The sequence below is a fragment of the Xenopus laevis genome, chromosome 1S (genome assembly GCF_017654675.1).
Source record: "Xenopus laevis strain J_2021 chromosome 1S, Xenopus_laevis_v10.1, whole genome shotgun sequence".
Lineage (NCBI taxonomy): Eukaryota > Metazoa > Chordata > Amphibia > Anura > Pipidae > Xenopus > Xenopus laevis.
The window spans coordinates 131249912-131308371 of record NC_054372.1 but is presented as its reverse complement, the minus strand read 5'-3'; the positions used below and the strand labels follow the sequence as shown (position 1 = coordinate 131308371).

The 58460-nt window shown below is 40.8% G+C and overlaps 2 protein-coding genes across 2 annotated transcripts; both read right to left on the bottom strand.

Moving 5' to 3' along the window:
* Nucleotides 1-5064: 5064 nt before the first annotated feature.
* On the bottom strand, nt 5065-43904 carry supt16h.S (SPT16 homolog, facilitates chromatin remodeling subunit S homeolog). The gene is given in 28 exon segments (NM_001090697.1): nt 5065-5785; nt 7299-7376; nt 7462-7588; nt 7669-7798; nt 8461-8630; nt 9436-9511; nt 15165-15277; nt 16716-16841; nt 16962-17080; nt 17161-17287; nt 17375-17510; nt 17896-18023; nt 18149-18302; nt 18602-18637; nt 18640-18693; nt 18695-18717; nt 18868-18966; nt 19120-19185; nt 25714-25826; nt 26721-26794; nt 27602-27692; nt 29403-29575; nt 35807-35958; nt 36168-36314; nt 38745-38900; nt 39358-39528; nt 40386-40478; nt 43575-43904. Coding segments are annotated over 28 exon segments (3105 nt in total). The 5' UTR covers nt 43641-43904; the 3' UTR covers nt 5065-5678.
* A 3977-nt stretch (nt 43905-47881) lies between these two features.
* LOC121399456 (protein kinase C delta type-like) lies at nt 47882-57691 on the bottom strand. The gene is made up of 10 exons (XM_041580201.1): nt 57642-57691; nt 55603-55715; nt 54740-54907; nt 54455-54546; nt 53952-54014; nt 53192-53330; nt 52479-52670; nt 52037-52165; nt 50113-50409; nt 47882-49920 (listed from the first exon to the last, which is right to left on the bottom strand). The coding sequence occupies exons 2-9, from the start codon at nt 55612-55614 to the stop codon at nt 50290-50292; spliced, it is 915 nt and encodes a 304-aa protein (XP_041436135.1). The 5' UTR covers nt 55615-55715; nt 57642-57691; the 3' UTR covers nt 47882-49920; nt 50113-50289.
* Between the last annotated feature and the right edge of the window lie 769 nt (nt 57692-58460).

Here is a 58460-nt window from a genome sequence, read left to right as displayed (position 1 = left end):
CCATTGAAGCTCTGAGATGGAACAGCTTCTATGGTGGAGACCATGACTCCTAGAGCTTCCATGCAAAATTAACGGTGTGTTGTCGTTTCTGCAACAGTGGCTTCACCAGCAGGCGAAGATGAAGTGCCTTCTCCTGGGGAATAGAGAGTCTCTGTGGGTTTGTGTTGAATTGCATGCCGAGAAAAACCATGGATTGACTGGGCGTCAACGAGGACTTGGTTAGGTTCAGCACCGAACGATGAGCCTCCAGAAGGGAGGGGGCCTTGATCAACAGATCGTCCAAGTATGGTGTAATGGAGACACATGCACTGCAGATCACCGCTGTGGCTGGGGCCATGATCTTGGTGAAGACCCGGGGAGCTGATGTAAGCCCGAAGGGGAGACTTGTAAATTGGAAGTGATGATTCTGAAAGGCAAATCTCAAGAATTTCTGATGATGATGGAAAATGGGAACATTCAGATCCATCCTTTATGTCCAGAGAAACCAGGAACTGCCCCAGAGTCATCACTGCGACAACCGACCTGAGAGACTCCATTTTGAAGCGTCTGGGCTGAATGAGTTTGTTTAGTTCTTTTAGGTCTAGGGTGGGACGCACTGACCTGTCCCTGGGTACCACGAACAGGTTTGAATAGTAACTAGGGATGCACTGAATCCACTATTTTGGATTTGGCCGAACCCCCGAATCCTTTGCAAAAGATTCGGCCGAATACTGAACCGAATTTGCATATGCAAATTGGGGCTGGGGAAACCATTGTTTACTTTTGACCAAAAAGTCATGAGATTTCCCTCCCTGCCCATAATTTGCATATGCAAATTAGGATTCGGTTCGGCCAGGCAGAAGAATTCGGCCGAACCTGAATCCTGCTGAAAAAGGCCGGATCCCGAACCGAATCCTGGATTCGGTGCATCCATAATAGTAACTTTTGAAAAATTCTCCTGGAGGCACTGGAGTGTTCACTTTTGAGAGAAGGTTGGAAATTACATTCTGGAATGCTATGCGCTTGCTTGGTTCTGTCGGGAGTCTGGACATGAAAAAACGATGAGGGGGAGGTGAGGAAAACTCTAGATGATAACCTCCAGTCACCACCTCGTGGATCCAGGCATCTTGAACGAGCATGAGCCAAGCGTTGGCGAACAGCTTTACCAGAACAGCCCCCCTACCAGTGATGTGGTTGATGGTGAGATTACATAGTCATGCCGAGGTGGACTTGTCCCCGGACTTGGGAGTGTGCTTCTTGTTGTGCCATGAAAACTTGCCTTGAAGGGGAGGATCTTGTGGTTTTCGATTGGGAGCCACAAAAAAAAAAAAAAAAAACTTACTCCTGCGAAATGTAGGGCGAGCCTTGGGCTGTGGAAGAAGGGTGCTTTTACCCCTGTAGCTTGGCTGATGATCTTTTTGGAAGAAAAATCAGCTGACCATAGCTTCATCCATAAGGACCTGCAGGCTACGACCGCCAATGTGGAGGACCTGCTCATAACTTGAGTAGCATCTATGGAAGCCTCGGATATAGTCATTGGCCTCCTTTATCTGAGAGGCCACCTAGAAAGTTCATGCCGAGGAGAGACTCAGACCAGGATTGAATGGCTCGGCTCACCCAGGCTGTCGCTAGAACAGGACATAGAGAAGTGCCCGAGGCTGTGAAAAGAGAGAGTAGAAGGCTCTCTAGCTTTTTGTCCATAGAATCCTTGAAGGAGGAAGCATCTGGGATTGGAAGAGCAGTATTCTTGGAAAGCTGGGACACTGGTGCATCAACAGAAGGTGGTAGCGACTATTTTTCTGTAACCTCCGTGGGAAATGGGTAGAGCTTCTGAAAACGCCTTTCCGGCTTGTCCCACTCTTGTTGAATAATCTGATCAAGCTGTGAGTGGGAAGGAAAAACCGGAATCAGTGGAAACTTCTGGTTCTTGAAGATGAAGACTCTCTAAGACAGAGGAAATTAGAGAGTCAACAGAGTGAGTGAGGTTTAAGTAGATCCTCCTCATCTTGGTCCGAACTGGAAGAGAGCTGTCCTTCAGATATGTCATCCTCATCCACTGAATATGATGGATATATGGTAGAAGTCTGGGAGGCTAATCACTATCCTCTTCAGATTTAGAACATTTAGAACAATTGAATCTTTTTCCCCCAAAGGCAAACGTTTGCAGCATTTGGCACAAGCAGGCAGTAGGTGGTGCCCTGGGAAAAAGGTTGTCACTTTGACCTTCAGACATGGTGACTGAATGTAATTAGGGGTCCAGCAATAGGGGGTAGCCAGAAGGGTCCCTAGTAGCCCTAAAGCATGACCGAACACTAACCTGCACGCATATATGAGCAGGGAAGGAGGATCAGTGTTCCTGGATGTGCCCTGCTATTGAGGAAGGCAGGCAGCAATATCCCACTGTGATCGTGTGGAACAGTTAATGGCAAGTTGGGAGGCCCAGGAACGTAAAGGGTTAATCCACCTGTGACATGTGGAGCGCAAGCCGGAGCTCATCTCAGTGAGCCCTTGCTCAAAATGGTGGCTGCAGGGACGTTGCGCGCCAACCTAAGAAGGGAGAAAATGGCGGCGAGACTTGCACCTCCGTGACAGAACAAAGGGCGCCAGATGGATGTGCAGAGACGCGCACAGCCCTCTGCTCCCTTACAGACCCGGAAGCCGTTTGCGAAAGGCCGCCTTCCTGAGTTGTGCGTGCAGATGCGCACCTCCTATATAAAGAATGTGACCCCCGCTGGGAGATAAAATTGGACTTACCCCAGGGTCCTCTGTTCTCTGTCCTTCGGACAGCCTTCCTTGCTCCCTGTGGAGGAAGGGGATTAGTGGAACTGGATGGTCTGTGCAAGGCGCAACAAGACCCCGGAGACTCACGTAGGGGGTGTCAGCAACAGACCGCTACACAGTATAGAGGGCCTGATCAATCCCCAGATGTCAGACTAGCTGAGCAAAGATCAATTCCCCTAGAGAGAAAATAATAAAAGGAGAAACGTCCTAACCTCCTGAGGACACAACTAAAACAGAGCAAATCTCCACCTATTGTGGGGTATAGCCAGTGGAGGAGGAGCCAGTTTTTTCTTAGTTGTGTCCTGCCTCCTGGAAATACCAGCTATACCCCACTGTCCCCCAAGCAGACCTGGAGAAATAAAACATGTTTCTAATATAGATTGCCAAAAATGTAATGTATAAAGGCTGGAGTGACCTGGTGTCTAACATAATAGTCAGAACTCAACTTCCTGCTTTGCAGCTCTCTTGGTTTCCACTGATTGGTCACCAGGCAGTAACCAATCAGAGACTTGAGGGGGGGCACATGGGTCATAACTGTTGCTTTTGAATCTGAGCTGAATGCTGAAGATCAATTGGAAACTCACTGAACAGTTATGTCCCATGTGGTCCCCCCTTCAAGTCACACACTAAGAGTTAGAGAGTTGAAAAGCAGGAAGTAGTGTTCTGGCTATTATGTTAGACATCCAGTCACTCCAGCCTTTATACATTACATTTTTGGCTAACTAACTATATTCCAAACATGTTTTATTTTGCAGCCCATTTACCCAGTTTTTATTTTTAAACTTAACGGGCTCTAGCTCAGTGAACCTAGATGGATCCTTCACCTTCAATACTGCAAAGGCACTCACTTATTGACTCATTGCTGATGAAATGATAAACGGAGACTTGTTCCAAGAGGCTGTTCTGAGTTTTAGCCTGGAGGCACATCACTGGATGTAGAGGCTGCAGCAGGTCTTCTTTTGATGCGCCAGACAATACCAGCCCCTTCACTTTCCTTTGAATTGCCACATATAAAAACACATTACATGTACCAGGTAATTGCGCAAAAATTCTTCCTTCCACAATTTTGTGAGATTACTAGGGATTGCTGCATGTAATGTGTCAATTCAAAAGAAAGTAAAGGTGCAGAATTGTCTGTGCTTCATTGCATTAGAGAGAGGAGATTTCTCACCAAGTAATGAAACCCGAAGACTGCCATCAATCTAAAGGTCAACAGGGAAAAAATTCAAAGGAAATATGTCGGCAATGAAAATGAAACTTTTTTTAGATTGGTGGTAACAATGGATGTAATCTCAGCATTGCCCAGAAACACAAGTGATAGAATATGTTCAAATATGAAATCAAGTAGTTTCAGTTTTGGTGGTGTAATATTTTCATTGCCTCTAATTGGGGGATACTTTGATGGGATTTTATTCCAAAACGCATCAGTTAATGCTGCTCCAGCAGAATTATGCACGGAAATCAGTTTCTCAAAAGAGCAAACAGATTTTTTTGATATTTAATTTTGAAATCGGAAATGGGATTAGACATACTGTCAGTTTCCCAGTCATGTGACAGACTGCCTGAAAGCAGTTCCATCCTAAAGTGCTGGCTCTTTCTGAAAGCACATGACCAGGCAAAATGACCCGAGATGACTGCCTACTCACCAATATTACAACTTTCTGGTTCAGGAATGAAATTTTATATTGTAAATTGAATCATTTGAATTATTTAAAAACTACATCAATAAAAATCACGACAGAGGGCTTGATGGAGAGGGGTCCTTTCAGTAGTTTTACTGTGTATTAATATGTCATTCACTAAAACCTAGTACGATGTAATGCACATTATCTGTAATTATAACATTTTAATGTGTGACTTGAGTGGTTCCATCAGATTAATGTACACTGCTCCTATGACTGGTTTGCATAATTAGACCAAGCATTTAGTGCCTTTTAGCAGTTCAGTTGTAAGTTATGTATGTACAGAATAATCGCTATTGGAGGCATTTTAACAAAAGGAGAAAACAGCAAGAAGTGTCTTGTATCCCTGAGTCGTATTTTATTGTTTTAGAATAGAACATGCTGAATTTCAACCTATTTGTCTTGCACATTAATAACAGTATTCAATTGTTTCATATACAGGCCCAAAAGATGGCAAGAGGAAAACTTACAAAAAAAAGTTTATTTTTTGTTTATATTTCTCCTGAAAAAACACCGTTTACACCTCACTGCTAAGGACAGAATGATAAGAGGAAAAAAAATAAACAAAAGAGAAAGAAGATAAGAGTAAAAATAAACTACATTTATAACAACCCCCCCCTAGCTAAGGGCAGGGGGGAGGGGGGAAAGCATCAAAAAGCCATATCTTGAGTTTAGAGCAGCAGCGAGGAAAACAATGTCTGACACCTTGAATTTAAAACATAATACATTATGCAAATATTTTTTTTTTTTCCATAAACTTTAACTGTAAATTGTGAGTAGCTCATGAAAGCAGACTTAGGTAATAAAACAAGGGAAATCGCCAAAAGCACATGGGAAAGCAAACCAGCACAAGAGGCCAAGAGGGTCACTGAAAAGGCTGTTAATTTACTGCAAAGTCTTTGCAGAATCACAGACACAATGAACTTATTTATAAATGCTTAACACATCACTCTTATGAGCACTGCCCAGTTTTAGCTGTAATAAGGCCTTTAATACAATGCCAACATACTTCTCATTCTGGTTAGAAGAAGGGTGAAATTGGGTAAAAAAAGTAAATTTAAATAATATTGCATTGGTCCATTTAACCTTACAAAACCCCAACTATCTTCAGAATTCAGAAGCATCAAAGCAAAAGATGCACCTCAGGCTAGGTCAGAAATTCTCACTTCATGGTGGGTGGTTAGAAGAATGAAAACGATAGATCATTATGAATTTCTAAGAAGGATGTCGGGTATGTCACTTCTTCCTCTTTTTAGAAGGATTTGGAAGAGGTGCATGGCCTTTCCTCTTTCTGTTTCCACTTTTCTGTTCCTCCACTTCCTCATATAGACTTTCACGGTCAGCTGTAAAAGAGAAGTCCCATAAGAATCACTAAACATGGCAGTAAACAGACAACTATAACTTTGAAAGATCGTTCATTTCAACATAACAACCTTCAACTAAACGTTCAGATTAAAATAAGCGGGGAAAATCAGCCAATGTTATGACTATTAATTGACAGAAACTGCACAAAAGTTATGTCTGAGAAATAGTAGGAACGGTCACTCATGAATATCATCAGGCAATATATGCAAAGATATTATGGTTAGCCAACAGAAATCTTCTGACCAGTCCGATCAACTAAACAATCAATTACCATGGTATAAAAAAAAAACCAGTCAGGACAGTTGTCCACAGACTATTCGAAAATCATACAAAACGAAGTTTCACCAGATTTACGAACAACAAAGATATTACACCATTATATTTGAAGGACTGGTAACACGCAACTTTGACTTTTTTTTTTATACATGTGTAAAAACAAAAAATTTTATTCTAAAAAAGCTTATCTAATTTCTGTTTAAACATGATTGTTTTTGATTTATACACTTAAAAGGTTGCCCCCATGGTTGAACAACAAATGTTTTAATATAAACAGTAGTTACATTTCTTAAGCAAAACACATTCTACTACTGAAGGGTAAAAGTACATTATATTTAAATGCATACAAAACTGGCCTTGTTCATTGTAAATCATCCCTTTCACATTGTATGCTCATTAAATGGATTATCAAGCCTATGGCAAACAGGCAATATCCACATGAGAATAAATACTGCATTAGTCAATAAGCCACCCCTCCCTCCCTGGCTTGTTCAAAACAGGATATGTATTTCCTACAACAGGGGTCCACAACCTTTTTTTACCCATGAGCAACATTTAAATGCAAAGAGTTGAACAGCAACGCTATCATGAAAAATGTTCCTGGGTGCTGCAAAATAAGTGCTGTTGGCCATTTAGTAGCCACTATGTGGACTGGCAAGCTACAGGAGGTTCTGTTTTGCCAGTACAATGGTTTTTTATGCAAACAAAAACCAAAAAACTTGTTTCCAAGCCAGGAATTCAAAAATAAGCAGCTGCTTTGAGGCCACTGGGAGCAACATCCAAGGGATTGGTGAGCAAGATCCAAGGGATTGGTGAGCAACATCCAAGGGATTGGTGAGCAACATCCAAGGGATTGGTGAGCAACATCCAAGGGATTGGTGAGCAACATCCAAGGGATTGGTGAGCAACATCCAAGGGATTGGTGAGCAACATCCAAGGGATTGGTGAGCAACATCCAAGGGATTGGTGAGCAACACTTTGCTCACGAGCAACACTTTGCTCACGAGCCACTGGTTGGAGATCACTGTCCTACAACATACACTGGTTATATCAGGCAGTAAGCAATTGGGAATGCCAAAAAAACTGCAAAGTGGAAAAGAAGTATAGCCACCTGATGTATCCATGAAGAGCACCACAGTAGTCAAATTGACTGGTATGCCACAGGAACAATAATCAGAGGGGTAAAAAAAAAATAGAACATTAAATCAAACTAACCTTTTCTGGCTTCCTCTTCTAGTTCATCCCAGTCCTTTCCACTCTCCTCCTCACTGTCTGCGGATTCTTCACTGTCAACTGTTACAAAAAAGAAATGGTACATTACAGTGCTAACATCCATTCATTTACTCATTCATCAACTTTCAACTGCATTCCCATATACCGGAATCCTCTGTCTCATCAGAGTAATCCTCATCGCTGTCCTCCTCCTCCTCTTCTTCATCCTCAGAAGGATTAAATGTCTCATCATCTAGTTCGGACTCTGAGTCACCTTCCGCTGCATCACTGCCCTGTATTAAAAACATTTCCAATTAAATAAAATACAAACTATATTTAAAAAATAAGTTACAAATGCAAAACCCACTCTCACCTCTCCATCTGGCTCTAAAAATGACCAGCCACCTTGCTCAAAGAAGCCTTCAGGGTCATCTACGATAGTCTTCATAATTTTCGTCCAGTTTAGTGACTGTACACCTTCAGTATATTTAATGTCACAGGAGCTGCAGGGAAAAGGTTTCAATTAGAAAATTGCAAAAATAATTATTTGAAATAATTTTTAATAATCTGTGCTATAATAAGCACAATATCTTAAAGGTCCGGTAACATATCAAACACCAATAAAGTCACCATATCCTCATAATTAATACAAAATTTGGATCCTATTGAAAACAACATTCTCCGATTTACTGAAACCCCTCAGCTAGATAGCAGGTGTAAATTCCAATTGTTTACATATTGTTTCATAATGTACATAGATGTGGCAGTAAGTTGCTCACCACAGTAATAATAAAATAATTCACAACCACTTATAAAGCAGATGCTGAAGGCGCATTTACACGACCCATAAATGGCTGTCCCCTGCCTTGCATCTCCCGTTTGTCCCACAAGAGCAGAAACCCAAATAATCCCACTCTTGCATGAACCCCCACTGGTTCTGTTCTATTGCACAGAGAAGCCACTGCAGTCCACACCCCAATAAACCTGCTTTTGGAACATAGTATATGAGGGTAATGGTCAAAGCAAACTCCTACTGTCTCATAGGTATTCATATTAAAAGCTACACGAATATTAATTTAATTTGGAAAAGACTTTAGAAGAAAAAGACAAGAGAGAGAAACAGCAGCACTGCATGAAAATCTTTCATATCCCATGAAATACTTACTTAAGCCATTCCTTGATGGGGTCAAGGGAAGCCATGGGGATTGCATTAATCATGGTGACTTTCTTGCCGTACTCTTTATAAACAATAACCATGTCAAAGTTTTTCAGATGAAACTGCACTCTCTCAAAGTGTACAAGCTCCACCTCATCAAGTGTTACAACAAATGGGGGCTGTGGGGGAAAAAATGATCAGTTACCTCAAAAGAAAACTATAGCCCCGAACAATGTAGGTCTCTATAAAAAGATATTGCATAAAACAGCTCACTTGTAAAACCCTGTTCCGTGTAAATAAACCATTTTTTATAATAATATACTTTTTAGTAGTATGTGCCACTGGGTAATCCTAAATAGATAATTGTCATTTTAAAAAATAAGGGCCACCCCTGGGATCGTAGGATTCACAGTGCACACAAACAAGCCATACATGTTAGGTCACATGAGCCAATTAAAAGACAGTTCTGTGTTTTGCTTCCACGCTTCATTCCTTTTATAGAGTTGCATTATTTCTGGTCAGATGATCTCTGAAGCAGCGCACAGACCATCACGAAAAGGTGGTTCAAGACAAGAGATGTAAAAGGGCAATATTTACAGACACATAAAAAAAAAAAAATTCTAGTTTGTCAAGATTCTTCAATATGCAACTTAATTTGATATTCACTATATGTTGTTTAAATGTTCATTTTGGGGATAAAGTTTTCCTTTAACATTTCTATATTTATCTTAGCACTTGACCATGTATCACAGAAGCCAATGCAGTCCCTTTTTGAACCAAGTAAAAATGGTAGAAACCATGACCAAGCTATGAGCAATTTTGAGAGACATATGTGAAGCTGGGTGAACTGAAAAATGAAGGTATAGCATCTCTCCTTTCAGTTGGGAGTTATGCTCTGTAAACAGTATTCTATCACAACTGTTAAATGTAAAACTATAGGTAAACTTTACAATTTACCTACTTTACATAGAAGACTAAACTTACCCACTCTGTGGTGTTTACCAATGAACTGCTGGTGGGCTGAAGAAGGCAGGTGCTTCGGTATGGAGCTCCATTGAATCTATTACAGAAAAAAAAAAAAAAAAAAAAACACAACTCAGCCAAAACATCCTGTGAGTTTTAAACCTTAGTTTTGTAGTTCTCTCTAGCTATTGTCCATATACCAATCAAATAAAAGGGTTTTCTACTCCGGAAAATCCTTTTCTAATAGGCCCGAACTGTCAGTGCAGACGTAAGGGGTTTTGTCTTGATTCACCTCTGGAGGCAGGACAGAAAGATTGATGCCTCTTGGCTCCTTCTCCTTAATATAAGTGCTGGCTCCACCATCTTCCCTCAGTTTGTTTGTAAAGCTTAGATGGTGGAGATAAGTTTAGAAGGAAGCCAAGTGACAACAGAAAGGAAAGGATAGCGAGAAAGATGTCCCTGTGCCCATACTAAATTCAGCCTTGGTGGAACTTACTGCACTGACAGTTCGGGACTACTAGAAAAGGATTTTCCGGTAAGTAGAACACACTTTTTTCTCTCAAGTCGGCCCTCCTGTCAGTGCAGACGTCAGGGGACGTCCAAAAGCTGTCCCTCTTATAGGGTGGATATCTGCATAGTGTCTCTGCTTAATTACTGTGCTGCTGCTTGCAGAACTTTCCAGCCAAACGTGGCCATTTGAGAAGCAAAAACATTTAACTTATAAAACTGAACAAAAGTGTTTGGTGAAGTGGCTGCTTTGCAGATTTGCTCTGGTGTTGCCATGTTCTGTAGAACCCAAGATGTGCTTTGTGCTCTGGTAGAGCGGGCTTTCACAGAGAAAGGTCAGTTTGTGAAATAGTTTCCTCTTTGTCATTTTGTGGCCTTGGACAAAATGATGGTAAAATAATCTCTTCATTCAAAATGAAAACTATATACCACCTTTGATAAAAATGCAGGGATAATTCTCAGAACTACTTTATCTTCATGGAGGACTAGCCAGGGCTGTTTACAAGAGAGTGCTGCTATCTCTGATACTCGCTTTGCGGATGTTATTGCGATAAGGAAGGTGACCTTGAACGACAGCCACTTTAAATCACATGTTGCCATCAGCTCAAAAGGTGGTTGTTGTAGAGCCGAGAGGACTATTGGCAGATCCAAAGCTGGGGTCGGATCTCTTACTGGTGGTCTCGTCCTGATTACACCTTTGAAGAATTGTTGTATTGCAGTATCTTCTGCCCACTGTACGTGAGTTAGTGCAGATAGTGCTGAGACCGGAGTCTTGAGGGTACGTAAAGCTAGACCTTTCTTGAAGCCATCTGTGAGAAATTCTATTACTGATTGAGTAGGGACATGTTCCCAAATGATGTGACGCTGGTCACACCAGCTTTTAAAAAGCCTCCATACTCTATGGTAAACTTTAGCAGCAGTTGGTTTTCATGCTTTTAGTAGGATATCTATTGCATTCTGTGAGAAACCCTGTTGCATCCACCATTGGGCCTCAACAGCCAGGCCGTCAAACGGAGTATAGCTAGGTTGGGATGTCTGATAGGTCCCTGGGTGAACAGATCTGGGTGATATGGGAGTCGCCATGATTTTGCTATGGACAACTGTACTAGATCTGAGTACCAAACTCTGTTGGGCCAGTTCGGTGCAATGAGGATTACTGTTCTGTCGCTGTGCTTTATCTTCTGAATTATCCAAGGTAGAAGCATTAACGGTGGGAAGGCATATATTAGCATGAAATCTCAGGGAGTGACTAGGGCGTCAACAAAGGCTGCCCCTGGGTCCCTTGAACTTGTGTTTTGAGGCCAACATATCCACCTCTGGCCTTCCCCATCTTTGTGTCAATAGAAGGAAGGTGTCGCTGTTGAGTGACCACTCCCCGTGGTCTATGGTTGTTCTGCTTAAGTAATCCGCTTCCCAGTTTTGGACTCCCGGAATGAATACCGCCAAAATTATCGTCACTGTCTGTTCTGCCCAGGTCAGAATGCGTGCTACCTCGTTCATTGCCCCCCTTGTTGCGAGTTCCGCCCTGTTTGTTGATATACGATACAGCTGTGGTGTTGTCGGACTGGATTCTGACTGGTAGGGAGGTTAGTAGCGGTGTCAAGCCCTCATTGATGGGAAGAAGACTCTCCTGTGGTGACCATATTCCCTGAAGATTGTTTGCTCTGTAAACTGCTCCCCAGCCCGAGGCTGGCATCTGTCGCGACGATCTCCCACTGGGGAAGAGCTGCGGCCTGTTTGTAGGTTCTGCGATAAGGTCCACCATGTACATTTTTTGCATGTTATTTCCTCTATTGGTATCACTTGTTGGAGGTCCTTGTGATCCATGTTCCAGTGTGCTAGAAAATTTTGTTGAAGGGGTCTCATGTGGAACCTGGCAAATGGAATGGCCTCTAAGGCCAATACCATGAGGCCTAGAAGGTGTAGGCAGTCCTCCGCTGACCTTGTTCCCCGTGTCAGGAATGCATGAGTTGCGGAGATCAATTTGGGGATCTTTTGCTGGGGGGTAATGACACCTTCTGTGTGACTGAATTGAATAATAATCAGAGGAATTGAATTGTCTGGCAAGGCTTTAGACAGCTCTTGCGGTTGTTGAGAAGCCACCCATGTTGGTTGAGTACTTGTATGCACATGTCTGTATCCCTGGCAGATTGTACCTCTGAATGTGCCATGATCAGTAGGTCATCTAAATACGGTATGATATGTATTCCCAGGGATCTGAGGTAGGCCACCACTGGAGTTCGTATTTTGGTAAAGAGATGTGGTGCAGTACAAAGTCCAAAAGGCAATGCAGTGAATTGGTAATGTTGTCTGGACACAGGGTGTATGGGTATGTGGAGGTAAGCATCTTGTAAATCTACTGAGGTCAGGAAAATATTTGGCTCCATGGATGCTATCACTGATCTTATGGATTTCAACATGTGGTTTAGTGGTTTTGGAACGAATCTTCCTGGTGGTGAGGGGAGAAGGGAATTCTGTAACCCTGTTGAAGAATAGTGATCACCCATGTATCGGTCACATGAGTCTCCCATTCACCCACGTATCTCTGCAGTCTGCCACAGACTGCCCCCTTCTGCTGCTTGATGGAGTCAGGTGGAACTGGATTTGCCTGTGGTTGGTTTCTTTGTGTTCCTGTTCGGATGGTGCCAAGCGGGTCTACTGTGTTTGTTACTCTGGTCCGTCTGGGATCACCTGTAGTTGTGAAAGGAACGAAAGGGCTTGGCTTGCGGATTCCATGGTCTCTTGCCTGAAAACTTGTTAGAGTTATCGAATCTCTGTTCCTTTCCTGCTGGTAAGAAGGTGACGAAGCCAGAGTGCTCGTCTTAGTACTACTGCATTTGCAGTTGCCTTTGCTGTCAGTTTGACAACCTCAATGACTGCTTCACCTAGAAATGCCAGAGCTGTTGCTAATTTATATACCTCTAACTGTAATTGTTGGGAGGATGGTGGTTGGCGTGCTAACTCGATGGCCCAGTGTCTAGCAGTACGGGCTAATCCCGCTGAAGTGACTGCTGGTCTTAAGGTGGCTGCAGCTTGAACATAGGCCTTTTTTAGTGTTGATTCCATCCGGCGATCTAAAGGGTCCTTGAATACGGCCTTTTCCGCTGGTAGTGACGTTTGTCTGGAAAGGCCCACGTCTCCCTTTTCTCTGCCCTTAATTCGGTGAGAGAATCTGCCCGTTCCATTGTATTTATATGCAGAGGAGAGCGGGTAACGCACTGTGGCTGCAGTCTCCTAATATTGCTACCAGCTGTCCTGCGCTATGGTGCGAGGTTTTTCTTTGCTCTTGTAACTTTGCGGCTAAGATTAATGCCGTTTGCAAGCTGTAGTCGCGATCAATGATGTCAGCGCGTTCACTACGCGCCCTGTGTTTTGGTGCGTGTAGTCCGCGCACAGTGGTGACGTCAGAGCGACTTCTCGGCTTGCGGCGGGAGATACACTACCGGCACGCTGTGGAAGGGAAACATATTGCCTAGAGACCTGAGAAATGCTGGTGCACACGGATCCCAACTAGTCTGTCTATGTCTCTCGTAGTGTCCCTCCTTTTTAGAGGGAATTTACCTTCAGTTGTGTCAGTGAAGCCTGTGTTACCTATTCTGGGTAACTCTGCTTACCCTGATCATGTTGGCCTTTTCCTTGTTCTGCTAAGCGTGTTCAGCAGAAAATTAACTTCTAATTTTGTCACTATTTAGGCAGCAACAGCGTGCCCCAGTAACAATTAGGCAGACCTTTTCCTTGTTCTGCTATCTGAACAGCTCAGCGTGTTCAGCAGAATAAGAACTCCCACTAGTCCTGTGAGGTGCTCTGGTCGTGTTACACTCCTATGGATAGCTCAGAGTATCCTGAGTGTTAGTAGTAGTCTTCCTTGTGAAGAAAAAATTAATAGGGAAATGAACTACAAAAAAAAAAAATTATAAGCTGTCCTTCACCACCAAAGCAGGACAAAAAACTGAGGGAAGATGGTGGAGCCAGCACTTATATTAAGGAGGAGGAGCCAAGAGGAATAAATCTTTCTGTCCTGCCTCCAAACGTGAATCAAGACAAAACCCCTGATGTCTGCACTGACAGGAGGGCCAACTAGAGAAAAATGTTCTCATATAGTGGCAGCATTATATGCCACAGTACATAATGTGGAATACAAAGCCTACATCTTAATTCCATAAAAATATACTTGTTTTGTTGTGAAACACCTAAATACACAACTAACTGCCCTTAGATGTCACTAAAGTACCTGAATGGAGTTTAACTATGTGAAATTAAAGTGTAAAACATTAACCATTTTATCAACTCTGTAGTCCTGTTTCTGGAAGCCCAAAAACATGGGTTTCGTTTGAATACATATCTAAACAAACAGCACTATGAAGAAAAAGGACCTCAATTTAAACAACCTGGAGCACTATTAATTCTATATTTTTTTTTTTAAAGGGACATGGCACAATTGTAACACTGCCTAGAAAAGACTCCCTGCTAAGAGTCAATAACTAGGTAAAAGGGGAATTAGTTTTAGAAACATCCCCGATCTGACGATAATTAGGGACAACTATAAACTAGACACTCGACAAAGCTGGGGTTTATGCAAACATGGGCAAAAACAAATCCATCAATTAGAAACCCATATGAAAACCCATTTGGAGTTGAGTAAAAGGCATGTGGGAAGGCACAGCAATCAATCAAATCAAAAGTGCAAAATCCTACATGGGGCAAGATGGATGCAGTCAAATAAAAAAAAAAAAGTTTGTCAGCAAGAGACCAAAGAGGTTCATCTTCTTACATGACACTGTGAAAGCTACACTAGAATGGTTTAAAACCAAAAACAGTAATGCCTTAGAATGTTCCGATTTAATCCAGCAGTCAATTAGTGACAAACCTATAAATATGCTGTTCTCTGTCCAACCGGACAAAACTGGGCCATATTTTGCCAAGAATGAGCAAGAACTGGAAGGTCCAGATCTGCAAAGCACTTATCCCAATAGACCAGCAGCTTTAACTGCAGGCAAATGGGAATTTACAAAATAATGAATTGAGGTAGATATTTATACAAACAACAAATTTCTCCTGGTCAGAAAAACGGTAAAAAAAAACCCAAAAAAAAAAAACCTTACAGGCCAATATATTTTAAATTACACAATGTAAAACAAAATGTGCACAAAATCATGGAGGTGAATACTTATGCAAAGCACTTATACATTGACAGTTCATGGGAAAAAGGTAATATTCCAACGAAACAGAAAACATTATATTACCCCAAATCTCTAAAGGGAATCTCAAATTCCAAATCCTCCTTTGTCAAAGATTCCACCTTTTCAATAAAATTCTTGAAAGCCGTTTTTAGCTTGTGCCTCATCTCTCTTTCCAGCTGCAAACAATGAAATACAAAATACATACATTAGAAAGGTATTTTATTTTAGGTATTGGAAACCTTAGTCTCAAGGAGACTAATTTAGCTGGTACAGTAGTGGCCCTACATAGTGCAGCATACTGTATGGGTCAGCTGGATTGGCCTTTTGGGAGACTGCCAGAACTGGACCATTTTATTTGAGGAAGTTATAACCAAGTGTTTGTCTCTCCCAAATAAAGCAAGACATATGACAAAGTTTTTTTTTTTTTTTTTTTTTTTTAATTCCTAATAAACTAATTTGCAGGCTTATGGGGAGAGTGCTATTGGTTTCGGGATTCTTTTTGCTTTCCAACATTAGTTCAGACACCCCCACTGCATTGGAAACCACTCCTCTTCAAACATAGATTAGACCTTTGCATGCAAAGACCAACCAATATGTAACTGTGATGAAGTGACACTTAACATTAAAAAACAGAATGTTTTATGGCATTGCTGCGGCATTACAATTTCATGTCAATATCCAAGCAGAATGCTTTTCAGCAATATAGAAGACATTGATCAAAATTATACTTTCCCATTATGGTTCTCAGTGTGTAGCATTAGGTAAAATATAAAAGGTAAACTTCCAACTTATATGAAGGAAAATAGTCAAAAGGAAAAATGCATTTAAAATATACAGATCAGATAGAATGCAAGCATCATTAGAAATAATTTAGAACATAGTAACACAACATGTTGTCTACGTAAAACCTACCTAATCGCTAGCTGATCCAGATGAAGGCAAATGGACCAGTACATGGACCAATTTTAACTAGAGATTTTCAATAACCTTGTATTTACGCACTTACTAAAACAAAAACCCTTTTTATCCCAATGTCTCTGCTAGTATCACCAGTTCAGGGAAAGTATTCCACAACTTCACAGCTCTCACAGTAAAAATCTTTTTAACAAAGGTAAACAAGAAAAAGAATGCAAACCAAAAAAAAAGGTGGCCAACGTTGTCCTAAAAACCTTTAAGCAAAATAAACGTAGCTCTGCAGCATGATAGAATACACCAAGTTCTTAAAATAATGGCAAGGGTGAGCGGTAAACTCTTAAGACTGACTTTGGTTGGGTATGGTACCAGTGTAGAGTCCCTCAACTGAAGGGAATATGTCAATGAAGATTTTAATTTATCCAGTTCATAACATACAGTATAAGATGTAAAGAAGTCTTAAGCAACTGGACCTTGTGTGGTTTTTTGAAAATGTTTTACTACCACTCAGTTGAACCGAAGAGGCCACTTCGAAGAATGGTGAAATGTTTTCAAGAAAGTTTAGAAGGTCCAGTTGCTTTTTAAAGCATTTTGAAGGTGAACTCACTCTTGAAATACAGAAATTCTAAATTAGTCATTCCTATAATTAAACATATCCTTGTGCTCTCACTAATACTTGTAATTGAGTCTCTGTCAGCTCACCTGTTCAGCATACAAGTCATCACGATCATGCATGTGCTGGTGCTTTCCAAGATCTGTAGTAATTTCCCCAACTTCTGTGTAGAACTGAACATCAGTATGCCTCTTCTTTCCAAACATGATAGCATTCTATAGAATGAGAAGCCAAGCAAGGTTGTACAATAAAACATCACATGTTAAGCCTTACAAACTACAGGCACCAGTTATTTTAATACAAAACCTGCCAAGCGGACATATCTGTATTGCTACCTTAAGGTGAAAATGAAGAACAATAATCATCTCTCCATCACAAGGCTGGAAGAGGGCATGTTTAATGTTGTTGTAGAGAATGTCCACCTTATCCCCACGGACAGATGTAAAGCGGAAGCCTGTGGAAAGAGGCACAAGGGGGTGTGAGAATAATTTCTGCATGTCACTGTTCTAGGGTCACACAGCCATTTTGACTCACCATTAACATGAGCCTCTAGGGAACCCTGCATCCTCTTCTGGGCAATATTTGGCCGTATGTACAAGTCCTTCAGCTTTGGGTTACTGCGGTTGAGATTTATGACCAATGAATCTTGTTTAACAATGCCCTAGTGTAACAGAAGAGAATAATTCTTTGTCACATAAAACAAAGTATTAAACATTTTCTCTGTCACAGTCAGCACTCAACTATTTACCTCCTTTTCTTTTTCTTCGGCTTCTCTGGTCTTGTATCGTTTTTGCACCTCCTTTATAATACGGAATGCATTTTGAAGGTTGAGTGATGGCACACTGGGATCTCCAGGAGTTTTCACATTAGAGGCTCGGTAAGTTCTGTTTAAGTGAATAAAACAAATATATGACGCTACCCAAACGCAGGACAAAATTTATGATATCTTGATATCATAGAGTCAAAAATAAAAAAAATTAAGTTACACATTGACCCAGCCTGGCAACATAAATCCAGGTCCAATTTACAAACATATAATGCAACAGAACTGATGACACATTAGTGGCACGTGGTGTTATCGGATATGCTTTTCCTTTTGCCCTTTATTTTGCTAATTCCAACTGGCAAAGAGTGGTAAGGCCACACAAGAACAAGTGATACAGGTTGGATGGAAATGGAGCATACTGCATAAAGAAATCTGTAGATATGTATGGCAGCTTGGAAAAAATAAAAATAAAAAAAACCCACAAAAAGTGAAACTACGCTTACATTTCTTTGACAAATGTGGCTTCAGGATTGGGAAAGATGTTGCCTTCATTTCGCCCCAGAGCACTGCCTGGGCAAAAGAAATTGATTCTGAGGTAGGTATAGTCACCTTCAACAGACATACTGATATTCTGCAGGAGAAAAATAATTAGCAGTTGAAATATGAATTAAGCGATGAATAAAAAGAAAAAAATTGAATGCCCTTTAGAAGGAATGATTTAAAAACAGTGTTTTTCCACCTCTCGTCTGCTCTCACCTTTATAGTGGCAATATGGAAAGGAGTTGAAATTCCAAAAACAGGCATGATGACAGTCTCATATTTTTTGTCAATGTAAAGCTTCATCTCACGAAGCTCTGGCTCCTTTGGTACTTGAGAAGCATTCTTGTATGAAACATTGGATTTCCGAGCCCTGCACGAGAGAATACAAAACAAGATTCAAACACATACAGACCAAGCAAATCATGAAATTTGTGTATAAACTAGTAGTTGCAGCTCAATAAATGGACTAGTTAATATTATTCTGTGTGCACGGTTTATGGTTTTTCAATGTGAAAACCATTAAACTCAAATGATGGTCTAATTTGGGACTTGTCTACATTTTTTCAAGTAAAGCCTCAAAGTTCCAAGTATAATTTTAAGAAACAGTGGAAATTAAATAGTGATGGGAATTAATAAAGAACATCTCTCAGTGACAAAGTAAAATCTCACTTCATTGTTTGCTGCCCCCCCTTCTGCTCTGTAAGTCTCCTCTTTGCCTCGTCATTAAGCTGTGTAGCAAGCTCCTTCTGATGAGTTCGCCGTTTTTCCTCTGCGGTCATTTCGTTCTGTTGAATGTGGTAACATAAGAGTTAATAAAAATAAATTAAAATGTGATATTTTCCAAAACTATTATTGCTGCCCTGATAAAAAGTATTTCCGGTGCCGACTTCACCTATTTTTGAGAAACGTGTATGTTGGAGAAAAACAAAAAATACCCTGGTCCTTTCTGTCAGCAGAGCTGCAGCACGAGAACCACGACCCAATAGGTCTTCAGCTTCATCTTTCTCTTCTTCCTCCTCCTCTTCATCCTCCTTCTATAAACAAAAAAAAAATGGTAAATGAAAAACAAACATACTGTCTAACCAAAAACATAACCAGTTCCATAAATGAAACCAAAATGACAAAGAGCTTAATTGACACCGTTAAGGAGACAAACAACCTGTTATATTTATGTAAAACCAGCTCACCTTCAAGAAAATTCCCACATTCTTCACCTTCTTCTTAACATTAGTGAGTACAGTTGCAGCTCCTTCCTATGAAGAAAAAAAAAAAATATTCATACTGGTACAATTTTGTGTTGACCATAGAGGTGGTACAACTGTGTCTTGAGAAAAACTAAATACAACAAATAGAAACATAGCATTTATTTAGAACTGTTCTTTTTGTATAATCAAAGTTTTCATTTGTAGTGTAACTATGAAAGACATGAGTGGGCAAAAACTATTTCTCTTAGGCAGTCTTCCTACTTTATCATAGGATGTCCTTATGATCTCCTTGGAGTAGCCCCGCCTAGAAATAGTATTTGCCCACTCATTGACTAAGGAGGAGGCATTGGCTGCTAAGGGAAGAAATCAAATCCATTTCACAACTGAGTATAGTGAAGAATATAGTAGGATTTGTGGTATTATTAGGAAACACCTTCCAGACTTATATAATGACGTCAGGCAATGAATTAATCAATGTGACCAGCACCAATATAAGATACGATTAAAACCACTTGCTCCAGTTCATGAAAATAAGTTGGAAAATGGAAGAGAAAGAGAGGTGAAGTTGTCCCAATTTTAACTGCCTATATTATTTCTATCAAGGGACATCACAAAGCAAAGGCAGGCAGGATAACAGGATTTTTGATACTCCCTGTTAAATCAGTTTCTCTGTAGTCGATAGGGGGACACAGGGAACAGCTGGGGTCAAGCTCCACCCTCCTGAGGCAGGACACGAATAATTAAAGGGGCGTGACCTAGGGTCTGGCTTAACCCGGTGCTACGCCAACCTATTCAATTTGTACCAAAGAACCTGCTGAATAGAATTAAAACTAGCAGAGCTGGTAACTCAGGGAGTATTCCCTCATGGATCAACATGGTCAACATCTCGCCGCGGGGCAGGAAGCCTTGTGTCCCACTATCGACTAAACCGATTTAACAGGGAGTATCAAAAATCCTGTTTTCTCTGTCGTCTCAGGGAGACACAGGGAACAGCTGGGGATTTAACAAAGCAGCCCTGAGAACAGCAGGGTGGGAGCGAGAGAGATTGTGACACATTGTGTCTAGACTGTAATTTTGGTGAATGTGCGAACAGACGACTAGGCGGATGCTCCGCAGATCTTGCCCAGGTGGAATATGCTTACATCTCCTCTGGTGATCTTCCATTGAAGATGTAGATCTGACGGATGATTTCCAATTTCCTAGATGCTGCCATGCCTCTTGGAGGCACCGTGGAATTACACAAAGCTTTTGGGAACATCGAAAATCTTGGATTTCTCGAAATACCACCAAAGGGCTCTGACTACATCTAGATCTACTTCTACGTTAGAGTTCTTGTTTAACAAGGTAGCCTGGTTCCGGACACAGTGATGGTACCAACATTTCATGATTCATGTGAAGGGAGTACACTACATTAGGTAGAAAATATGGGACTGTGCATAGAACTGCTTTATCCTCGTGGAAACTAAGTAGGCTGGCTCACATAGGCACTAAGCTCAGACTCTTTTAGCCGATGAAATCGCCACTAGGAACCCCACCTTCCAGAAGAGCCACTTGTCAGTAATGGTCCCCAGTGGTTAGAAGGGAGGGATCCGGTAAGGCTTGCAGGACTAGGTTGAGATCCCCTCCTGGGATCAGGAGGCGAAAGGATGGTGCCACATGAGTAACTTCTTACGGAAAAGGTATGAATGGAATCTTCCAGAGCTAGTCATGAGTGAAAAGGATCCAACAGTGCTGATACTCGTACCTCCAACGAGCTCAGCTTGAAATCCAACTAAAAATCTCTGTAGAGAGGATAAGACTTTTTTTTTTTTTTTTTAAATGTTGCACTCGAGGAAGGGTATACGTGCCTCCTGGTACCAGTTCCTGTAGATACCCTATGATAAGTGTTAGATGAGGCAGGTTTATGCGATTAACATTGTGGCAATGGCCTCTTGGGCTATGCCTTGTTGTCGCCAGATGACCGCTTCCATAGCCATCCCGTCAAGCGAATAGGCCCAGATTTTGATTGACTATGGGCCCCGACACAGGAGATCGTTCCTGGATGTTAGACGAACTGGTTGTGCTGCCGACCTTTCTTGAAGATCGGAGAACCATGTTTATCTGGACCAATACAGAACTATTATAATCACAATGGAGTGCGATCGTTTGATCTTCTTGAGGGCTTGATGCAACATGGGTAAAAGAGGGAAAACGTAGGCTAGATGGAAATGCCAATTGAGAGTAATGGCATCCACCCACTATTGCTAACGGTTCCCGCTAGCGAAGAATTTCTTCACCTTGCGAATGGTTCTGGATGCCATCAGATCGATCTGGGATCGCCCCTAATGACTGACCAGTTGTGAGAATATCTCTGGGAGAAGCTCCCATTCTCCCGGCTCTAGATGGTTCCGGCTGATGAAGTCTGCTTTAGTGTTGTCCATTCCTGGGACATGAATGGCAAATAGTCTTACCAAGTTGAGTCAGAAGTCAGAAGTTCCATTATGTTTATGGGAAATTTTGCTTCGGAAGAGAACCATGTACTCTTTACGGATAGGTTGTCAGGGATGTTGGCTTGTGGAGGGTGCAGGTGTATCCGTGCGAATGTCAACACCCCCATGGAGGAAACCATGAATCCCATACATTCATAGCCAGGTGTGTGGTAAGATGCTGGATGTAAGTTAGTTTGTAAATCTGATCTCCTATCCTCATCTGTTTATCTGGTGGTAGGGTCACCACGAGACCCAGAATGTAGTCTGGCGGCTTAGGAGTAGACTGGACTGTCCCGGTTGATGGTCCAGCCGAAGTCTTGGAGCAGTAGATCTTCAATGCTCCCTTGTCCTGAACTTCAGCAGGAGGTCTTCCAGGTAGGGTGTCACGGAGATTCCTTGAAGTCATAAGGAGGCTGCGGTGACCGCATTAGTTTGGTGAAGACCCTGGGGGAGGGTGACAGCCCAAAGGGAAGGGCCACAACGGATGGTAATGGTTCTTGAAGGCAATTCTCAAGAAGCAATGATGTCCAAGGCCATCATTAGTAGTTCCGGTTCCATTCCTTGATTCACAGAACGTAATGTCTCCATTTTGAATCTTACGGAACGCATGTATTAGTAGCGGCATTTCAGGTCGAGGACTGGTCTGAAGATCCATCTCTCTTGGGAACCAGGAAGAGAGTGGAGTAGAATCCGGAGCATTTCTCAGACGGGGCAATGGCACAATCACTCCGTTCTGATCCACTTTGGATATGCAGCCCAAGAATGCTCGAGCTTTGGATTGGGGGGTCGGAATTCTGAACATCAGGAATTTTCTGGGGGGGGGGGGTTGGGGTGGAAGGAGAAGTCCAGAAGATAGCCTTCTGAAATAATTTCCACACCTCCCGATTGAGGCAACCTGCCCCCGATTAGTTGCCGAGACCCCGGAAGGAGTGCCCTTGTTAAGCTAAAGTGTTGTGGAACTTGTTGGGCTTCCAAGTGAGGTAAGGGACTTCTACGATGGAGGGCAGCCATGTGATTCTACAGGCTGCTACCGTTAGGGCTGATGTGCGAGTGGTAATATGGGCAGCGTCCAGGGTAGCGCCACACAACGGACGACTCTGCCATCGCCTGTTCTGTGGGAAGAAGTTCAGATCTAGGAACTTCGTCTTGTATGCCCTTGGTTAGGGATTCGGCCCAGGTCTGTATGGTCCTGAGGCATAGTGGTCTGTGAGCTGTATCAAGAATGCTCCTGCTATGGACTATGCTGATGGCATGAGTTCCGATCTAGAAACGCCCTCCAGTAAGTCTTTGACCATGGATTTAATTAATGTGCCTAGATACAGGATCATCAACCGTTGTGGGCATTGAAGAAAATTATAGAATTTGGAATTTTCAAATAGTGTGAATTTTCTGGTGAATTCTAGTATTCCTGTATGCTGCAAGTCTCTTGATAGACTCGCAACTGCTTGTTGGTCCATGACTTAAAAGTACCTCTACTGCTCCCTTATGATATTGTCGATATCATGTTGCCCCTTGCGGGCCTTTGAGTCCACATTTTCTTCCTCTTCCCAGGAGGACACATCGAATGGCAGGAGTTCGCCCTCTGATGTGATAAATCCGCTCTTGCTGAAAGCGGATTAAGGAGGTATGTTAATAGTATCCCCTCTCAACCTTCTGGTTCTGACCCGCTTGGCTAGAGCATTGCCAACTTTTTCAGTGATGGAGGGTAAGCTCTGCAGTGAAGCAAGTAATTGCGAAGGATGGATTGGCCAGAGGGGGGAGCTGGTGGGTCTGAGAAGTGCCCGAGACACTCTCCTGTAGCGGGTATTTCTGAATGGTGTTCCCCGACTGGCCTGTTTAAAATGCAGGACTTGAACCCATGACCTTGAAAGGTCATTCACCTAACCACAATGTTATGAAGCCTTTTGGTCCATGGGAGTGGGAAGACTACAGCTCCTTGCCCCCTTGCAAAGGGGTCTGCAGAGCGATATGCCCTGACCCCCTGGGATCAAGATTGGCATTTTGTGCACATGAATAGGTTACTAGCGCTGTTGCCAGTGCTGCTGCACTCCCCCCGGTCCTAGGGAATAAGTCCCTGACTTACCTTCTGCCAAGGCAGTGCCTATGATAACTGCTGAACAGGTAGCGAGGGAGGGTAGCCAAGTGCTCAGAAAGGACTATAAGCCTTTGTGCCTAGCTGCTGCCTCTCAAACAATCTCCTGTATTGAGGTTATGAGAGCAGATGCGTCTCTGGAGACCTGTTAAGGTATATGGTACGCAGAGAAGACCACACTCCATTTGCCAGCATTACTCCGAGCAGCTGGCACCTGGAACACAACCGCTGGGAACTCGGCTGCAAGTGTCAAAATGTGCAGCATCTCACTCTGGCTGAGCCGCAGAGATGGAGCCAGCTACTCCGGTTGCACTCCCATACACTTCCTAATGGAAGTCCCCACGCTCCGCCGCAGCTAGTCAGCCCTCTCTGCCTAATGCCGGGGGCAAAATAGCCGCTGGAACGCATATGTGTTCCACCTCGATTGTGATCCAAAATGCACCGCGCGCCGAGACAGTGCTGTACTCTAAGGCGGCAAGCTCCCTGCCCTTCCTACAAAGTGTGCGCACTCTATCTCTGCAGATTGCACGTTACTCTGGAGCCACAGCGAGAGAGGCTAGGCGGGTGACAGTTCCTGGGAAGGCAGGGGTATATGCAGCAGGATTCCTCCCCCGGTTCCCTCTCTGTGAAAGAGGTACCGGAGTAGCTGACACAGTTGGCGGAAGAAGGGGAGGGAGGGGGAAAAACTGCAGATAGCCGGTGCCACAGTAGCATAGTGGTTACTGGTGGGTACCAATTTACTTACCCAAGGGTATGTTCACAACGGCCAGACCTGCCGACCGAACGGAAGACAGGTACTGTCTGGATGGTCGGTATAGCCCTCTGGCTAGATAATGACCCCGGTAAATGTTCTATGGTAGGGGGCTAACCATAAGGATGCAGGTAGCCCTGCTCCTGGTGTTGCCCCGGGTGCCAGCCTCAGCTGGCCAAAGAAAGCATTTCCCCCTAGGGGAAGTCCATCCTCCTGGAAGCAGGACACTTGAAAAACTGAATAGGTTGGCGTAGCACCGGGTTAAGCCAGACCCTAAGTCACGCCCCTTTAATTATGCAAGTGCCCTGCCTCCGGAGGGTGGAGCTTAACCCCAGCTGTTCCCGGTGTCCCCTGAGAAGACAGAGAAAACCATGACTGTGGTTTCAAATTTATAAGTAAATCTGTACTCGGTGGAGAGGCTATCTAGAACTAAAAAAAAACACAAATCAAGGCCCCTTGTAATTCAGTGCAGTGTAGGAGAAGGATTAGAGCTGAGCAATTGGTTATAAAAAAGCCCCCTAACAAGACTGGTTTCAAAGCTCGGTCTTGTAAATTAAATGATAAAATGGTTGTCCATAGAATATTTTAAAAATAGATTGAGCAGCAAGAAGAAAATGCCACGTGCAGAGTTCTCTTTTTAAAGTACTTCTGCATATGCGTCAGACACGTCTGGACGTCAGATTCTTTTCCTCAATGCAACTAATTTCACGCCCATTCTGACGTGACAAGCCAGAGGAAACCTCCCCTTCACCATGCACAGGCAATCTAATCTAAGAGACGGACCTGGATTTTATGACCTTGTTCCATTTGTATATATTTATTAGGTATCTGCCCTGTGCCTCATATTTAGCCTGAATAAAAATCAATTGTACTGACTTATGAGAGAAGGGTTATGATATTTAACCAAAAGCTGCCATCAACTATATCTTGTCGCAAATAAAGTTCTAACAGATTGTGTATATTTATGATTTTTATATATTTTTAAAATAATTTTTTTGCAGATAAAAGTTGACTTGAGGGGGGGGGGCTGCTTATGTGGAAGATTTTGCTGTGGACAGACAACATGCGGTCAAAAGTTAAGGAACTAGGATACAGACAGAGATCTCAGTAGTGACCTTCAATACGTTTGAGTCAGAAAACTAATTGTGCAATTATCATGTTTCAGGTCCCTCTGGCTATATAATGATTAGGCTCCAGTGGCAAAAAATATCCTTTAAAGCAAAATACATGTAAATCACAATAATACTAGAAAGATATATCATTACCTCATTAACTAAGACAGTATCTCCCACAAACAAAGCATATGTCTTTTCTTCTGGCTTCTTTCCCATCTTGTTATTAAGTTCTGCTAAACCCAAGTGAACACTGAAGACCATACCTAAAGCAAAGCACTTAAAGTTAATGTAAAGGCAGGACAGAGAGCAGACAATTCTGGTGAAACTGAACAACCCTATCCCCAATAAAGCAAACACCTAACAATTTACCTACATTTACAATTCTAGTTATTAATTATATTAAATTAGCTTTGCTCACACGCATTCAACATTAGAACAGGGGTCAAATATCTTATTTTTAGAATTAAAATAGGGTGTTCCAATATTGCAAATTTCTTTCAGTGATTGGGGACAGAGGCATAATAGTTTAAGATGTGCAAGAAGAGACATTTTGAGTTAAGGTGTTGGTTGCTCTTGTCCATGTTAGAAGAACGCTCAAGAGTAGTGAAGTGCACTCCTGAAAAAAATAATCTAAGATTAGGATAACCAGGGAGATTCAGGTCCAAATTACACTCAGAGGGGTAATCATGTAGATTCTCTGAATGCAAATATAGGCTGCAAAAGGCAACCTCAACCTTCCAGCTCCATCACTAAGATGAACAGGAAACTGTAAATGTTAATTTGAATGAAAACAAGAAAAGTGGTTGTAGAAATATTTGATAAGCATCATTCATATCCACAGAGGCCACGACCTGTTTCAGTTTCAAAGCAGTGAGCATGGAACGTTTTTCTAGGGCAAAGATCTTAATAAAGCCTGCTGAAGCTCTCACTAAAAGGTGCATGGACAATAACCTTGCACAATATGATATCAGATAGGTTACTCGCTAGGGTCCTTGCCTTTTCTGTATCAGAGATAATACCAGAGGATAGAACTAGGTGGACAATAGGAGACAAACTATTTGATAATTAAGGAAAATCCTCCTAAATCATACAAACAATGATATTCTAGACCTAATCATCAAAGTCTGTTGGAAACAAAAAAAAACTCTCTCAGTTACCTTTCTTCAGTTTATATTGATTTTTATTGTTGATGACAAGCGATCCCTCTCGGAACTCAATACCCATCGCAAATCTGGAGGAAGGGGAAAAAAAAAAGTGTATGGCGCTTAGACAGATGCTCAGGATCACAAGACATACTGGTAAAGTTAAAGGAACAATAACAAAAAAAATTAAGTGTTTTAAAGGAAAGACAATATAATGTACTGGTGTCCTTCACTGACAACTGGAATGTTTAATTCAGAAAAACTATAGTTTTTATAATCAAGCTTCTGTTTAGCCATGGTGCAGCCATTTAAGCAAAGGACACATAGTAGGTAACAGAAGTTCTGAAGAATCCCATTGTATACTACAGAGCTTATCTGTTATCAGCTTTGAATGGCTGCCCCCATGGCTACACAAAGCTTGTATATATAAATTATAGTAGTCTTGCTGAAACATACCACACTACATGTTCATTACTTTAGGACAGTTCTTTAAGGCTTCTGTAAGTTTACTAGAATGCTCATCACCTAGTATTTAATAAAAAATAAATAAATAAATAAATAAAAAAAAAAAAAAAAAAACTTTCTGCAGAGTTTCAGTACTACCCAAGTTTTTTTTTTCAGTTCATCAGGAATGGACTGGGGCTGTTTTTCATGGCCCCTCATTCCATTGTACAATGACAAGCTTGACTATTCCATGCCTCATTAGCAGTTTTGGGGAAGGTCCTTTCCAACATACAATAATTCCCATATGCACAAATCAAAGAACAGAACTGACTTTCTAAGATGGTTCTGTATAGCCCTGATCTCAACCCAACTGAACAATTGTGGGATTCTAACATGTAGTTTTTTGCAGAGGATCAAACATACAACACAAATGCTTTTGAAGCAGTGCTCACCCTAGAGTCTTTGTAATCTTGCTCATGAGATCGGGTTTCTGTTTCTTCACTTGATCCATGATTACTTGATAGGCATCACATATTTTGGCACCTGGTATGCAAAGAGCAGTGCACTTGTTACATTTCTGACTGAAGTTCAGTTATTGCAAGTTTGATACTTTTCCCATACCATAACCTTAAACCCAGCAATATAGGTTGTACATAAATGGCAGGATGTTACCAGTCTTGACAGACATATTTGCCAGGGAAAGGGTTAACAGTTTCATTAGTGCAGTAGAAAAAAGAATAATGAACATGCAACTGAAACCAAAGGAATAATTCTATTAGTACAAGACAAGATCCCTTCATAACAAGAGACTGAAGCCCTAGCACACTATTTTAGCCAACTTTCTCTACAATGGAACTATTACTCTCTGTTTCCATGAATCTCCCTTAGTATCATGCACGGCTAAACTTTACCTTTACAACTTCAGTTTAATCACCATTTAAAGGCCATTTGGTCATGGCCCTTGTTAGAGCAAAATATAACCTTGTTATGAGCCACCGTTCCAAGACGGTAAAAACATGTTTCCCCCTAAATCTTACTCAACAGGACTAGGAATTGACAAAATTTCACCCCAGCTGTCAAATATATATCTCACTACATTAAAATAACGTCAAACATTTACATTTTGACCACATTTCCATTTAATTTAATTCCCTTAGCCATGTTCCAATTTTCAGTTAGATTTAAATGGACTTTTTTTGTAAACATTCCCACATTTACTTCTCACACTTGAAACCAGTCTATGTCCCCATTTACTATTGTTTTTAACATAGCAAGAATTAAACACTTCCCCTCATCTGTTATTTTTCCTATGCATCTAAAACCTGACATTTTTAAGATGTGCCCTTTGTATACCCAGGACCATTTAAATCAGGCTTTAAAAGATATCATAGAAACTGTAATTTAAGAATGGGGCAGAGCACCAGACAGGCTGCAAAGGGCATGGCCAAAAATAAATTACAACTAGGTCTCCTGAGAAAACAACACAGTCAGCACAACATAGAACATACAGATTGGAAAAAAAAACTCTTAATTCAACACCAATTCCAGTCACATTTTAATACAAGAATAATCAGGACACCACTATAGACCAGCTATATCACCACCGACAATAGGAATAACACCACTATATGGGACTGCATAGAGAATGTCTATTTTTAAAATATTAGTAGCAATTAGTGTTTATTAACAAAATTGTACTGTTGTCAATATATATATACACCTGGAAAGGTAGAAACAATCAGCTACTTTGCGTTCACCTCTCTGGTCAAGCCCAGAGGGGGTTGTCAACTCTCTGTGCAAGAACTATGTGGTCCACAGTGGAATAATGTGGCAAGCGAATCTGGAAAGTGCAGGCATTGACTTCTACTGCTCATGCTTCCTTCATTAGCATATCCCTGATCCACTTTGTAACCAAACTGCAGCAGTCAATCTGTTCATTGACCAGTACATGGTAGTGAAAATGGTGCGCTTCACATGTGGACAACAGTTACAATGCATTATAAGGCGGGGAGAAGAAGTCCCTGGCTGGTTGGCCGAGACAGGAGATCTCTAGATCAGAGTGACCTTCTGGGTAATTATATTGAAAACGGTGCATTTTTGCCAATGATAAAATGCCATTATCTAAATAGGAAAAGCTATTGTATTAAAGGTAAAAATCTCATTTAAAAATAGTAAAAATATATCCAGACACTAATTTCAAAGTCTGATTCTGCGGATATGTAATCTGTGTAAAAGTATCATTCCACTGAATACCGTGTTTAAGCTCCTTTAGCAGCTCTTCCTGCAACTGCAGTAGAAAGTTGTAATTTTCTTGCATTTCCTGTGTAGGATCCACCATGAGAGTTCGGACTAGGTTAGAACAGTAAGACTTGTAACGGATTCCCAAAGCACATGTAATTGCTCCAAAATGCATGTGATTCTTGTCGCTGTAAGAGAAACATAAGCACTAGTGATGAGTGAGGTTTTGCTGCGAAAAAGATGCCCATAGGGTGAAAAAAAATTGTCATGTGTCAAAAAATTTGCCCTTTAGACTGCAATGCAGTTGGCAAATTATTTGCCATTTCACAAATTTTCAGGGACACGAAACTGGTCAGATTTGTCCATCACTAATGAGCAAATATCTTGGTCATGTATATACAGTTAAAACTCGATTTTAAGTACCCTGATTTTAAGTTTTCCCTGCATTTAACAATTTTTATTAGTAATCCCACCGATTTATAAGGCATTTCAATGGGTGCATTTGCCTGATTTTATGTTTTAATGTTTGCTTGGATTTTACATCAAAATTTTGTCCTGATGTATCCAAAAAGGAGATTGTGTACTCACTGTTAATTTCGCTCTCTTCAGTCGCTTGGGGACACAGGAACAGTGGTATATAGCTGGTAGCACTAGGTGGCAGGACACAACAATAGAAAAAGTAGAACTAGCTCCTCCCCTGCCGGCTATAACCCCTCCCCCCCAGCAGGCAGAGCCCAGCTCAGTTTGTACCAAAGAATTTAGTCTAACCAACAACCTTAAACGTTTAAACTTAACAGATAAGAAGCAATTACAAGACCACGTCTGAACGCTCCTATCCAGGGAGTCCAGTGTCCCCCAAGCAACTGAAGAGTGAGATTAAACTACAAGTAGACAAAATCTCCATTTCTAAATTGTCGACTTGGGAGGACACTGGAACAGTGGGGACGTACCTTGAATTAGGGCGGGAAGGATAGGCTCTTGTGGAAATGACTACTGCGGCCTGGAGTACCTTCCTGCCGCATGTCCTTGTCGCTACCTCCACAGCTATTTGACTGAAGCTTGGTTTCGGAATGCCCAGGAATTGCTCATCCCTCTGGTGGAGTGTGCCTTGAGGCCTTGTGGGGGTAATTGGTCCCGTGCTGTGTAGGCTCGTTGAGTAGCCTGTTTGATCCAGTGTGAGATGGTGGTCTTGGAAGCCTGTGTGCCCTGTTGTGGCCCCGAGGGCAAGACGAACAAGGCATCCGTTTTACGTATGTCTCGTATCCTGTGGGGATCGAACTTGAGGGCCCTGACAGGATCCAGGGAGTGTAGTGCCTCCTCCTTTGTATTGGCTGAAGGGCAGAATGTTGGAATAGTAATTTCCTGGTTCAGATGAGAATCTTGGGCAGGAAAGATGGTATAGTATGCAGCACTGCCCTGTGGAAGACTAGGAATGGAATTCTGCACAATAAGGCACTGAGTTCGGATAGTCTCCTCGCTGAAGCAATTGCCAGTAGGAAGGTGGCCTTCCAGGTGAGCCGTTCTGCAAAACGGAAAGATCCCATGTGGGTGTGGGTGCTGGAATTGGGGGAGCTATTTAGTCTACCCCTTGTAAGAAGGTCCTGATGTCTTGTTATGAGAGTCAATTGTTTCTGGAATAGGACAGACAGTGCTGAAATCTGTGACTTAAAGGGATACTGTCTTCGGAAAAAATGTTTTTTTCAAAATGCATCAGTTAATAGTGCTTTTTTCATTGCAGCCTATGGGGAAAAACGTTGAGGCAGTTCGGGGAGATAGTCGCTCAAAAGACGAGGCGATTAGTAGCCAGGCGACAAAATCTCCCCGAATCACCTCGTAAGGCCTTACCCTTACTGCTGTACTGCTAGTTATTATTATTAACACAAGTCACATGACCAGGGGCAGCTGGGAAATGACAAAATGCCTAGCCCCATGTCAGATTTCAAAATTCAATATAAAAAAAATCTGTTTGCTCTTTTGAGTAATGGATTTCAGTGCAGAAGTCTGCTGGAGTAGCACTATTAACTGATGCATTTTGAAAAAAACATGTTTTCCCATGACATTATCCCTTATCTATCCCAGAGAGAGACCCATAGACCGTCCCATGCAGGAAATCAAGAGGATTGGGGATGGAGAACCTCTCAAATGCCCCTGTCCTTCTGGATACACCATTGGTGGTAAATCTTCCATACTCTCTGGTAGGTCCTTGCAGACACAGGTTTCCTAGCTGCCCACATTGTTTTCAATACCGCCTCAGAAAATACTTTGCGCTTCAAGATCTGGGTCTCAAGAGCCATGCTGTCAAATTAAGTTTGCTGGCTTTGGGTGAAGAATGGGACCATGTGAGAGGTCTGGTATTGGAGGAAAGAAGTCCCATGGTGATGCGAGTGTCCGCTCCTAATGCTAAAGGGTCCCAGTATCTTGCAAAGAAGTTGTTTACTTTCCGATTTTGTCGAGTGGCCATGGGGTCCACCTCTGGCTTTCCCCACCTCTCCGTTATCTCGTTGACGATTTCCTCCTTTAGCGGCCACTCATGGATCCAGCGACTGTCTGCTTAGGAAGTCTACTTCCCAGTTTTGGATTCCTGGTATATAGATGGCCGACAGTAGGGTGAGATTGGCTTCCGCCCAATGGAATATGAGATTGACCTCGTTTAGTGCTCCTTGTTCCTCCCTGGTGGTTTATGTAGACTACTGCTGTGAAGTTGTCCGATTGGACCTTTACGGCTTGACCTGTCAGTTCCCGCTGCCAGTGTATTAAGCAGAGACTAATTGCCCGGATTTCAAGGAGGTGATACAGTCTGCTTTCCTTCTTAGTCCATAGACCCTGTGCTGCTCTGCTCTCCAGTACCGCTCCCCAACCAAATAGGCGTTTGCCATTTCGTCCCTTTTTTCCCCCCGATTGGTCTGCCTTTGGTGAGATTCTTGGACTTCATCCACCATAGTAGAGATGTTTGTTTTTCTGGAAATGGAGACTTCCATTTCCAAGATGATAGAATGTTCCACTGTAGCACTCTGAGGTGGAACTGCAGTTACTGCTTCCATTGTCGACACTATGGCCCGTAGAACCTTCATGCAGAACCTGGCTGTATGTGTCGGCTTCACTAGTAGCGTCTGGACCAAGAACTGTAGGTAGAGAATCTTCTCGTGGGGAAGAGATACCATCTGGGTCAGCATATTGAATTGCATCCTGAAAAATATCGCAGACTGACTGGGGATCAGAGTTGACTTGTCCCTTTTTATACACCATCCCAGATCCTGCAGTGTCGTTACTGTGAATCGAAGGGCCTGTTGTGTTTCTAGAACTGATGGAGCCTTGATCAGCAGGTCGTCATGGGAAGGGGTGATAGAAACTCCCCCGTTGCGGATCACCTCCGTAGCTGCCGCCATGATCTTTGTGACTCGGGGGCAGATGTCAGGCCAAACGGTAGTGCCGTGAATTGGTAGTGGAGATTTTGGTATGCAAATCGCAAGAATCTCTGATGGGGAGGGAAAATGGGAACATGCCGGTACGCATCCTTTATGTCAAGAGATGCTAGGAATTCGCTTGGGGACATTGCTTCGATGAGGAAGCGAAGAGACTCCATCTTGAACCTGCATGGGCGGATAAATTTGTTCAACTCCTTGAGGTCTAGTACTGGACAAGATAACTGTCCTTCTTGGGGACTACGAACAGGTTTGAATAGTACCCTCTTAACCCGTTCTCTGGCTGGGACAGGGACAATCACCTCGGTTTGGAGAAGGTTGTGGATCATGACCTGGAATACCTTTCGTTTGGTCGTCTCCCGAGGAAGTGTCAGGGAAGGATGGCGAGAACTCCAGGTGGTAGCCTAGTGACACGATCTTGTGCACCCAGGGGTCCTGGGTAAACGAGAGGCAGGATGTGGCAAGTGGCTTAATCTCAGCCCCATGGCCCCCTGGACCAACGGAGGATGGTCATGCTGAGGTGGTCTTGGAGAAGGGTATACAACCGTGCCAGGAAGCTCTGGTCTTACCTCCCCCCCCCCCAACGACCTATCCCTGAGGTTGACTGGCGAGGGGATAGATCGAGCTTCTGCTTTGTGAGCCCCCGAAAAAAACCTTCTGCGAAAGGAAGTGCGCACCCATGGTTATGGTAGTAAGGTGCTCTTACCACCTGTCGCTTGGCTTATGATCTTATCCAGATCAGGTCCAAAGAGTAGCTTCACTTTAAAGGGGATGGAAGTAAGCGACTTCTTAGAAGAAAGGTCTACTGACCATAGTTTTAGCCACAGTGACCGTCAGTGCAGACGTTTTGGCTGATCCCCTGGGTGGTGTCTAGGGATACTTTGCATCTATAGTCGTTTGCATCCTTGATCTGTGAAGGCAGGGAAGTCAGTTTGTGGCGTGGGGCTCCAGATTGGATAGCGTCAAGCAGAGACTCTGATCAGGATTGAAAAGACTGATCTCAGAAGACCCTCCAGTTTATTATCCATAGTGTCCTTGAAGGACGAGGCATCGGTAACTGGTAAGACAGGTTTCAGTCACAATCACTCTCCTCCTCTGAAGAAGAAAGTGGCGCTCTCCTTCTATGGGTTTTGGTCTTAGTGTTTTAAAGGCGGGATAGGAGGTTGTCCAAGGATTGAGCTAAATTTGGAATCCCCGTTGCCAGTTGTGATGCCCACTGCAGAATATCTTGTGCATCAGATGGAGAAGAGTCTAGAGGGTGGCCCCTGTACTCCCTTGTGTAGACTATGGCACCTGTGAAGTGGCAGTTCCTTGGGGTTCTGAACCAATAGCCTTGGGTTTGCAACCAGAGCATAAAGGGTCCTTATGGCCTATGGTTAAACGTTTGCAACAATTGGCACATGCTAAAAATTTTAGATGTGGCTGTGGCTCCTCTGGAAAAAGCCCATCACAAACCCCTTCAGACATGGTAAAGTAAATACCCAGTAGGCCTAATTCAGCCTATGAGATGAGAAGGACTGTCTCCGTTAAAAGGATTGCACTGCGTCCCGCCTGCAGCAGGGGTGATAGGAGGCAGGGAGCAGGAGATGAAGTCGGGGAGAAAGCCTGCCGAGTAGTGGCTGCACGCAGAATCCGTTTTGCTCAGCATGGGAGATGCGCAGTTAAAGGACCAGTAATATCAAAAAATGTAATTGTTTTAAAGTATTAAAAATATAATGCAGTGTTGCCCTGCACTAGTAAAACTGGTGTGTTTGCTTCAGAAACACTACTATTGTTTATATAAATAAGCTGCTGTGTAGCCATGGGGGCAGCTATTCAAAGGAGAAAAGGCTCAAGTTACACAGCAGACAGCAGATAAGCTCTGTAGAACATAATGCAGTTATCCATTAGTTAACCTGTGCCATATAGCCGTTTTTCAATTTCCGCCATTGCTACTCAGCAGCTTATTTTTATAAACTATAGTAGTGTTTCTGAAGCAAACAGATCAGTTTTACCAATGCAGGGCAACTGGTATCCGGCCAGTCTGACGCTACTCCTGTAGGGGAATGGAGAGATTAGGTGACTGGGTTGTTAGTGGCAGATGCACATTCTTAACACCCCAGAGGCAATCCCACGTTGGGAGATGACAGGCAGAGACCACCTATTCAGTGTAGGGGTTCTGAGTCTCTCCTGTAGACAAAGTTGATTGTATGATATAAGCACGTCCTTACCGCCTGAGGACACAAAAAAATAAAAAAAACTGAGCTGGGCTCTGCCTGCTGGGGGGTATGGCAAGCAGGGAAGGAGCTAGTTCTACTTTTTCTATTTTTGTGTCCTGCCTCCTAGTGGTAGCAGCTATACCACCCCACTGTTCCTGTGTCCGCCAAGCCGCCAATGGAGAAAACTGCTTTTTTCCCTCTATGAATTATTTGTGAAATAGAGGTTTCAAATACTAACCAGGTGTATATTTTGCCAGATGCCTGTAAATTGTAAATTCCAGTTAGTCTGCCCCTCATACAGTCCTGCACCAATCACGTATTGCTTTTTTCTCCGTATGTGACCGACAGACGCCTTGCACATGCCCCCCGTATTGTAACTTTAATACGGCAATGCTTAACCCTTATTATTAACACAGTAAATACTGTATCACAAAGTAAACCGGACTTCTGTGCTTATAGCCTTTTAGTACTTGAAGAGAAAGTTACTTTTTACAAAAAAAATTTCTGGTCCCCTCAAAAATATAAAATAGGGGTTCTACTGTAAACTAGAATATTTCAATGTATGTAACCTTTGTCAGTGATATATGAAAGGGGCATTCTGTCACAACCAACATCACTTGAAGCCATAAATTAGGCCAAACACACACAAGCAAGAGAATTCTTCCATTCATGTCAAAACATTTTAGAAAAAAAAAAACTTAATAAAAACACATTTATCCCATTGTACCCACGTCATGATTCAATTATGTGTATTGTAAAAACCTTCAGCAGAAAACCTCCAAAATAAATATGGCCTCACCTGACAACACTGAATTTAAGGTTGTAGTTGCCTCCACTCTGTATTATGGGAGGATAGCACATTTCAATGGTGGATGGGTCAGTCCCACCAAGGTATTTTTTGTCTTCTATGGCTTTCTCCACTGACTCAGCCAATTTGCCATGCCGTACTTTCTAGAAAATAGATAGAAAAAAATAGAAAAATAAATAGAAAATCAGTAAGATCTACTATTATATTGACACGGTAAAAGGATGTGCACATTCCAAAGCAAAAACCATGTACAGAAAGTGCTGATTACCTACTATACAAGAATCATGTATTGGTCTGTTTGTTTATAAACAAAATGTGCTGTATAGTGTATTAACCTTTAAACCATGCTTACCTCATCTGCATCCACAATTTCCATGACTCTATCTTTAAAAAACTTGCTGAAGACATCAGAAGTGATAGAAGCTGCTTTCTTCATAAGATTTAGTTCACCCTCTTCTTTGACTGCAATGGTATATGCTACTGAAGCACTGATATCCACCTGAACGCGTGAGAAAACATACAAAGTTATATAAATTATATATACATCTCAAATAAAATGCTGTTACCCTCATGCAATTGTTAGTGAGATATTAGGCACGTCAAGCTGTTGAATCCTCATTCATTCATATTCAACAGCTTAACATGCCATATTCATGGAGTGCATAAAACAGGACAGGATGACCAACTGATTCACTGCCATTGACAGGGATTATAAAACATAGAAGTCTAAGTATATGTATTTAAAAGGGGTTGTTCACCTTTTAATAATATACAATGTAGAGAGTGATATTCTGAGACAATTTGCAATTGGTTTAAATTTTTGGGTTTTTGAGCTATTTAGCTTTTTATCCTACAGCTCTCGTTTGGGTTTTCAGCAATCCATTTGCTAGGGTCCTTATTACCCTAGCAACCATGCATTGATTTGAATAAGAGATTGTAATATGAATAGGAGAGGCCCTGAATACATCTGTAGACTTAGAGCATTTCTTTTTAGATGGGGGTCAGTGATCCCCATTTGAACGTGGGAACGAGTCAGAATAAAAAGGCAAATAATTAAACTATAAAAAAGACGACCAATTGAAAAGCTGCTCAGAATGAGCCATTCTATAACATACTAAAAGTTAACTTAAAGGTGAACCACCCCTTTAAGTAACTAAGAATGGCTAATCTTATTTTTAAAGTTTTACAAGTCTAGAAGTCAAGAATTCAATGTTCAGCTCTGCACTTTTTTTTTTCTTCCAAATCCTCAATACAGAATGTGAAGTAATATCTCCACCTTCCACACAAACCTACAATAAGAAGATACATAAACTCATAAGCACAACAGCCAGAGCACTATAGGTTACAAAATGAAAAAGACTAAGCAACAGAATGCATAAACCAATCATTGACCACATAAAAACTTCTAAATGTAATTGCTATTTGAAAGCAAATAGTCTGTTCCTTGCTACTCTATACACTAATGGTTATGTCTCCTGAAACAATGTTGCAAATGTGCGCAGTTTAAAAGATGGAAGAGTATTGGCTTCTGCTACCTTATTTTAGAACTAAAGAAGAGGGGTTGACACATACTGCTTTCCAATGCAATTGCATTTGCAGATAACAATAGCACTACGCGGTTAATATATACTAGAATGAATACACATTAAGTCTCACCCAGTAACTAGCTCAATATTGAAGCATACTATCAAAACATGGCATGATGTTTTGCAGAAATTTCAATTAGCAGTGAGTCATAGCATTCTTATTCCATTACATAATAATCCACTTTTTCCCCCGAGTTATGCTACCACCGCGTTTAATTGGTGGAGGGAGCATGGCATTAATAGAGTTAAGGATATGTTGCTAACAATGGGGGTTAAATCGTTAGAATACCTACGATTTACTAATACTCTTCCCGACAAGGAAACGTATAGATATTCTCAATTAGCCCACTTTATAAAGTCAATTGATACCTCTTTTAAGAGCAGACCACCTACATTACTCGAAACCTGTTCTCAACAAGCGGGGAAAGTAAAAGGTACAATCTCACTGGTATACCGACATTTAGTGTCAATTAATATTGAGGTCCCTTTGAAATACATGGCAGATTGGGAAACGGATTTGGGACACTCATTTTCTCAGCAAGAATGGAATGGGATTTGGAATACTATATCCAAAATCTCCCCTAATACTGCTTTGAAAGTCAGCTTATAAAGTGATGATGCGCTGGTATATTACCCCAGCTCGGAAACATAAATATGATCCCACTTCTTCCAACTCTTGTTTTCGGGGCTGTACAGAAGTGGGTGACTTTTATCATATTTGGTGGACTTGCCCCATAGCAGTAGCATATTGGAGGGATGTTTTTCAGACGATTGGAAATGTATTTAATAAATCTATTTCTCCTGAGGTCACTTTGGCGCTTTTAGCCCGACCAACTAAAGAACTTACTAAACAACAAAATGCTTTAATGGGTCAAATTTTAGCAGTAGCCAGAATCAACTTGGCAAAGAATTGGCTCCAAAAAACTATACACACTCAAGGTATGGTAGAAAAAATTAGCCAGACACAGAATCTGTTATATTTGACGGCTTTATTGGCAGACACAGTGGAGAAACATACACAAATATGGGATCCATGGAACATGTTCCTGCATTCGTGAGAAATCTGTACAAGTAATGTATTTGGTGCCAAATGTGATGAATGAATACTGGTAAGAACAACTTAGGGTTATTGAAATCCTATACTAACCTTCCCGATCCTTCAAGAATATTATACTAAATGTAATGTATACGTTATCATTTGTCATTGCATTTGAAAATGTTAAAATAAAAGAGATTTAAAATATATACTAGAATGATGCGAAGAACTTTCTTACTTTTATTTTCTTCTGTTAGGCAAAAACTTTGTTCATTTTTGTTACAGGAAATTAAAGAAACACACTCACCTTTTCAAAGCTCTCTTTATTCAGAATGTCATACCAACTCTTCATAAAATCCCCTGGGAATTTATCCTTTATGAAAACACCAATGCGTTTGCCCTTCTTGCTAACCTTGATGGCTTCAATCATCTTGTCAAAGTTACCCTTATTACTTTCATTTTGCTGGAAAACAATGAGAAATTCTTTCATCTACTGATAGGCAGCAAAGCAGGCATCTCACTACCTTACCACCAAAATGTTTATTAATTTAATATTTTTTTAAAGGATCGCTAACAGATAGATATAAAAGAAGTGGCTATTTTTTATTTCACTGCAGAGATTTTAAATATTTTATAGGTTAAATGGACACCCATTTAAGCTGCCATTTTTAACTGTGCTTGTTTAAAATATCATCCGACAAGTGAATTACTCAACACCTTGGTACCACTACGTCAACAGAAGTAGGGCTTTGCTTTGGCTGTAGAAGTATTTCCTTTATCCCATGCATCATTTCCTGCTTGTTGATTGCAAATAGTATATAGCCGCATAACAATTATTAAGTGAGGTGTTAAACAGAAACTTTGCTTTTAAACGTCTTTTTTTGAAAGACAAAATTGTGCACCGCTAACAATCTCCTCACCTTCTCTCGGACGAGCAGTGTGATTGCTGGAGTACCATTGGCATTTTCGTTCCCTTTGGTGTTAGCAATCTGCTTGAGGAATTCCACTTTCTTCTTGCTGGCCATAAAGAGGATTTTCTCCTCACAAAATACCATTATGGTGTCCGTAAGCTCATAGCCAAACAACCAGGTCTTAAAGACAAAGGCATTTATACTCAGTTTGAAAATTACTGCAAAAAACAGTTATCTAGAAAGCTCAGAATTATGATACTGCTGTTTCCCATAGACAACATATCAAGCAAATAATTGTATTTTAAAAAAAATTACCAATTATTTCTGCAATAAGGTATTATTTATCCATAATAGTGGTAAAACAGTCCTACTGGGTTTATTTCATGTTTAAATGATTTTATAGTAGACTTATGTATGGGGATCCAAATTATGGAAAGAACAGTCATCCATAAAAACCACATGTCTCAAGCATTCTGGATAATAGGTCATACCTGTAAATGTAAACAGTAGTCCAAGACAGGTTGTATCACTAGTAATTTATTCAGTGTAGCCAATAACCAATACAAGAGCAAATGAAACCCCTGTCCAATCTAAAATATTAGAGTACAATCTTTTTGGACAATCTATCCTTGTGAATAGAACATAATGCATATCATGTTTCAATATAAAGATATTCAAAGATATTTGGTTTGACTAAATAGTTCCAGGAGGGCTAAATGCAGCCCCAAACAGAGTCTGTAACACTGTATGAAGTTTTCACTACTATAGATATGAACTCAGAGTGCTGCTCACTTTGTGGTCTTATCCTGCATTTCACAACACATGCCCCTTGTTAATTGTAATGTAATATGCAGAAGGCCCAAAAATTAGGAGAAGACAACCTTAAGTCTAGAGTGTCAGTGTCTCCCAGTGCTAGCAAACAAAAAATGATGTTCCATTGACCATTCTAAAAAATATAATCAAATTGGGCCTCTCTTGGCTAGCATGTCTGATATAACAGCCAACACAAAGTGCAAAAACAATTATTCTACACTCACCTGTAAGGCAGTAGATTTTGCATAAACAATTTCTTCATCCACTCCCACAGACACCACAATGGCATCCACATTGGCAAATTCATCGTCTCCTTTCTGTTGAAAATAAAAATGTCATATTATATAAAAGAAATCAACTATTTCAGTGCAACCTAAAAACACATATCTCCACATACATTACTGCTCACTGAAAATGACAATATCATTAAACACACAAGGGTCTGAAAATATCTGTCTGTTGTAAATAGCATTAAATCTCTACTTTAGCACAGTTCTAATAAAACAAAGAGGAGATTTTTAAAGCAAGAAACCAGCCATTACATAGTAGTTTTATGTGTTGGAATGGCGTTGGTTTGGGCAGTCTCTCTCTTAAAAGCAGCAAAAGCTAGTGGCGGGGGCAGGATCTAGCCCTCAGACTGAAACCAAGGTTCAGTAGATATTTACTCCAAGTAATGCTACTATGCAGAGAGGTACAAGCCTTTTTATACTATGACCAGAGGTAAGCAAGTTAGGGACCACCGTGTGGGGTTTACACTGATGTGGTATGGTGGCTTATCAACTTTATGATCATAACTTTGTAACTAAAAACCAGTTTTTCTAAACACATGCACTTGCACATATACTGAATTACTTAAGACAGGGGACCAGAAAATGTGTATTGATTAATTGGCCAAATCCGTAGCACTTCCGTTGTACTTTAAGGGGTAGTTCACCTTCAAACAACTAATTGGTTTCAGATAGATCACCAGAAATAACAAATTTTTCCAATGACTTTCTATTTTCTATGTGTGATGGTTTTTCTAATATTGAAGTGTAAAGTGTAATTTCTCTCCTTAGGAAGCAGCTCTGGGAGGGGGGGGGTCGCAGAATCCTGTAAACTGTTCTAAATGGATACATTTAGTTGATACATTTTTTATCTTTGTCCCTGCTGAGCAGAATCTCTGGGTTTCATTACAGGCAGTTATTAGAATTGATACAATTGTTGCTAATACTCCAGAGATACTGTTGAGAAATGTATCAACTCAATGTTGTAAATTTGTAACAGAATCTGAATTTCTGAGCTGCCAGACTCAAACACCAGAGACAAGAACATTCACCTTTAAACTTAGATTTTGGTAAAACCGTAAAAAAATAAATAATGGAAAGTAATTGAAAAAAGTTTTTATTTCCGGGGAACAATCTAAAAACAACTGAATTGAAAAAAGTGTTTGGAAGGTGAACAACCCTTTTAAACACATTTTAACTAAAGGTGGCCATACACGGGCCCATAAAAGCTGCCGACAGACCAAGTCGGCAGCTTATTGGCCCGTGTATGGGGGCCCCCCCGACGGGCTTCCCCGATCGAGATCTGGCCAAAAGTCGGCCAGATCTCGATCGGATGGGATTAAAAATCCCGTCGGATCGCGGGCGCATCTGTTCGTTGATGTGGTCCCGCGATCCGACCGCCCATTTGCGAATGCTAGGATCCGATCGTTGGGCCCTAGGGCCCACGATCGGATCTGCCCGATATTGCCCACCTCAAGGATCTATCCATGTATGGCCACCTTTAGTCTTTAGGAGTGCACCCACAAGCCCTCTTTTTTTAGTTTTGTTTTATGTGCCCTCATTTGGCATTACCTTGAGACAAAACACTTACATTTATAGTTAAGCACCAGAACTTCACAGGGTGCATAAATTCTTTCCACAAATTGGTTTTAATGTGTTTTTTTTAGTTATAAATAAAGGATTTGTGTGCTTCTTCAAACCTAACATGCACTGCAAAACCACTGAGAGCACTTGAAAAAGGAGGTTATTGTACCACAGAAACGTTGTGTGGAGATCTCAATAAATCACTAAAGATTTAGCACAATTGCCGAAGTGTGTGCCACCTGATTTTCTATATCACTTAGTAAATGAAATTGGGTTGAGGAATTCTAACAGATTTTAAAAAAATTTAAAAACAACTGTTTTGGCCTGTGGGTCAATTGATCAGTGTGTGGAGAAGAATGGCCGGGGTGAGGCTGCCGTCTTAACTGGCCATAGACGAAAAGATCTGATCGAGGATTTGTACGATTTTCGGACTGTGTGTGGAGAGTCCCAACGGTGGAGATAAGCCGTTTGGTCGATCGGACAGGTTAAAAGATTTCTGTCGGCTGAGGGTAATATCTCTGCATGTATTGCCGATCGTACGATTTTTAGAGGGAGACTGTCACTAGCTTTGGTCAGACATAACTTTCGTACGATTGCTGTCAGGGGCAGAACATTGTCTGATCTGTTCTTTTACTACTTTATTTGATCGGAATGGATAGTGGCAGGTAGGGAGATGGGGAAGTCCGATCATACGTTGATTAGTCCGATCGGATCTTTGCGTCTGTGGCCATCTTTAGATTTTATAAGTAAACCTTTCAATGGCTCTAGGCCAGCATCCCCCCAACCTTTTTTACCCGTGAGCCACATTGAAATGTAAAGAGTTGGGGAGCAACACAAGCATGAAAAAGTCCCTTGGGGTGCCAAATAAGGGCTGTGATTGGCTATTTGGTAGCCCCTATGCGGTCTGGCAGTCTATAGGAGGCTCTACTTGGCACTATATTTAGTTTTTATGTCATTAAAACTTGCTTCCAAGCCTGGAATGCAAAAATAAGCACCTGCTTTGAGGCCACTGGGAGCAACATCCAAAGGGGCTGGAGAGCAACAAGTTGTTCACGAGCTACTGGTCGGGGATCACTGCTCTAGGCTATTGTCTGATACTGGGAGGTGCAATTCAGCATCAGAGCTCTGGGATGGAGAATGCTTAAATACTGAGGTAATATTTGTATAGGGCCACAAATACATAAATAATGTCCTTGCACTACACAACACACACACCAGTGTGAGCAGTCCAGATGAGAGGAGCATCAGTTACTGTAGACATGCATTACTGTGGCCTAGTACACTGGGGGCAGACACATGCCATTGCAGCAAGTGTGAGGTTAAGGGAAGTGGCGTGGAAGAATATCGGCCATAGTTACATCTAATGCATCACGGTAGGGGCACGTGAGTGGGTAGAATTAAAAACAAAGCGATGTTAGACCAAAAACATGGCGTTCCCGGAGGTAGGGAGTAATTTACACACAAGCGCACACACACGACTGGTGCAATTAACATGAGAATACAAGCAAGTCTTTGTAAATCACAGCCACATTCGTACACACACATCATAAAGAGGATGCGCACCTTCCAACTGCCGAAGAAACGTTTGATACGTCTATAATAGGCTTCTTTGTCAAGTGTGACCGCCATCCTGTGCCCCGACAGGGACTTTTCTCCTCCCGCCCGGAGCAGGCCGGGCTTCCCGCGTGTCTTTCCTGCTGTCCTGGCCGGGGCGCCCTTCCTCCTCACGGGATAGAAGTCGAGAAAGGCTGCAGACTCAAAAAGGCCTACCAAGGCGGGAGACCACTAATGAGACAAATGATGACAGAGAGAGAGCGGGAAAACTCACACCGGGAGCCTGACACAGGGGTACGGAATGGGCGCGAAGGGCCGTAAGAGGCGGAGAAAACAAGAGCAACGCGCTAGGCCCACAGCGACCTCTAGTGTTTGGATATATACACTAACAGAGAGATAAAAGTTCTTGTCATGTCTGAACTACAATTCCCAGCATTCAACCACAAAACAGCGGCCTGGTGGGGGATGTAGTCCGCGACCAATCCATGAGGTCAAGATACATTGTTCATGGCCTGTATCTTTATTCTGTAAGGAAATAGTTGAAGGAATGGTCTGTAAATGTTCTTAATACTCTGTTACCCAGAAGCTCCTCCTGTCTGGATTGGGACGAGTTGTAGTCCCATTACAGTTACAGCTGACTGGAGTAAAGCTATCAGTGACTGTTTCAGACAAGCAGCCAGTCAAACCATTTATTTTAATGCTCACAGTCAAGCTATCACACTATCATTTTCCATTCCAGCACTAGTGCCATGGAGCTCACTCTCATCTGACTCAGTCCACTTAGTTTGTTGCAATTCCACTGTTGAAATTTACTGTTACACTGCGCCAAATATTGCGACTTGCACTGATTTCTACTGCTCATGTGCCAACTTCCATTACCCATAGCAACAGCAAAACATATTTTCCATGCATTCCACCAGCTCCATGAAGCTGACCCCCACCTCAGTCAGTCCACTTAATTTGGTGCAATAAATTCATACTTCCCAACTGTCCCGTTTTCTGCGGGACAGTCCTGATTTTGACAGCTCAACCCGCAGTTTCTTAATGAAATGTCCAGACTTTTTCTTTGATCTCCTGCGCTGACAGCAGAAAAAGATACAACGTTTCTAGCATCTCCAAGGGGTTGTTCACCTTCCAAACACTTTTTTAAGTTCAATAATAAATATGTAGGGTCTGCAGGTAGAAATTGATAACTCACCTAACTAAGGAAGAGACCCAGGGGCACCACCCTGAACCTTCAGCACAGGGAGCGGACAAACCGGAAAAACTTTTTCGAGCAGGCACTCAATGAAGGCAATCTTCCACCAGGCAGATAAATTTCATAGAGAAACGTTTATTGTGTCCACAGCCTTACGCTTTCCGTGATAAACACTTAATCATTTTAAGTTCAGTTGTTTTCAGATTGCTCCCCACAAATAAAGACTTTTTTCAATTACTTTCCATTTTTTTTGTAGTGATGTGTATTTAAGGATATGCTACTCCTCGAATGGTCTGTCCGCCATTCCTATATACACCAATAATTACTCTATTTACTGTGCCGCATATACTCTCTCGTGATCCCCACAATATACTGTATTTAACCAGAGGGCATTTAGGTCGATGTAAGATCTGGGTGGGACCAGTATATTAAGCTACTATAGATGCTGTAATCCCTACAATTTACATACCAGATCAGCATACATCTATCAATTTTAAGTGTTTTTAATTTATGAATTTTACCTCTATTTTTAAAGGAGTTATTAAATGTTACGTTTTAATTGGTTAATTTATTTATCAGTGGATTGTGTATGGCGTACCAGATAATTGGCAATTGATGCCCTATTAGCACTTTAACAATGAACTAATCATTTTTTGATTTCACAATACTCCATAATGACACTGAATTTTGTTTTTCACAAAATGAATTTATTTATTAATTGAAGCAACACTAAGATGGGATTTTCTTGTTCACACTTTACTCTTGTTCACACTTTATTCCAGCAAAATACAATTTATTTCACACTCAATCTGTTATAGATTGTGCGACATATTAACTCTCTTTAGCAGTTCCTTTCTTCTTTGGTACTTTGTCGAGCATTAGTGAAGGCATTTTCAGACATTGGCAGTTCTATATTAAGGTTTTTATCCAGTTTATTCAAAGGAAAACAATTTTGCTTATAAAATATACTGCTGTTCTAATGAAATGGATTTAGTTAATTATATATTTATGAATATTGTCAGAGGAAATGCAAACTTCAGACACACATGACCCTACCTGAAGCTATAAGGGATTACATGTTCAGTCTCTCACCCACCAGACACACAGGTTATCACACTATGGAGCAGAGTCAGACGGGGTTTCCTGGGGCCCACCACAAATTCCCATTCATTTACATGTATTTCCTAGCATGAGATCTTATGTAATTCCTAGTAAGCAAAACGGTTTCTGCTATGTTGCAAAAGACAGATATATGTCTGCTGTGCTGTGTATTAGCCTATTGGCTCATAGGGATGGGGGGTTTACAAGAGATTTTTTGGAGGGCCATAAGAATGAATGTTTCTTCTGTTCCATGATGGTAGCATTAAAAATATATAGATAAAATCATACAGGCAGTCAGAATAGTTAAAGGGGTTGTTCACCTTCCAAACACTTTTTTCAATTCAGTTGTTTTTTGATTGTTCCCCAGAAATAAGGACTTTTTTCAATTACTTTCCATTATTTATTTTTTACAGTTCCAAAATCTAAGTTTAAAGTTGAATGTTCGTGTCTCTGGTGTTTGTCTGGCAGCTCAGTAATTCAGCGCAGACTCTAAATTGTTACAATTTTGCAACATTGAGTTGATATATTTATCAGCACCATTGCTGGAGTATTAGTAACTATTGTATCAATTCTGACAGCTGCCTGTAATGCAACCCAGAGATTCTGCTCAGCAGGGGCAAAGATAAGAAATGTATCAACTAAATGTATCAATTTAGAACAGTTTACAGGGTCGGCGACCCCCCCTCCCAGAGCTGCTTTAGAAGGTGAAAAATGACACTTTACACTTCAATATTAGAAAAACGTAGAAAATCATTGGAAAAAGTCGTTATTTCTGGTGATCTATCTGAAAACTACTAGTTGTTTGAAGGTGAACCACCCCTTTAAACTTCCTGGCATGGGACCGAGATTAAGTTTAGAAGTCAGAGTAACCACCCAAGAATTTGTTGAGAATTAATAACTCATTTTAATTAGGGATGCGCTTAATCAATTGGCATAAGGTTGAATCCTGCAAATTATCATCTGTAAAGGGAAAACTACCATTTATGGGTAAAAAATTTGTGATTCTGAACCAAATCCTGGATTCAGAGCATTCCTACTTTTAATTCCAGTTATATATTGTAGATGGAGACTTCATTATGTTGAAGGGGATCATGAAAACCCATGTTACACAGTGGACAGACCCAATTTTTGTTTAACCACTGCAAAGTATGAACGTGTCAAGATCTTTCTACAGCCCAATGTATAGACAAAGCACAGACACAAGGCTTTTTGTACATTTATGTTTTATATGTGATTGCATTCATGCTCACATAGGCACAAAGTACTAGCATTCATCACATGGTATAGTATGAGCTGACAAGTTTAAATTTCCCCACTCACATCTATTTACCCAGTTTTTAGTTAATGGCTTCAGTGCACAAGCAAATAAAGGTTTTTATACTTAAATAACTGCAGAAGAATGTAGGAATTGCTTCAGTTTAAATACATTTCTCTTTCTATTAAAACTGCTTCTATAATGACACTCTTGGTTGAATTGGCACATGTTATCCATGTGAGCAGTAACGCCACGTCAAGGCTTCAACCACGTTACTGTCCATTCACACACCTATTGCAGCAAATGGCTCACACAATGACTTGCTGCAATAGTTCCCTATCTGGCCAGGTATCGGCTGGTATAAGCCGTCATGGGACCCCTCCTCCTCAGATCAGACTGGGAGGTGTAAGGAACAAAAGTTCCCTAATGGAATATCTACAATAACACACACATCCACATGCTCTCACTCATTCACTCACTATATTTTCTCTGTGGCAAATCCCATGGTCACTGAGACTGGGTTTCCATTTCCCACTGCTTTGCTAACTATATAATCCCCCCCCCCTAGTAACTCCCTATCCAATATGAAGTTAAGATTAGATATGTGGCTTGGGACCTGTTGGTGGATTCAGGACACTGTTAGCAATTGAGGGTGAGCGTGTCCAATAGGTTTAATATAGATGATCCAGAGGAAGGTGAAAAACCCCATCATTGCCATCTCCAATTTGCTTCAGATGGGGGAAAAATTCCTTCCTGACTCCAAAATGGCAATCGGACTAGTCCCTGGATCAACTTTGTACTGACTATGAATACCAGAAGCCTTTTATTATTTAAAAGTCCTGGTTATGGGGGATGAGAATTATGATGGGCCTAATTATTTTGCCTAATATATATATATATATATATATATATATATATGATTCGTGGCAGGGAGGGGAAGGAGGGAGTTGTGGCTAGGCAGCATTTAGGGTCCTACAGCTCTGCCTAGCCTATTCTTATTCCTTTGATCCTAAACCCTAACCCTCCCTAAACTTTACACCTTCACATTCACAACTCTAATGGGCTTATTCTTATTTTAAAAAAGGGGCCTACAAGCTGCAACTCCATCTGCTGCATAATTACTCCCCTCCTGTTGGGTCAAAGAGGCACAAGGCCTTATATATATTTTCCTACATTTTAATGGTGAACTAAATTTGCAGCCAATCAGAAGGTGCACTATGTTCATCTTCTAAATTGGTGCAATGGGGATCCCTATTAGCATTCACACACCAATTCATACCATTCATACTTATTGTAGCAAATCATAGAGTAAACAGGCTGCAAGTGGTGTTTCTTTCAGCAGTTAATTTACTGCTATGATTTGCTGCAATTCCATATCCCTATACTATAACACTTTCTAGTACTCATATCCCATAATTATAATCATAATATCATATCCCTTTACTACAACCCGTATAATACCCATACCCCATAATTATAATTATATAATCCTTATCCCACATCACTATTCCCATATCCCTTTACTATAACCCTTTCTAGTACTCATATCCCATAATTATAATCATAATATCATATCCCTTTACTACAACCCGTATAATACCCATACCCCATAATTATAATCATATAATCCTTATCCCACATCACTATTCCCATATCCCTTTACTATAAACCTTTCTAGTACTCATATCCCATAATTATAATCATAATATCATATCCCTTTACTACAACCCGTAAAATACCCATACCCCATAATTATAATCATAAAATCCTTATCCCACATCACTATTCCCATATCCTTTTACTATAAACCTTTCTAGTACTCATATCCCATAATTATAATCATAATATCATATCCCTTTACTACAACCTGTATAATACCCATACCCCATAATTATAATCATATAATCCTTATCCCACATCACTATTCCCATATCCTTTTACTATAAACCTTTCTAGTACTCATATCCCATAATTATAATCATAATATCATATCCCTTTACTACAACCCGTATAATACTAATACCCCATAATTATAATTATATAATCCTTATCCCACATCACTATTCCCATATCCCTTTACTATAACCCTTTCTAGTACTCATATCCCATAATTATAATCATAATATCATATCCCTTTACTACAACCCGTATAATACCCATACCCCATAATTATAATCATATAATCCTTATCCCACATCACTATTCCCATATCCCTTTACTATAAACCTTTCTAGTACTCATATCCCATAATTATAATCATAATATCATATCCCTTTACTATAACCTGTATAATACCCATACCCCATAATTATAATCATAAAATCCTTATCCCACATCACTACTGCCATATCTTGTAAACCCTTTACCCATAAACTTTACCTTTAAGCTATGAGCTACAAACTACATACAGGGAAAAGACAGTAGAGCATAAAAAAAGAGAAATAAATAATCATAACTTTCATATTCATATTTAACATCCCAGGCACCCACCCACCCTTTTTTTTTTTTTTTTTTGCATTAACTTGTACAACATTTCTATTTCTATATAACATAAGATCTATAAGAACACCGTAAAAGATTGGGAGGAAAGATAGAAAAGAAAGAAATCTTAATGCTATACTTACCACTTACCTTACCCTATATAAAAAACTGAAGTATACTGAATGGTGTTAATCAACAGTGCACTGTATGTTCAGTATACATTTAACCCTTATCCAAGGGTCTGCTAGATTTCTCCATTTACAAAGTCCGGTTCGCAGCTATTCCTTTCTTCTGTGGGGCCTCTTATGATGTCTTGTGTGCTAAAATAAATGCAAAACGGTGTATTTTTTTTACTATAAAAATCTGTCCTCTCCCATGTAAAAAACACATTTCTAGGAGGCCACTAGTATATGGCTCCAATGTTCATAAAGCCCCATTAATACAATTTATTACTCCATGTGTAAGTAATCCTATCTCATCTTCCCCATTTTAATGGAGTAATTATTGCTTACCACTGTCAAGGATCCCATGTGGTGTTGGTGTAGATGGCCTTACAGGCAAACACTTGCAGTAGACAGTAGATGGCAGATCTGATGTTCATATATGGAATTGGCCATGGATGGTATGTTGCCATGATCACTTGCTGTACAGGTTGTTTGAGGTTAGTCCACATGAGCACAGAAAATGCTTTACTCCTGCCAATTCCAGTTGGAATCCACATCGGAGAAATCTTCCACATTTGCTCTCTTTTGCTTAGTTGTCTCAGAGCAGAATGCTGGATGAATCACTGTTAACTTATCTACTGGTGGCTATAAAAGAAAACAACACACTTTATTTCTACAAAGATTCTCATTGATCCAGGTCATGATCTACAGTATCTAGTAGCATTAAAGGACCAGTAACATAAAACATTTTTTTTTTAAAGAAATTAATTTCTTTTAATGAAAAAAAAAACACCAACACAGTTTAAACTTTTAATTCGCAAAGCTTTTATTAAGAAATGACTTACCGATTCTCTGCATGCGCTCCTCTTCAGAAACGGCAACAGGGCGAAGATCCATTGTGCGGCGTTTAATTTCTCCTCTCTGCCTTCTATAGGATATAGCCAGGGAGGAGAAATCAAGTGCCACACGATGGATCGTCGACCTGTCTGAAGAGGAGCGCACGCAGAGAATCGGTAAGTAAATTAATTAGAAGGCAACTGGACATTTAGAATGATGTGTAGCTAAAAAAATATATTTTATTTAAAATTCTGCACTGTTCAAGAAGGTTTCTTACTACATGGTTCAGTTAGGGGATCTATTATCCAGAAACCCAGAATCCAGAAATATAATTTTTTTTATGTAATAATACAACAGTACTTTATTCAAACTAAAGTACAAAGAATCCTTCTTGGAGGAAAAACAATCCTATTGGGTCTAATTCATGTTTAAATGCTTTTTTGGTAGTCTAAGGGGCACATTTACTTTGCTCGAGTGACGGAATGGAATACAAAAACCTTCGAATTTCGAATGTTTTTTTTTGGCTACTTCGACCATCGAATTGGCTACTTCGACCTTCGACTACAACTTCGAATCAAACAATTTGAACTAAAAATCATTCGAATATTCGACCATAGTCGATAGTCGAAGTCTCTTTAAAAAAAAAACCCCTACTTCGCCACCTAAAACCTACCGAACCTCAATGTTAGCCTATGGGGAAAGTCCCCATATGCTTTCTAAGGTTTTTTTGGTCGTAGAAAAATCGCTCGATCGATTGATTAAAATCCTTCGAATCGTTCAACTTCAATATTTGAAGTCAAAAGATTTACCTTCGGCAGTCGAATATCGAGGGTTAATTAACCCTCGATATTCGACCATATGTAAATCTGCCCTTTAATGTACGGAAATCCAAATTACGAAATACCCCATAAAACATCAGGTCAAAAACATTCCAGATAACAGGCCCCATACCTGTATCTGGACAATTTAAGGAATGGGGTCATAACTAGTTTCTCAACTCCTCCTTACTGACAACGAAAAAGAGAATTTTTGTAACTGGCTGGCAATTTGTATGCTGGTGAAAGGCATAAATCTACAGGGGTCCACTGGTCACATATTTGGCCACAGCCTTCCACTTCACAGTTAAACAGGGAACCAATAACTGGTCATGGACTGCCAAGCTGCTGCAGAGCACTAAATGAGTAATAAATCTATGATTGGCTCGAAATGCAAAGGCAATGCGAGTCTTTGATCTATATTTATAAGTAGTTTAGTTTCTTCAGGCTATAGGACTGAAAATATGACATGAAAAGGTATATGGAGGCTCAGTTGCTGCAAAAAGACAAAAATCAATTGCCTCATTTCAAATTCTATGAAATAAATAAAAGAAACAGCCTATTAGTCTCTCAAAACAAAAACCTAGCTTTCCTGTTGCTTGGTGCAGCCATGTACTTACAATTTTGGGCTGGAAAGGTGCCTTTATTTTTCTGTTTTCCAGCTGGCTCCAGTTGATTCTGGCATAGAATGGGTGCTTCCTGATGTTACCATTTAATCCTAAGCGTTTGTTCTTATTCATCTCCAGAAGCTAAAAAAGAAAAAAAAAACATTTACCTGAATATAATAAATGTGGTCAGGCACCATCCAACAATAGGAGGATTGTCCACCTTATTAGTGGCCACCAAATGTATATTTAGTCATCTAAATTAGAACACTGCTTACATTGGTGGTAATGAGCCTGCATATAACAGAGGAGGGAGATTATGGAATCTCGTCATTCCGTTTGAAAGTACTGCCCCCATGTACCTGACCCCAGATTTTATATGTGACAGGTGCAAAAGTGGCAAGTAGTGCAATTACTCAATTATATCACTTCCAAGTGTGTATTTGTTTCTACTTACCTTTGGCAGAAGGTCCAGCATTTCCTGGCTCATGTGACGCGGATATTCGAGCTTCTTCTCCTTAATCTCAAACAGCTCCTGAGCAGAAACCAGTGATGGGGCAAATGGCTGTCTGCCAGTGGCCATTTCGTACATGATGACACCGAATGACCACCAGTCCACTCCAGCGTTATACTTCTCCAATGACAAAACCTTCAGAAAAAAGGAGAAATAATCTCTTAAATCAATTATAAATAGGCTCCTCCTGCAAGGTGTCCTGTGTCCACACCCAAATTGATACAGTCAGTATTATAATAGAAAGCAGGACAAATCCAAGGCAATAGCTATGACTGCAAAGTGCTTTTATTGGGGAAAAGCATTTTTCCCCAATAAAAGCACTTTGCAGTCATAGCTACTGCCTTGGATTTGTCCTGCTTTCTATTATAATACTGAAATAATCTCTTACACTGGGAAACAGAAACACAGTTATATAAAATACATTTTTGCAAAATTTCTTTGATGCTAAATGAGAACCAGTAAAACAGGGAATTTACAAAAAAAAAGGGTTACTGGCCCATTGCACATTCTGGCTGCTCTGGGCCCTTCTTCCCTTTCTTGTTTTATAATTAAAATGTTTTACTGGACACAGCAAAGTTACAAAGATGTTGAAAGAAGAAATGACAAATAGATTTAATGTCTCTGTGTATAAATTACAATAAAAAAACATATCTGACCTCCGGCGCACGGTATCCAGGTGTTCCTGTCAATCCGCTGATCTTCTTTGCGTCGAACACTCCTTCGACAGCGAGGCCAAGGTCACAGATCTTGATGTGTCCATTGTTATCCACCAAAATGTTTTCAGGCTTGAGATCTCTGCAACATAGGCGTTGACAACAATTAACACAGCAAATTCTACACATACATAATGGCTGTACACATTGGGGCCAATTCATTAACTTTGAGTGAAGGATTCAAAGTGTTTTTTGGGCTACTTCAACCATCGAATGGGCTACTACGACTTCGAATCGAAGGAATCGAACTAAAAATCGTTCGACTATTCGACCATTCGATAGTCGAAGTACTGTCTCTTTAAGAAAAAACTTCGACCCCCTAGTTAAGTCAATGTTAGCCTATGGGGAAGGTCCCCATAGGCTTGGCTATCTTTTTTTGGTCGAAGGATAATCCTTCAATCGTTGGATTAAAATCCTTCGATTATTCCTTCGATCGTTCGATCGCAGTTTTTGTGCAAAATCCTTCGACTTCGATATTCGAAGTCGAAGGATTTTCATTCCCAGTCGAATATCGAGGGTTAATTAACCCTCGATATTTGACCCTTGATGAATTTGCCTCTTACCGTGCCTGCAATGTCTGGTATCCCAAAGAAATTTGAATGAGAAGCCATCAAGACGTGAATTATATCATACTAACTGTGAATAAAAATGGAAACTAGACATTACTCAATATTCTAAAGAAAAGAACTGAGATTTTACTGACCGATGAATGATGCCATTGGAGTGCAGAAACTGTAGGGCTATCACCATCTCTGCAGTGTAGAACCTGCAAAAAAAATAAAATAAAATTAGTAACTGGCTGAATTCTATGGGGGGTTACCTATCATATAGGCACCACCTAGTAAATTAGACTTTTTCTCACCCTTTAATGCAATTTAGTGGTACCCTGGTTTCGCTGCTATGCACACACTTATTCAAGCAAAGGTCCAAGAACCAATACACAGCTGTGCGTAAATTTGCATGAAGGATATTTAAATTTTCTAAAGAATTAATTTCTGAATTTCTATTTAACTTGTCATTTTTTACTATTGAAACATTAGTTTGACATATTGCAGTTCTGCACAAAAAGTCTGCTCTCCTACTCCCAAACTCCTCTGCGTATTGCTCAGTCCTGTGGGTGCATTGGCACAAACTGAACTCTCTTGTTTCATACAGACAATTATCTCTTACTCTATATTCCTCTATAGTAAGAATCTTATCACTTACTGGATGTTGTTCATCGACAGAATTCCTTGGTCGGAAATCAGTTTGTGCAGTGTTCCCCCGCCGGCATACTCGAGCACAAAGAAGGCATGCAGCTGGTTAGAGAGACAAATAAAGAATTAGTGAGATATAGGAATACATGGCACAGAACTGAACAGCAAGCAAGGGGAAGTGGGGACTAAATAGTTATCAAAGGGTGTTTTCCCTTGTTATGGGCATTACGTTGGCCTTAGGAAGTAAAACCATTAATGAAACAGATTATGTAACAATACAAACAGTGTTCTGTACCTCGGACTGGAATGTGGCATGGGAGTGGCATAGAAAGGGGCATCCTCTGGCGATCTTTAGGAGTCTGGCCTCTTTCATGATGCATGTAAAGTTGCCCTTGCTGGGTTGTTTGGGCACCGTCTTAATTGCCACGAGTTGTTTCTTTGGTGTATATGATGCCAACATCACCTAAAAGCAGAGCAAAGAGATTACATTTTACAAAGTCTCCTGAATGCTGCTAATATCATGAATGACACATCATATCACAGTCAGAATGTTAAAGACATTACCAAGTGGTTGATTGTATTTTATGTTATCTGTACAGATTTATATCAGATAACAAAATAGTTTTCTATACTGGGAGTCCCCACACTCACCCAGTGTCGGACTGGGACACCAGGGGCCCACCCAAAAACCTTTGACCAGGGGCCCACCAAGTAATCTTAGACCAGACTCTTCTCTCCTAGTCTCTTTTCTTTACATACTATAATACTATAATCTGGTATTCCATCTATTAAGCCACTTAGTTCTCATTGAAGCAGGGAATTGACATGGAATAGGCCAAGGGGTATATTTATCAAAGAGTGAAGTTAATAGTGAAGTTCCGCCACTAGAGTGAAATTCCGCCACTCTCCATTCATTTCTATGGGATTTTTATAGGCGTATTTATCAAAGGGTGAACTTTCACTTTCACCCATTGATAAATACGCCTTTCAAAATCCCATAGAAATTAATTGAAAGCTGCGGAATTTCACTCTAGTGGCGGAACTTCACTCTTTGATAAATTTACCCCCAAATGTCTAGCAACATGAGGGCCCACTGATACCTGGGCCCACCGGGACTTTTCCTGGTATCCCTGTGGGCCAGTCCGATACTGCACTCACCTGTCCAAACATGCCTTCTCCTAGCTCTTGGTGGAACCTGTAACTGTGTATGTCCAGGGGGGCTGACCTTTTCCCATCCACACGGGATTTCTTCTGTGCGCTTCCACTTCCACCTTGTGGGATGAAACAAATTCAGTCAAAATCCCATCAAAATATATTACTCATAGAATATTTTCATTATTATATCTATGTATCTCCATAACAATTAAATTAATTGTAACTAAGGCAGCACCCACATGCAGAAAAAAACTATTTATCTTTATTATTCTTTGCATTAGAGATTTTCTTTAGAACTTTGGGGTTTCCTATTTTCCCTAATACCCTTCGGCAAAAAAACAACCAACCAAACAACTGTAAAATATGTATTCTATAAATCTATAGAAGAGTATGTGGGAACCTCCCCCCCCCCAAAAGAACAAACATCCTACAAATGGGAACAGTTAATTGGCAATCTTGACTCTATATTACAAAATTAGAGGTAGGTGTAACAGAAAATGAATACTAAGGAAATAGGTTTCTTGCATATTCCCCTTACCTTCCAACGGATCTTCTGGGCTTTTTGGTCTTTTTCTCTTATCCTGCTCCTTCCTCCTTCTGCTGCTCTGAGGATTTTTAGGATCTTCTAAGCCTGTTTTCTTTCTATTTTTAGTTGTTTCTTCTTTGTCTTCTTGTCTTCTCTTCTTGCTCCTAGGTTTACTGGTCTCATCTGAGAAGCTTTCGTTTTTCTTCTTTGCTTGGTCTTCTTTAATCCATTTTCTTTTCTTCCTTCCATCTTCAGTGGGCTTCTCCGCTACACTGATTTGTTTTTTTTTCTCAGTGTGTCGCTTCTTAATATTTTTACTGCAGCTGGTCTTCTCTTCTGCATCTTGAGCCTTTGCTTTCTTCTCTTTCTTCTTGCAACTTTTATCCTGTGGAAGTTCTCTCTCTTCTGGAGTCGGACTCCTCTTTTTCCTCTTCTTCGTCATCACCAGCCTTCTTCTTCTCCTTTTATTGTAGTTCTGTGTCGTTTTATCCAAAATTGGTCTTCTTTTATAGCATCAGCTTTGGCAATCTCTTTCTCTCACTCCCTCTCACCTCACTGTCCAAATAACAGTTGGGCAGCAGCGGCAGTTGACAACCAACAGATTATCCAGGAGAAGCATGTGACTAGCAGCAGTGAGACATGCAACCAGTAGCAGTACATGTGCCATTAGTGAAAATTTAGTCTTACAATCACTGACACCAGGAATCAGAGGATTTATTGAGGAAAATAATAACTTCCAAATTGCTTTCATTATATCCATCTACAACATACTGACATTTCCTTTCCGATTGTAAGCTCTTTTGGGCCTGCTTTACCTCTTCAGTTGTCTTTTGTTTTTTGTATTTAATATGTTTAATGTATACACCCATTGATTGTTCAGCATTGTGGAATATGTTGGTGCTTTATAAATATCAGTTAATAAACTGTAACATGTTGACCTTTAAACATGTGATGAGAGTTACACGACATATCCTGTATAAGGAAAAGGTGTGGGCACTGTCCATTCTTTAAAATGGATACAGAAATATTTGCATAAGGACAATGACATGAGGGATTTTGGTTTGTCCATTGCATTTTGTAGTAGCATAGTAAGCAGGGCAAAGTATGAAGTTTTGGAGTTGTGTGTTTAGGCTATTAAGAAAAAACAGGGCAGGTAGAAGCACCCAAAATCACCATTAGTTTATGTTACATTAAAGAACATATATTCCAATAATAATTAGTATGTACATTTGATCAAATAATTATAGATGTGTGTGTACGTACGTAGCAAACAGCTAAAAGAAGGATTAATAGATATAATTGACACACACAGATGAACCCAGTTCCCTATAAAATAATCGTTCTGCCATCTGTTCATTATACATAAAAGGGAACCTAACATCAAAAAATAGAGCCTACATTCCTGTAGGAACAATAGTTTTTTTTGTAATGCCCCCTGATAATAGGTGCCCTTTAAGTCTGCTACATTTATAGAATACAGTGCAAGATCAAAGGAGGGAGTGAAAGACTTACTTACTTTACACACATTCCAGATCACTTCAAGTTCAATGAAAATGTATCTGTTAAAAAATAAACAAGGCATGAAAGTATATAGTCAGAATGTAGGTAATTCCAAATGGGCATCCTTTCTTCCCACAATAACAACAGACGTGATGCTGGATGTGCAATTCATCCATAATGTAAAGTAGTGAGGTGCAACAGGCAGTCCTATGCTCAGCTACAGTCCAAATGGTAAATGACCGACCAAAAGACTTTGCTTATCTTATTAGTAACAAGAGACCCCAATTTAGGACAACTCGACACTCCAAGCGTACATCCACACAAAATGCAGCAAGACCATGGAGTCGTAAGGGCATAAAACTTGTAGACCACATGCTCAAGAATGACAACCTTAAATCTTTTGAGGCACTCCTGCAAGAGTTTGGTATGGACTGGCTACTGTATAGGCAAGTCCAGCATGCTTTTTAAGCCAATCTTTTTCAAATAGGGAAACCACCGTTTTGCAGAATACAAGGTGACCAACATTTGATTTTCAACCTGTATGGTGTGTTCAGATTCTGTAAATGCGATAAAGCCAGCTCTAATCTTCATATAGTATGGCAAAATGATACCCCCTGAGGATGACTTGTTGGATGCCCTAGAGGTGCCCCAATTTGTCTTGCCCAATGCTGACCACAAAATGATTCAGTGATACATTATCCATAGAGTGTATTATCCGCCAGTATGCCTACAAAGAATAAACCCCAGCCTATCCCTCATCTGCACTAGTTGTAAATCTGCCACAGGTTCGTTTATGCACGTGATGTGGGATTTAATAGATTACACCAATACTGGT

Excerpts from the sequence above, each read along its gene's own strand:
- LOC121399456 (XM_041580201.1), bottom strand. Across the intron at positions 53,331-53,951 it reads TCCAATGGCATCATTCATCG|AGATCTCAAGCCTGAAAACA; the intron begins GTCAGTAAAATC and ends CCTATGTTGCAG. Across the intron at positions 52,166-52,478 it reads TGCTGGACCTTCTGCCAAAG|CTTCTGGAGATGAATAAGAA; the intron begins GTAAGTAGAAAC and ends TTTCTTTTTTAG.